The following is a 72,089-nucleotide window of genomic DNA, read 5'->3' on the forward strand; positions in this document are numbered from 1 at the left end:
GGGAAAAATGCACTTTCTAAACTCAAAATTCACAAACCCAGTTTGAGGTGAGAAGCGGCTTTCTGACGGTGCAGGCTGTCCTGCTGCTTCTCGGTACCATTCATTTCCTCTTCTTCCTCCTGTTTCTCTGTTTATTCTCTTCAGCTCCTTGTCCTCATCTTCCTACTTTCTCCAAATTCACATTATCAGAGGGAGAATTTACAATGTAGAGAGTTAAAAGTGTGGGCTTTAGAGTTAGAAACTCCAATCTGTTACTTCCTGACTGTGTTACGTAGGGAAAGTTCTTCAACACTATGTGCCTTGGTTTCCTTCTTTTGTTGAAGCTGACATAATAACAGAGTCTACACAGAGGTTTATTTACTGTGAGGCTTAAGCTTTTGGGGCTCTTAACTTGTATGGGCTCCATATAAGGGCCTGGAAAGAGCTCTAGCAATTGTGTGTATATGGTTATATATTGTTAAGAAAATTGCAAAAGTAACGTATTTTAACCATAATCTGTAGCCATTTCAGTCTCTCTCCACTCTGACTTCCTCTCTGTCAGATTTCCCCCTCTGGAAGATAGTGTTCAAGTGGTCATGGATATTCTTGGATTTGAGGCAAAGTTGAGTTGGAGATAGGTTAAGTTTGAGTTTGGTGGTATGTGTTTATGTAGCTCACAGTCATTTCTGAGTAGGATAAAGTGATTGCTAGCAGTCCTGATGTAGGAATGACTTCCAGGAATGTGCCTTTCACCCAGTGTGCTCTATCACTCAGCATTCCAGCAGGAAGTGAGGCACCAGAGGTTAAATCATGATAAAAATGTGTCTGATGGTGCTTGGCATTGAAAATCCATGGGTAGTAGAGGAAAAACAAGGTTGGAATGTATGGCTTGAAAAGTTGTTCTAGGGATAAAAATCTCCTTTTTTAAAAAAATTATTTTTAAAGATTATATTTATTTATTTGACAAGAAGAGAGAGATCACAAGAAGACAGAGAGGCAGGCAGAGAGAGGGGGGAGGCAGGCTCCCTGCTGAGCAGAGAGCCCGATGCGGGGCTCGATTCCAGGACCCCAAGATATGACCTGAGACGAAGGCAGAGGCTTAACCCATTGAGCCAGGTGCCTCGGATAAAAACCTTCTAATTATCACCTGTGTGAAGGTGTAAGCAAGGATTTGATTTTCATCTTTTACATAAAAAAAATTCTCTCCTGTTCCAGATGTTCATGATAATGCAGAAATAAATAATTATAAACAAATCTTAATTCTTTTCTTTTTAAGATGGGGATAGAGTGTGCTCGCTTTGGCAGCGCATATACTAAGATGGGGATAGAGTATTTGATTAAACTCAAATACTTCATTTTAACTTAAATTTTTGGGTGCTTCAGTAGAAAAAGTGAGAAATATAGATACTTGATTTGGATGTGTATTAAGTTACCTTGTTTTGTCTCCATCAAATTAATTTATAAAAGAACTGAGAGAAAATCTAGATGAAAATAATGAAATATGACACAAAAGCAATGAAGATAAATGACAAAATCAATGGAAACTATCCTTATTTTGAGAAATGAATTACTGAAAATTTCAAACTTTATTAAAAGAGGAAGGGGTAGATTTTGCATGAAACATAAGCTTTTGGAATACTAGATTATCTCTGACAGATAGTATTTCCCAAATATTACTGCAGCAATATCTCCTATCCCACATACACTCCTGCAGGGTGACCTTGGCACTCCCCTAGATTAAGAGGTGGTCTCATTCTCCCTACCCTCGAATCTGGGCTGGCCTTCGTCACCCACTTGTGAATAGTGGAAACTGGTGGAAATGATGCTGCGTGACTTCCAGGGTTAGGTCAGAAGGAGCCTCACAGCTTCTGCAGTGGCTCTTTGAATGCTTGTTCTCTGGATGTCTCCTCTTGGGATACTCACTCTTGGAATCCAGCTGCTCTGCTGTGAGAAACCCAAGCCACACATGTGTAGATATTCTGGTCGACAAACCCAGTGAATGAAAGCAGCTGACATGTGAATGAAGAAACTGTTGGGTGATTCTGCTCCCTGCCTTTCAAGTTACTTCCAGCTCTTGAGTCCCTCAGCAGATGACACAGACATTGTGGAGCAGAGACAAGCCATCTGGGTTGTGCCCTGTCTAAATTCCTAATGTGCAGAAATTACAAGAATGACGAAATGACTGTTGCTTTTTTTTTTTTTTAAATAAAGATGTATTTATTTATTTAGTTATTTGAGAAAGAGAGCGAGAGAGTGAGCACAGCAGAGGGAGTGGCAGGCAGTGGGAGAAGCAGGCTCCCCACTGAGCAAGGAGACCGACATTGGACTCAATTCCAGGACCCTGGGACCATGACCGGAGCCGAAGGCAGACGCCTAACAGACTGTGCCACCCAGGCATCCCTGACTGTTGCTTTATGCCACTAGATTTGGGGTGGTTTGTTATGCAGCCATGGTGACTCAAATACCACCCAATTAATGAAGCAGAGTGAACGGTACGAATGTATTGGAAATAATTTCAGGTTTCTTGCTGATTAGATATCAAATACTGACCTCAAAGAAGAAAACATAATACTTAATATGTGACTATAATGAGAACCTAAATTGGCTAACGAATAAAATCCGCTCAAAGATAAGATAATTCATTGCCCAAGAAAAATCTTGGAATGTTGTGAAATTTTATAGCTAGTAGATAAAAGAAACTTCATAATGTTTTGGCCAAATTTGACAACAATCATGAAAATGTACATAAAAGTACCAATAATGAACTGTGAAGTTGAAAAAGTTTTCCTAAACTGTCAATAAAAGAACAACAAATTTTAGTTAACCATGCTAGGGGAAAGACAAATCATCTTTCTAATCCCTCTGTAGAAAGTGCATTACAAAATCAGTGTCATATGAATATGAAGGCAATGAAAGAGTACGCAGCAGAACAATGTAGGAAGAAAAGAATTATAAAGGTGATCAGGTAGTTAATGAACCAAAACATACTACTTTTCTGGATATGACATTTGTGGCATTGACCCGTTCAAAACAATTTCTAATTTTTATAAATTCTTTTTTCATTCTAAATAAAGATTTGTACCTGATTTTATTTTATTATTTTTTTAAAGATTTATTTATTTATTTGTCGAGAGAGCAAGAGCAAGGGGAGCAGCAGGCAGAGGGAGAAGCAGGCTCCCCCCTGAGTGAGGAGCATGGTGTGGGACTCGATTCTAGGACTCTGGGATTGTGACCTGAGCCGAAGGCAGATGCTTAACTGACTGAGCCACCCAGGTGTCCCCCTAATTTTATTTTAATATTTTTGTTTTATTTTATTTAATAGGGCCATCTCAAATTATATAAGCTTTAGGTCCCACAAAATTGGTATCTATCCCTTTGCCTATCACATAGGTTTTGTATGGGAATTAAATGAGACGATTAGGAGTCAAGAGGTTGTAATCATGTTACTATATGAGTCCTGTATGTACTCACACACAGTATTAGCTGTTATTATTACCATTCATTCTGCCTCCACTACCTTCCTGTGCTTCCTGTTTAGGTCCTAATCACTTCCTTTATGCCTCAAACTTCTACCAGCTCACTGCACTGTATTTTCCCCTTCTTTTCAATGGCGAGTTTGCTAGAATGGTCTGGATTTCAGTTGCAGCAGTGGAATTTGTAAATGGTAGACATTTGTCTTTTTTTTTTTTTTTTTTTTTTTTTTTGGTCTTTCTAGCATCTTTTCAATACCCCTCTAATGTCTGGGAAGTTTCCTGTCTTATAAGTACCTTCTCTCTAAAGTAGTAGCCAGGAAACTTGTATTCCCAGCTGCCTTTGTAGCTGGGGCTCTGGCTTGTGACTGGGGTTCTGCTGGTAAGTCATACATTGGTTTGGAGCTGAGCAATGGGACAGGGAGATGCGGGATTTATGGTCTGGAGAGTGTGTGGAGAAGTCATCTGGCTTTTGGGGGCAGCTGATGTCCAGTCCTGAGGGTCATCAGTATGCACTGGGCAGAGCTGGGTGAACTGAGTGCTGGTGTCAGGAGTGTGGATGCTGGAGTGCCCTTGTAGGCTGTTGAGTTTCATCCCTGACATGTAGCTGAGGACCCCATGCTTTCTGCATGGCTGAGTCTTCTTTGATTAATTTTTCTCTGCTTAAGATGATCAGAGCAGAATCTGTTGTTTGCTATTGGATGCCCTGATTAAGAAACTTGTTAGTGGTCCCTGGGTCTCTTGTTAGTGGTCCCTGGGAAGTGTTCTGTAAGAGAATGATCCTCTAAGTGCTTAGTTTCTGCATGCGTGGGGTCTTGGAACAGACAGAGCTCCTCAGCTGGTTGGATCTGGCTATGAACAGCCTTGCCTGGGACTCCTCAGGGGGAAGCCCAAAAGGAGTGGGGTTTGGGAATGCATGCTGAGGTTCCTGCAGTTGCTGAGAAAAATGAGCCATAGCCATTGCTTGGCCTCAGTAGGCTGACGGCCACCCATCATGGGCTCTGCGATCTTCATGTTTACTCCAGCAGCCAGCGCCTGAAGGTCCTGCTGCCTCCTGGACCAGGGGCCTATGGAGCTGTCAAGGAGTTGGGCTTTCATGTGCTCAAGGAATACAGAGTGCAGCCCAAGGTGTCGCCCTCATGGGTTGGAGGGTGGGGAGTCTCGGGGACCTTCTGAGAGGTCAGCTATCCATAGTGGCTCCACTGTGGTATTTAAGCTGGCCTCATGGAAGCTTCTCTAACAGTGCCTGTGCATTCTGTACAGTAGAGCTCCAATGGTGTTCTGTTGAAATACTTGACACGAGAAAGTACAATTGGATATGAAATCCTTTTTCATTATTACAAAAACTTTCAAAATTATCATTTGTCAGTACAAGAAAAGGAAGAGCTAGTAAACATAAATATGTCCTTGCATGTAATTCCAATTATTGCAAAATTTTGAGTGACTTTGAAACGGTTATCCAGTTTTGATCACCCACTTCTGTGAGTAGTTTTCTTTGATGGTGACCATCAGTTATTATGATTATTTTTAATTTAATTTAATTTATTTTTTTTCAGTGTTCCAAAATTCATTGTTTTTTAATTTAATTTAATTTTAATTTTTTAAAATTTCTTTTCAGCGTAACAGAATTCATTGTTTTTGCACCACACCCAGTGCTCCGTGCAATACTTGCCCTTCACAAAACCTACCACCAGGCTCACTCAACCCCCCACCCCACCCCTCCAAAACCCTCAGTTTGTCTTTCAGAGTCCACAGTCTCTCATGGTTTGTCTCCCCCTCTGATTTTCCTCAACTAATCAGATCAAGATCTGATTAAAGATCTTGATCAGGAGGCATTTATTCATTTTCAAGCACAAAATCTAGTATAAAAATTATGTTTACAGAACCAAGCTCAAGTTTCTTATAAAAATATGAATATTTTATTTGAAGGTTTTATGCAAAACAAGTATTTAAAAACTTCTGTATAACTATATATATTTCCTTATAATTATATAGTGAAAAGAGAGTACAATGAATTTTTTTCCATCAAGTCCTATCTAGATGCCCTTGGTTACATTCAGTTTACTCTGGTGTGTCACTCAAATATTAGCACTTTCTACGTGTGCCATGGTGTGAGGAAGGTTGGAAAGTATTGCACTGAGTGACTTCTTCCAGCAAGAGTTCCAGAAACACCCTCAAACAATTATCAATCATTAACCTTTCAATGCATGTTTATACATCTTATAATTATTTTCATTATATTATGTTTCTGCTGGTTTGTTTTCTCTCCACTCCAGTCTCTCCATGAGCACCCCCAGATCAGGAGTCCCCAGAGAGCAACGTATTTTCTGAATATCAGGAATGCCATAGAGCTGTGGGCTCCTTGACTCTGACTCTTCGTCTGAGGATGTTCTCTGACCCCAAGTTCCCTTTAGATGTTTTTTTTTTCTTTTTTAGATGGTCTTTCTAAACAGGGTCCAGACCATTTTATTCCTCGTACAGTACACCAGGATTAAGGTTTTCCCTCTGATGCCTCCAGCCTTCTAAGTGATTGCATCAGTCAAAAAATATTTTTTTTAATGCATCACTCAAAATTCTTGACAAAGACAGAAGCTGCCTGGATGAAAAAAAAAAAAAAACAGAATAATTGATTAACAAAATATAGAGGGATGAGGACCATGCTAGAGGCTAAGCTTCTAGGAGTAACTTCCAGACATGACCTGGTCAGCTGACAAAAAGTGCTACTTGGGGCTGCCACCAGGGGCCAGATGCCGCTTCTATGCCAGAAACTTGCTGTTGCAGCTTTCTTTGCTGTCCTCCAGGAAAAAAGTGCTGCTCCTTGCCTCTTGTGGGCACCAGCTACTAAGTCAGGCATGGGTACCTTTATTGGGGGAACTAAGTGGAACAAGGAACTAGGAACCCTAGGAGGGCTGGGAAGAGTTCTCAGCTGCACAGAGGGTTTCTCTGCCCGGCGGACTTCTCAAGAGGAGAATTCTTCAGATGTCAAAAGAGGGTCAAATGCTAGGTGACCAAAATGAACATTAAATGTTTACTCTCTAGGTCCTCTCCAAGATGGCCTGAGACCTTCACCCAGTCTGAGATGCTGGTGAAGGAGGTATGGGATCAAGCTGATGGTGCACACTCGAAGGGAAACAAGGAATCCAGGGAGATCCTCTTGTCAGGCTGGACATCCTATCACCCGTTATGGATGATGTCAGAAATCAAGGGTGGAGAAAGACAGGGAAGAAATTTAAATATTTATGTGGAATATTCCAAGGGAGAATAGCTCTCTCTCTTCTAAAAGGCCCCAGAGCATAAAACTATAGTGTGTTTCTGGGAGAAAACTAGATCAAAGAGCCAGGCAAACTTCTTCATGGGCACTGGGTAGGCAACTGAGTTAGTGTCAGTTTTATAGACATTTGTCTTCATAACTGACACAGACTTCTCACCACTGGTATAGACACAGCAATCACCTTGCTCAGGGATCCAGAGCAATCTAGAAGATACTCTTCCCCATAAATGTTCTTCCTTGTGAGCAGCATTTCCTTCCATTCTATCTTGTCCTAATCACCCATGCTCTAATAGTGAGCCTGGGGTGTGGGACAGGAGGTAAGATACAGATCTATCTGTTTTTAATTCCAACAATTTCTGCCAGGGAGCCTTATTTCTTGGAGGGCCTGCATGGTTTCTGTTCAGCTGGGGTTTAAATCCAGCACCTGAAGGAGAAGGAGGAGTTGGTGAGTGAGCAGACATCCCCGGGTCCCTTCAGAGTGAGGAGACCTGCCTCTTGGCCATGTGGTGCAGGGCGCCTGCCACCTCCTTGTTCCGAAGGGTATAGATGATAGGGTTGAGCATGGGCGTGATGACTGTGTAGAAGAGGCTGAGGATGCGGTTCATGGTGACAGAAGAGCCTGCCCGGGGCCGGATGTAGGTGATGCTGGCTGTTCCAAAGAAGAGGCAGACCACGAGCAGATGGGAGGAGCAGGTGGAGAAGACCTTGCGGCGGCTCTGGGTAGAGGCCATTGCCAGGATGACCCCCAGGATGCGGGCATAAGAGGCGACGATCAGAGAGAAGGGGACCATGATGAAGACCACAGTGGCTGTCACCACAGAGATTTCACTCCTGTGCTTTCCAGCACTTGCCAGCCTCAGTACTGGCAGGATGTCACAGAGGAAGTGTGGGATGATGGGGCGGCTGGGGAAAGGGAGAGTGAAGATGAGGGATGAGTGGGTGGTGGCTGTGATGACGCCCATGAGCCAGGAGACAGCCACCATAGCCATGCAGGCCCTCCAGCTCATGAGGGTGGAATAGTGCAGGGGCCGGCAGATGGCGGCATAGCGGTCATAGGCCATGGCTGTGAGCAGGCAGCACTCTGAAATGCCCAGGACAATGAAGACATACATCTGGGCTACACAGCTCGGGAAGGAGATGGCCCGGGGCTGTTGGGAGGCCAGGTCAGCCAGGGTCCGGGGCACGATGTCTGTGGTGTATAGGAGCTCCAGCACTGAGAGGTGACGCAGGAAGAAGTACATGGGGGAGTGCAGGGCCGAGCTGACCTGTGTGAGGAGGATGATCATAGAGTTACCCAGCAAGGTGACGAGGTAGAACAGAAGCACCACCCAGAACAGGGGGCCCTGCAGGGGCCGGAGATCAGAGAATCCTAGAAGGAGAAATTCAGGCAGAGTCCGATTTTCCTCAGCCATAACTTCAGGCCAGAACCTACGGCACAACCAAGGAAGAGATATTTATACAGAAAAAAGCAGCATGTCTGTAATTAAGTAAAGCACTTCTCATACAGTCCCTTTGGAATCAACGGAGAGAATTAGGGTCTCTACTTTATGGAGGATTCCATTTTGTCTTGGAGGAGGTAAATAATTTGCTGAAGTAATACCAAGGGAGTTGCAGGCCTGGGACTTGAACCAAGGTTTCTTGGCTCCAAATTTGCTGCATTTCCCACTGTTCCCGATGCTCTGAGTCCTGGTGAAGGGCCTAATTCCCAGGCGGAGAGACCCCTGTACTTTGGGTCTTTCTTTGGAGTGGAGATGGAGCAGTGCTATGTCCTAAGCCCCTTTGTTTTTCCTGGACTGAACCCCCAGCCTGAAAGAGACAATGTAGCACCTGTATCGTGGGTTCAGCCAGGGACTGTCCTAAGCTAGTATGTGATAATCACCATGGTGGGCTGTGGATTTAGAATGCCATGCAATGACGGGATTGTGATAATATTGCCTAATTGTATCATGCCTTGGGATTCTATCAGGCCTCCTGTCACAGATCACTGGGTTTCAGCCTGTGTCCTGTGAAGGGAGGGGCCAGGGATAGGCCACACTCTATTTGGCTTCCTCTTATCTGGGTCTCTGTGTTGAGCTACTCTGTGTTGAGCTACACCAGCTACTCTGTTTTAGCATGCTAGCTGGTCTCTCAAGCTTTTACACAGAGTGTGCCCCTGCAGAGAATGTTTCTAGGCATTCTGTTAAAATTCTGCTCATCCGTCAAGCTCAAGTCAAATTCCACCTCCCCTAAGGCAGCTTCTCTGCGCCTCAAGGTCAGAAATGATTACCTGTGGCATTTTGGTATTCTATGTGTCAATAAATGTTATATTTTTTAGCATGGCTCCAGGCTTATCAACATCTTCATGGGATGCTGGGCAGTGTCTGTGGGCACATCTGCAGTGATGGGGAGCTGACCATCTTTGGCGCTAGCTGCATCTAACTTTGGCCTCCTCTGCTTGTAGGATGGGTCTTTCATTATATTTGTCTTGGCTAAATTTTTAGCATTTTACAGAATGTGTCACCCCCTCTTGCTCCAGATAGCTCTTCCCCCATTTGAAGATAACACCTTCCTCTGTGTTCTTGTGAGTCATTAGTTCTTGTGAGTCAAAGGGCTGGCTCCCAGCCCTTTCTAGTGCAGTCTCCACCGTAAGGTCCTGCGGGACAGTTGGGGAAGTAATAGGGGGCCACCTGTTTTAACAGCTGTGGGTGCTTTCCAAGTGCCTGGTCCTTGCCAGGCGCCATGCCAGAGGGCTTAACATTCTCGAAATCACTGGATCTTCACAATCACACTATGACATAGAAAGTTTCTCCATTTTACAGATGAGCAAATGGAAGCCCAAAGAGCATTAATACCTTTCTCGAAGTCACTCATCTAGTAATGGAGGATGTTGGGGTTTGAACCCAGCCCCACCTAATAACCAGAGTCTGTGCTTTTAATCATCTCTCTGCTGTCATAAAGGAAGTTTAATTGCTGGATAACAGGAGATCTTGCACATGCCAAGCGCTCTGCTGAATATTTATTAGATAAATGAATGAATCCTACTTACAAAGATGGGGGAACTGATGAACAAAAAGATGAAGTGATCTGCCTCAAGTTAGGCAGCCAGTGAGACAGACAGGACACTGGCTCAAGTCTTGTAGAAGTCTGGGTTCCCAGCATTTGCAGGGCCTTATCACCCATGTTCACCCCACACATGAGATTAGCCTGGACATCTCAAATGTTAGGCAGGAGAGTCTCATGCTTTCTGCATATTGCTCATAGACCCAATCTTCCTCCCACTGCCAGTTTGTCTGCTTACTGTATTTTTTTTTTTTTTTTTTTTTTTTTTTTTGCCTTATGTCATTTGCTCTACAGCTTACACTTAGAGATTACTGTATGCTGGGCATTGTGCCCTATCTCAGGGGCCTTCATAACAGCTCTAGTACTAGTTGTTATCTCATCATTGCAGAGAAGGAACCAGAGCTCTGAGAATTTAAATTGCCGACAGAACCTGGCAGAACCAGAAACTAACTTGCAGCCTGAGGTTTCAACCATCATGCCCACAGTATCTCCAGCAAGGCCGACAGCCTTACCCTACACTTCTGGGAGATAAACTCCATCTAGTGGGTTTGGACAGAAGTAATTTCTGAGTCAACCCTTCAGAGGCTCACACCACTAATAATAATGTATGGAAGAAATCTTGTTATTTTCAAATTAAAAAAATGTTATTTTTGCAATTAAAATACTTAAGAAATATTTGGAGTAAAGTCATTACTGAGTCATTTCCGCACCTGAGTTAATTTCTTCTCTTTCTTGTATATTACCCTCAAGTCTTTATCTCACCGCAAACCTATTTTACATGCTTGTAATCATAGTCTTTTTCCTTTCCTTTTTTTTTTTTAAAGGTTTTTATTTAAGTAATCCTTATGCCCAATGTAGGGCTTGAGCTAACGACCCCGAGATCAGGAGTTGTGTGCTCTTCTGGCTGAGTCTGTCAGGTGCCCTTTTCCATTTCCTTTTTAATGTTTGCTTGAAGCATTTTGCTCTGTGATTTTTTTTTTAAAGATTTTATTTATTTACTTTTGTATGTGTGTGTGAGAGAGAAAGCACGAGTGGGGGACAGAGAGAGAAGTAGACTCCCTGCTGAGCAGGGAGCCCGAAGCAGGACTCTATCCCAGCACTCTGGGATCATGACCTGAGTGGAAGGCAGACGCTTAACCAACTGAGCCACCCAGGTGCCCTTCTGAGTGATCTTATTTCAAAGTTCTTTAGCAGTCTGTTGAATTTCTCCACCACCATTTAACCAACACTTCATATACTCTTGCACTTAAATTCTTCTACTGGGTGTATTTGTTCTTTTAGATAATGATGGAAACAATATCTTTGTGTATTGTCTCATTTTGTTTCTGTTAACTTATTCCCTTAGGAAAAATTTCTAAGAGTGGTAATTGGCTAAAGGTATGAACATCTTTTTGTCCATACATGTCTTGACATGTAATATGTACTTTTGGATTTCTTTTAACTGAACGCAAGTGGCCATGCCAGCCTTCCTTCCCTGAGTAAAGCTGGGATTCTTCTTCATCCTGTCTGTCCTCATCAAGTCTCTCCCACCATCATCAGCTCATCTTTTTTTTTTTTTTTTTTTTAAAGATTTTACTTATTTATTTGAAAGACAGAGATCACAAGTAGGCAGAGAGAGAGGAAGGGAAGCAGGCTCTCTGCTGAGCAGAGAGCCCAAGATGGGGCTCGATCCCAGGACCCTGGGATCATGACTTGAGCTGAAGGCAGAGGCTTTAACCCACTGAGCAACCCACGCGCCCCCGTCACCTCATCTTTGCCACACCATGAGCATCTCTTTGGTTCAGTCCTCTAATTACATTTCACCCCAAAATATCATCTGTGGAGGGAGAGAGATAAGTTTCTCCTTCCTTAATTTACCCTCTCTCTTCCCTGCTCTATCCCAGCTCCATCTCCCCAGTTTGCTGTCTGCCTGTGATAATTTCCCTCTTAACTTCTCTTATCTCCAGCACATCCTGACACAGTTGGGACAATCTTCAGAGAGATACTGGCCCTGAGGCCACTCTTATTTTCTTCAAATTCTCCCATAGAGGGAAAAAGAGAAGGACAGAGAGCTTTTTTGGATCATAGAGAGGGGCTGAGGTGCTCTCTCTCTCTCTCTCTTTTTTTTTTTTTTAAGATTTTTATTTATTTACCAGAGAGAGGGAGAGAGAGAGAGAGAAAATAAGCAAGGGAGGGGCACAGGTAGAGAGAGAGAGAGAGAGAAGCAGACTCCCCACTGAGCAGGGGCTCAATCCCAGGACCCTGAGATCATGACTTTAGCCAAAGCAGATGCTTAACTGACTGAGCCACCCAGATGCCTTTTTTTAAAAAAAATTATTTTTAACTGTGGTAAAAACACATAACATAAAATTTACCATCTTAACCACTTGTTAGTGTATGGTTTAGTAGTGTTAAGTACATTCACATCGCACACTGAAAAGAAATAAAATAAAATGATAAAAAAAGAAGCAAAAGAAAGTATATTAAGTATATTCACATTGCTATGCAACGAATCTCCAGAACTTTCTCATCCTGCAGAACTAAAACTCTATACCCATCAAACAACTTCCCATTCTCTCCTCCCTGACACTCATTTGAAAACAGAACCTCTCACCCCCAAAGCTTTCTGTAAGTCTTGGTGACATAGGCAGCTGGATAAATCAATCAGGTAAGTGGTCTGTGGATGGAGCAACAGAAAACTTGTGTTATCTGGCTAGATGGACAGAAGGTGAAGGGACAAAGGTGCAGCTGTTTGGCTGTATGACTGGTTAGCCTAGAGAGCCCTAAGTCCAGGAGGTGAGGCTCTCAAAAGGGGGCAGGAATGGATAGTAGTTCTTTAGGGGTAGATCTGATATCTTAGGGGCAACGGAGCTGGGATTTTGGAACCCACGGAAGGATATGGGAAGTGGGGGGAGGACTGCCTTTATGAAGTCAGGGAGGTCTTGGGGAGCATAGCCAGACAACTTATCTTTGTTCTTTCAGACTTTTTTTTTCTGCCTGAAACATTAATAACGGGAGTTGCAGATGGGTTTGTGTGTGTGCGTGTGTGTGTGTGTGTGTGTGTGTGTATGTGTTAGGGAGGAAACAGGGCAGCAAAGGAGGATGTGAGCAGCTCTGTGGATGGGGACCATTAACAGGAACCTGGGAAAGAATGTCTTAAGTTTTCATAAGGCATTGACCATAGACAGTCTGGAGACTATGCATGCCCACCTGATTTACCTACCACTTGTGATCCCACAGACTTGCATACGCTTGATGCCCACTGCCTCATTTCCACCTCTTCGCCATACACACCTCATCACACATTGAAAAGTTTGCGTAGTCTGAGAATATACACACTTGCCTTGCTGTATTATATGAAGTTTTATCTGGGAGAAGTTGTCCAGATCCCCATTCCCTTCCCTTTCTCATTCCTTCTCCCTGTCCAGCCAGTGTGGTGGCCCCCGAATCACACCTTTGCAAATGCAATAGTAAGGATTCGGGAAACTTCAGCTGGATTCTTTTCTCCAGTGCCCAGGGACAGGTGTTGGCTACCAGCCCACAGAGAGAGGTTCTAAGGCCCTCTGTTCCTCTTCTCTTTCTACCCTTGGCAGGGTCTAGCCTTGTCAGAGAAGGACCAAGGCTGCCCAGCACTGTGTAGGGGCACATACCTGGGAGAGATGGAAGAGCTGCTGGGCACAGACTTGGGCTCTGCTCTTCCTTCCCCTCTTGGAAGTCTCAACCTCTGTGGTGCCCGTAGATATTCTCCAGCTGCTGTTATGTCTTCACCCCTTTGGGATCTAGGAGGCCCTGACTCTTCGCATTTCCCTAGGTGACTCTGAGCTGAGGTAGTGTCATGGGCCAGGTGATTCTGTCTGGGTCCCCAGTGCCTACTGTATCCTCTCATCTCTCCTTGATCTTATTTCTCTTGGCCAAACTGGGTCCTCTTCCCTTTCCTCACACCTTGTTCTCTCACCTGTCTAACTTTTACCTTCTCACTCATTTAGGGTCTCCTTGTTCACAGACTGCATTAGATTTGAGGGTCTCCCTCTGATATGTCTAGACTCTCCAATGGGTCATTCATTCATCTGCACGAAGTCTTGGCTTCGAGTTAAATGTGGAAACTTCTGGAAAATTCTAGAAGTTAACTATAGTGAAAATGATTTAGCCACATTAATCTCCATTCTTAGTTTTCTTTTTAGATGAAAGTGTTCCAGTGAAGACATTGCCTGTCTGGTTGCCCAGGGAGGACAGGATTTCCATCAATCTCCAGGTCTCTTGTGTCACTGCAGACATTCTTAGTGGTGCCATTAAACAGAGAGTAAACATTCTGAATGTTTTCAGTCTGGGAAGGGTGTTGAAGTTCAGGGGTAGAAGAAAGGTATTACCTGGAATAGCCCCGGCCAGTCCCTCAACTTCTGATGCCTCTAGTGGACACTGGCTTCTTTTCCACTTCTTCTTCTTCTTCTTTTTTTTTTTTTAAAAAAGATTTTATTTATTTATTTGACAGAGAGAGATCACAAGCAGGCAGAGAGGCAGGCAGAGAGAGAAGGGAAGCAGGCTCCCCGCTGAGCAGAAAGCCTGATGCGGGACTCAATCCCAGGACCCTGAGATCATGACCTGAGCTGAAGGTAGTGGCTTAACCCACTGAGCCACCCAGGCGCCCTCTTTTCCACTTCTTATCTCCTGTTTTCTGTGTTTGTCCTTACAACTCCACTGAATCTTACTAAAACCACTGACAATCCTGTTTTGTCAAATCCACTGGCTAATTTTCAGTCTTTATCTCAATCTCTCAATGGTATTTGGTTCGCTCTTCTTCTTAAAATATTTTATTTTTTAACTTCTGGGACTCCCAAGCACATATCTTTGACTCTGACTTCTCTTTGTATATATAGTTGAGTATCTCCTTTTTGATGTCTCAGAGCAACTCAAACTTACTGTGTAGAACTCTTATTGTTCATCTGAGCTTCCTCATCCCAGCAAGGGAGCTGTTCCCTCCCAGTTGCTCAGATCAAAAATCTAGCCCTCCACTTTAATTCATTTAACACTCCACATTCAACTTCTCAGCAACTTCTGTCAGTTCTGCCTCCAAAATGTAATCCCAACCATCTCATCATCTCCATGGCTAGAATCTTAGTCCAGCAAACTGTCCCTCCCTAGGGCCATCCTGTTCTCCATTGTCTCTACCCAGCCAGTGTGATTTTCTCCAAGTGTAAGTTGATGATACCATTCCTTTCCCTTAAATCCTCCAGCAACAGTAACTTCTGTTTAGATAGAATAAATAGATAGAGTAAACTGCAAAGTCCTTCCCTTGATTTATAAGATGCTGATGATTCGGTGCCTGCATATTAAGCATGTCTTTTTATTCTGATGTTTTGACATCTGGAACCTTACTCATCCTGGCTAGACTGCCCCTCCCAGGGTCAGCTAATTCCTAGAGATAACCAATGACTCATCTAGAAATGTGCCTCTCATATGCAGACCAACAATCCAGAGGCTGTACCCTCTGTCACTACCTTTATTGGGTTCTAACACTCTAGGCCCACATATTCCTGGGACCTAATCATCCCAGATTCAGGTGCCAGACAACTCGAGACAGCCCCTAAATCTAGAACTGGCTGAAATTACCCAAACTAGGTAAACTGAAACTTGTCTAGCCTATGCCTTGCCTGTTCCTTCCCTTGAAAATCACAATACAGGCTTTTGTCCACAGGACCTCTCACTCTCTGCTGATCTACCCTGGTGCTTCTCCATGTGGCCCTGTGTGAAGCAGCATGCCCTCCTCTTGGGAACTGTGAGTAACAAACTATCTCTTCAGTGGGAATTGTCTTCTGATCTGTAGCCCTCATCCTAGTGGAGAAGTAACAATGAAACCTACATTTTACCATACCCTGCCCTTGTTTCCCTTCCACTACGCTCCTGCCACACTAGCCTTCGTCCTTGTCCTTAACCATACTTCGGGTTCTTCATGCTTGCTGTTCCCTCTGTCGAGAGGTTTTGCCCTACATCTTCCACAGGTGCCTTCTCATTATCATATCTCCGCTCATATTTCATTTCTTTAAAAAGACTTTCCAAACTGCCCTAGGTATTGCAGCACCATACCCCGATCGTCCTATTTCATATCCCAGGCAGAACTGTAATCTTTGGTGTTTTTGTTTGTTTGGGTGTTTAGTGTGTGTCTCCCCCCACTGGGAAGTTTGGTATGTGCAGGAAGGCACTTTGTTTCATTCAAAGCTGTTGCTTCAGAGCTTGGAAGAGCCGCGGGTTGGTAGCTTCGCAGAGATGCTCTGACAGGTGTTACGGAGGACGCATTCAATTCCATTTCACCTCTTTCATAGCAGAGCAACTCTTTCTGTCTCCTGCAGTCAAGAGAGCTAAAGATGACAGTCCTCAAACTCCCTTACAGCTCTTACTTGTCTAAGAATTTCTTAGTTTCAATTTCAATTTTTTTAAACATTGGAGTATAGTGGACACACAGTGTTAAATTAGCTTCAGGGGTACAACAGAGCGATTGAACATCTCTCTGTTATGCTGGGCTCACCACAAGCATGGCTGCCGTCAGTCACCACACATTGCTGTTACGATACTATTGACTATATCCCTTATGCTGTACCTTTCATCCCTGTGACTTATTCATTCCATAACCGGAAGCCTGTACCTCCCACTCCCCTTCACCTATTTTTTGCCCATCTCCCCAAGGCTGCCGTCTCTGGCCAGCATGTATGGTAAGTACCCTATCGGGCCAAGTTTCTAAGGCTGCCACCTGCCCTTGTCTCAAGGAAAGATGGGCACATTTGCTTTTCCACTGGTCCTATTGTGTAGGCACATTTGCTTTTCCACTGCTCCTATTGTGTACGCACTGTCATTGTCCCCCCCTGCGTTGGTTTGGAGGATGGTATAGCACCCACAGAAGCCCTTACTAAATTCGCTCAGCAAGCCTTAAATGATAGCCAGCCAAAAATGTCTTTCTTGAACACTGAAATGTCTCTAATGAGAAAAGTTGTGTTCTGAAATAGAATGACCTTGGACATTATTACAGCTTTGAAAAGAGTCACCTGTGCTTTTATCCAAACAGAATGTGTGTGTTCATGAGTCTGCTGATGGACCCTCTTTATTAAATCACATGAGGACACAAGTGATGCCCTGAGTGATCCAACCTCCCAACTAAGGGACTTAATGAATCAGTGAGTGATTCAGATTAGGGGACTCTGAGTGGAAAAAAGTGGTCCTTATTTTGGGAGTCATTCTGTGAATTTTGGTTTTTTTCTTGCATGTGCCTATATTGCTCTGTGACACCTAAGTCCCATGCATCCATGTAGCCACCCAACGTGGCACTGTCACACCAGGAAAGCCCTTTGCTGCTTGCTCAGGGCGTATTGCAGAAGACGGAGAGTGGGGCATGCAAGATTGTAAGAGCTGGTCCCCAGGCGTGCAGTGCAGGAGGAGGTCATTGGGAGGATATGACCTCGGGTTGACCCCAGGGCCGCATCTGCGCAATCGGGGACTCCTTATCCCCTCCCCTGTCCTTTGAATGTGGGTTCCTCCCACTGTGGGGAGCCATTTTCAAGGACGTAATATTGAGGGGACAAGGTATTGTTGAGACCTTCTGGATGGTGTTCATTACCGAACCAGGTTAAGTCCTTCATACCAACTTCTATGATTCTGGTGGGCGAGAGCCGAAATCAACGTATTTAGCGGCTATTGGAGACCAGCCTGTAGGTAAGTTTGCTCGAGTGGTAAACCTGCCACCTGCCAGTTGGAGCTGCGTCTTCCTTAGGTTTCTCTTTGTTCTCGGTGGATCTGGCCCAGTTTATGTACTGACAGCTCAGAGCTGCCTCTGCTGGGTCAGGAGACCAGTGTCCCAGGTTCTGGGTGCAGGGACCCCAGGAGGATTTTGTGTGATGCCCGGCGGTGTGCCCCAGTTCCCCTGGGCCTAAGGACAGAAACTGGTTCTCTGCTCCCGAGGTGAAATTCCTGCCTCATTTGCAGAGAGCTCCCTAGAGAGGGGTTCGTAGTAAGGTTCTTTGTGTATCTGAAAACTAATCTGACAAGTTCAGAACAGACAGGTGGACAGATGGATTGCCGGACAGATGGATTGCCAAATAGATGAGTCCATAAAGGGATGGATGACTGACCACGTGGGCAGAGGACGGGTAGCTGGGGGTGTGGCTGGCGGGCTGGATTAACTGGGTGGCAAGGGGGCCTGTGAAGGCAGGAGGTGGCCCTCTTGGACGAGGGGTGAAGTAGAGGCTCCTGAGGGAAGGTTGGCCCCACAGGGGCAGAGGACGTCTGACTTGATGTCAACAGGAAGCCGTTTGGAATTTGTAACAAGAAAGACAATCTTTTCTTCAACTTGGGACCTGAGAAAGAATGTCTAAGATTACCCTTTGTCACTGGCTCTGGGAATGGAGCCTGTCGTGTGTGTAGTGTCTGTGCTGGGAGGGTAATGTGGTCAGATAGCGGGTGTAGACATGTCCTGTGCAGCTGAAGTGTAACGGGCCTGTGGGTGTCTGTGATGTACCCAGGGTGTGCTATGTGGAAGAGACTGTCTACAGAATCCCCTAGACTGTTTTTCTCAGCCTGATGTACAGCTTCCATCTGGGGATGGCTGGGAATGCCTTTCACTCTCTTTTGAATTGGAGCTCCTGCTTCCCGGATCCAAGGTCTTTTTCTTTCTGAGTTTGAATGGGGTATATTCTCCAGTAGCCTCAGGTATTGTTGGGTGGTGGACAAGAAATATAGTTTTTGGGACTTTTCACACCTGAACATTCTTTATTCTAATGTGCTTGATTGAGCATTGGCTGGGTATAGTAGTCAAGGTGTGATTAAGTAATTAATTAATTATTTTTTAAAAAAGAATTTTGAAGGTATTATTCCATTATCTTCAAGATACCAATGCTATTGTTGAGATAGCTGAATCTTTACATGATCATTTCCTCTTTACGATCAATAATCTGTTCACGAAAAACGGATGTTCTGGGTGAAAGTGCTGCTTGGGAACTTATTTCTCATCATTTTAAATGAGAAAAAATATGTGATAATGTTGACTCTAATTCTCCAATTTCCTAAAAAATAGTTCAACACAATAAAAGGTAATCAAAGTATAACACACAATAACAAACTATCATGTTCGGTTGTAAATTGCTTAAAAAAATCATCCTGACCATCGGTTAATATGGTTGTTCACAGGTGGTTGCCTTGAATGGAACAGAAACTTTCTTCTGGCTGACAACAGCCAACATGCACATTCTTTTTCATGATGCTCATTTCGGATCATATCTGTGTAACTCAAGGCTTTTACCTCAGTGTTTTGCTAAAGTGCTTGCAGTGTTAGCAATGTAAATAGAAAACTCTCTTACATAAACACTAGCTGGGAATGGTGCAATTGTTAAAATGTTTCTAATGCATCATTATAAACTCTTTAAAATTACTTTTTTAACAGGGGCATCTGGTGACTCAATCTGTTAAGTGTCTGCCTTTGGTTCATGGCATGATCCCAGGGTCCTGGAATTGGGCCCCATGTTGGGTTCTGCTTCCTGTTTCCCTCTGCCGCTCCCCATGCTTGTGCTCTCTGGCTTGTTCTCTCTCTCCAAAAGATAAATAAAATTAAAAAAAAATTCCTTTTTAACAGAGACAAACAGGAGTGTCTTGTCGCTTTTCAGCTTAAACTCTGCTGCAGATCTCTCCTCTCCCACTTTCTGTCTCTCTCTCTCCATCCTGTCTGAGCACATTCATATGTTCATCTTCTATTTTTTTTTGTTTTTTTAATTTTAATGTTTAATTTATTGAACCTGTTGTAAAAACTTTGAGATCATAGTCACTATGAATTAATTCCCACAACTTAAAAAATTTGTCAAATTAGCAATCATGAACTCTACACATTCAAATTTGAGTAGTCATGTAAAATTAACCACACATGGAATGTATGGTTACACAACTATAATACGTTAGCTGAAAACAATTTTGAATTGGGGACAAAGGGCTCTCTAAAAACTTTTAAATTAGATTTAGTTCCCTTATGTACTGTTGAATTTCTGCCATAAATGCTTTTACCAAATCATAATAAGTTTGCTCTCTTGAGGTGGAAGGCTCTTCATCAGTTAAAGATAATGTATCTTCTATCTACCTCTTGATGAAACATGTCCACTAATACCTTATCAGCACACATTACCACTTTAATATCTTGCTTTGTAATTTCATAATGCCCTGTATTTTGTACATAATTCCCTACCAGCTTTAAAATGTCTGCAGAAATGTCTTCTAATACTGCTACTATGTAAACAGAAACCCAGAGGTCAATTTTATAAACTATGACTTCCTTTAATAAAGGATGAATTTTTTCTACTGGGAGAGATAAAGGATTTCTTCACTTCCTCTTTTCAATTGTCAATTGGGCATCTGCTATTGCCCTCTTAATAATAACTGGATGAAGGAAACTTTTTTGAACACTTTGGGGCAGAGCTTGGTGTAGCAAATTTAATAATTTTAAGATTAATTCTTCAACATATGGAAGAGCATCATCACTAGACTCAAGAATCCGGGGAATTTGCCCCTGGATGGTTTTCAGCACCAGCACCAGCAGCCCCCACCACTTGGATGTGTTGTCCTCTCTGAAAAACTCGTATGGCAGCAGCTGCCCATATATTCATCTTTTTTTTTTAAATGTTCAATTGGCCAACATATAATATCTCATTAGTCTTTGATGTAGTGTTTAATGATTCATTAGTTGCGTATAACATCTGGTGCTCATCACCACATGTGTCTTTCTTAATACCCATCACCCAGGTACTACATTCCTTACCCTCCCCCCCCCTCTTTCTGTGACCCTCAGTTTGTTTTCTGGAGTCAAGAGTCTCTCATGGTTTGTCTCCCTCTCTGAATTCTTCCCATTCAGTTTTCCCTCCCTTCCCCTTTGGTCCTCCGAGCTATTCCCAATGTTCCACAAATGAGTGAAACCATATGATAATTGTCTTTCTCTGCTTGACTGGTTTCACTTAGCATAATCCCCTCTAGTTCCATCCATGTTGATGCAAATGGTGGGTATTCATCCTTCCTAATGGCTGAGTAATATTCCATTTTATGTATGAGACACATCTTTATCCATTGAAGGACATCTTGGCTCCTTCCACAATTTGGCTATTGTGCACCTTGCTGCTATGAACACTGGGGTGGATGTGCCCTTTCTTTTCATTATATCTGTATCTTGGGGGTGAATACTTAGTAGTGGAGTTGTTGGGTCATAGGGTAGCTCTGTTTTTATTTTATTTATTTATTTTTAAAAAGATTTTATTTATTTATTTGACAGCCAGAGATCACAAGTAGGCAGAGAGGCAGGCAGAGAGAGAGAGGAAGAGAAGCAGGCTTCCCGCTGAGCGGAGAGCGCGCCACGGGGCTCAATGTGGGGCTCAATGTGGGGCTCGATCCCAGGACCCTGGGATCATGACCCAAGCTGAAGGCAGAGGCTTTAACCCACTGAGCCACCCAGGTACCCCTGTTTTTAACTTCTTGAGGAACTGCCATCTGTTTTCTAGATTGACTGCACCAGCTTGCATTCCCATCAGCAGTGTAAGAGGGTTCTGCTTTCTCCACATCATCTTCTAAATAGAAGTTTCAAAAAATTTTTTTTACATCTTTACAAATAAAATCTTAAGTCTCTATAAAGTTTTTAAAAAATTTATATTTAGAAGGATATTCCTAAGTAGGAAGTAATTTTGCAGAACCCATTCCTTGAACACTTGAAAATGTATTTGTAAATAACACTTTCAAGATCAGTGTTTCTGTCTCCCTTCTTTCTTTCTATTTTCCCCACTTCCTTCCCTTCTTCTCTTTTATTTTCCCCTTTTCTTCCTTCCTTCCTTCCACCTTCACCCCCTTCCTCCAGTCTCTGACCCCTAGAAGGTGCTGTCTCATCTAGGATAAGCACAGAGGTGACTGTGCACATATTAAAGCAGAATGAAAAGTTAGAGCAGTACAGAGCTCCACCCTCTCCTTCCCCTCATAGAAAGACTTGGCACCTGTTATTAGAAAGGAAGAAAAAACTCCATGTCACTGTTTTCCCTGTTTGAGCTATACAGCAAGAGCAGACAGCAGATGTGTACTCAATTCCGACTATTTTCTTTGAGGATTTTACTTTGGTCTTTTAATTTTTATTGAGAGTCCTTAGATGGCTATTGGGAATTGTATCTAAACAGAATTCCTTAATCTGTGAGTACTCTGCTTCAGTGTTCTAAACCAACAATATTTAATTCTTAGTCCTGGTAGATCAGAAAACCTACTCAACCATTTAATTAATCTTTCCCATTAACACCAACATGATACTTAAATTAATAAAGTTTTCATAGACAGGGATCTCCCTAGATCTGGTATTTTCTTTAATTAAAGTTAAAATAAAAATACATTTAACTAAGGCTTAAAATAACCCCCCCCATAATTCATAACCCTAACAGACTAGAAAGAACTACTCAACAATTTAAAAAATCATCCTACTAATACCACTGCATCACTTAAATTTTTAAATTCCCTATGGGCAGACATTTCCCTAGATCTGACTTGTTAATGTTTAGTTATTAAAGCAAGGCACTGAAAATGCCTAGATGAGTTTATTAACTCCATAAACACAGCTTTTAATTAATTTTTATTAAATTAGTTTTAACCAAATTACACACAAAAGTATCTGCATCACAGGGAGAATGCCCTCCAAATCAACAGCTATTAAAAGGAGCAGGCATTAAGAACAGTAAAAAGTAGCTCACAATGCCTTACATAACCTGATCACACCCATATGGGGCATAGCAGTGATAAAAATTAATCCATAAATTAAAGTTTGACTAAGTTATATTGGTTAGGGTTGGTCAGTTTTGTGCCAGCCACTGTAGTTGACATTTTCTAAAACAAAACAAACAACACAACACAACACAACAAAAATCCTTAATGGAGGGAGGTGTTTGTTTAGATCATTCCTGGGACAGTGATTCCATTGTTTGAGAACTTAAATCCTCTGAGTTTCCTAAACTGTGGTGTGTGTGACATTGTAAAAATAGAAAATCCCACTAGAAAGAGCCATTTACCAGATTGTCTCTGGTTCCCTGCCTTGAGAATCTGGTTTCTTCAGCAGGTACACGTTTTAAGTGGCTTTCTGGGTCTTCACTCTCTCTCCGCATTCCTGTTTCAGTGGGAGGCCTCACAAAAGAGTTACCTTCACATCCTGATAACCTCAATGTGGAAGGTGTAATGCATTTATGAGGTACTGATACAATGTGCTGGGGCTTGAGATGAGAACAAAATGTGTGCATGCGGAGCATTTGCCTGCTTTGGACTTGGCTCATAAATTGTGTCTTTACTGGGTTTGGAGAAAGGAAAGGGATACATTCAATTAAGACTGATCTGGGCTGAGAAGTGAGTGAATCAGCACATCGTCTTCCTGTCTGACTGTTTCCCGCAGCTTCTGAGAAGAAGGCACATAGCCTGGGGAGCTCTGGGTCTCTCTCGTGTAGACCATGGCCTTCGTATGAGACTTTTTTTCTCTGGGGACAGAGATCCTGGAAAAGGGTGTCCTAGAAATGCTCCTGACAGGAGTGTGGGGACTTGAGGCTCCAGGTGGCTTCTGAGTTTTCTGGGAAACTCATTGCACACAGAGAATGTTCAAATCAGGCTTCTTGGGATAAGACTTTCAAAGTCTACTGGGGTAACATCCCTATTTGAGTCTTACTTTAGGGGCCACATTACCTGGGAGAAGGACATGGAATGCCCCAAAAGAGAAGTAAATAATTTTGCCTCAGTTTGCTTTACGGCCTATTTCTTGGTAACTTTCTCTGGCCTGCAATTATAGAGATGAGAAGAGATGTAGTTCTCTTTCCTGACCTAACCAAGCCAACTTGAACTCACTTCTTTTTTTTTTTTTTTTTTTAAAGATTTTATTTATTTATTTAAGAGAGAGACAGGAGAGAGAGCATGAGTGAGGAGAAGGGCAGAGAGAGAAGCAGACTCCCCGTGGAGCTGGGAGCCCGATGCGGGACTCAATCCCAGGACTCCGAGATCATGACCTGAGCCGCAGGCAGTTGTCCAACCAACTGAGCCACCCAGGCATCCCTTGAACTCACTTCTTAATCTTGGATCCTTAACCAGGCAGCAGTATGTGTTTACCATATATATTTACCTTTGCTTGGTGTACTGGTTAATTTTTGTTGAATAATAAACCACTCAAATACTTAGTGGCTTATAATAACCACATTTATTTGGTTCATGATTCTGTGGGTTGGCAACTTGGGCTGGGTTCAGTTGAGTGGTACTTGTCTTGGTTTTTGATGGGCTCATTCATGCACTGCCAGTTGGTTGCTGGCCACCTGGGCAGGGTGTGTGTGTGTGTGCATGCCCGCGCGCACGTGTGTATGTGTGTGTGTGTGATTATTAGTAAATAATAGTAAAGACAATGGTGGCAAGGAAGTCTTGGGTCTTTTAACATCTAGAGGATAGCCCAGACTTGTTCACATGGCAGTCAGAGAGTTCCCAGGGTTTTTTGAATTTCTGCTTGCATTCTGTTTGCTTCTGTCACAATGTGTGAAACAAGCCACATGGCCAAAGCCAGAGTCCATGTGGGAGGGTAGTACCAAAGAGAATGGTGGTAGGGAAGTGAAGAATGTGAGAGCATCTCTTGCAGTCTCTGATAGTTGGTCATATTTGACATGTGGCTTGTGTGCTGAGTGTTGAAATACAGGGAGAGAGTGAATCTGAGAACCCTTTTGAGGGAGGAGACAGTAGGGGTGGGTGACAGATTACAGGGAAGAGTCAGTGATGACTTCAAGATGTCTAGCTCTAAAGACTGAAGGGATGGTGGTGCCACAGATATAAATGGGAATGATTTGGCACTAGTTTGGGGAACCAATGCCTCTCAGAGGAGGTGTTTCTCCCTATTACCACAAGAGAAGCAGCTTGGGGGAAATGGGCGTACAAAGGCAATAGGGACTCAATTCTGGGGTGAAGGACCAGCTCTAAGGGGTTGGTGGAGCAAGAAATGGGCTGGAGCATCAAATGATTTCTATTGCAGACCATCTTTTAGAAAAGGAAACCAAGGCTCAGAGAGACAAAGTATCTTGTTCAAGGCTGCCTAACTAGAGAGCAGCAGCAGAAGAAATACAGGCCTGCTTAGCTTGAGAGTTTGTATTCTTTTTAATGCCCCATGCCCCGTGTTATGTCTTTTGAGGTAATAGAGATCCAGGATCCCTTCTTCTCTGAGAGAGGGGCAAGGATGAGAAAGCGGATGCAGGCCCTGAGGTGTGCTGAGTTGAAAGGAGAGGGTATTTCTGAGCTTAGGCTGCACAACTTCATCCTTTCCCGAAAAGCAGGTGATAAGCTCACCAAAGGAAAAAAGTGGGAAAGGGCAGCGATGATATGAGAGAAATATTATCACACAGGGACATTTGTCAGGGATTTCAGAGGTGAGGAAATGGATTTCTGAACAGCCCTGAGGGCCAGGTTGAAACCCCAACAAGCTTGTCTTAGGGCCTCATGTATCTTTGGGATCATGCTATCTTGGAAGCAGAGGAAAAGCAGGCTGACATTGGGGTGAATGTGATGGGCTGGGTGTGAGGGGCTTGGGGAAAGGTTAGGAGGGTGAGTGCGGCCTAAGTGCTGCAAGTCTTTCTGGAGTATGATGGAGTCTGGGACGGTGTGTGCAGCTCAAATTTCCCCTCAATGTCTCCTTCAGAGCCTGTCTTCCTGGAGTTTCAGAGCTGCCTCCCCATACAGAGGAGCATTTAGATACTGCTGTGTTTTAAGTGGTCCCTGTTCAGACTCATGCCCCAGTCCTACCCACTGTTCTTCATCTTGCACTGAAATAAAGTTCTCAAACACCAATCTGAGCAGCCGTGCCGGGATGCCACTGCGAGGGAGAGCAGCAGCAGCTGAATCCTGCACATAGCTTTTATTTTATTATTTATTTATTTATTTATCAGAAAAGCAAGGACAGATGCCTGCAAGTGTAGGAAAGGAGTACCAAGGGATGGCAAATATCCTGAAGCTGTAGAGTAGATCTGCACCCTCTCCTACATGCCGGCATGCAGGGAGGCATTCATGGGGTAAGGGGGGAACTGGAAGTTTGGGCTGGCGGTCACCAGGTGCAGAAAGGGGGAACTGGGATTACATTCTTTCCTAGCTCCTCACTTGTGCCCTGCTACTGGGGATCATGGGATGCCACTGGGGATCATGGGATCCTGTTTCTACCAGGCCATCGTGTTCAATAGCCTGAGCATGGGACACTTGATGTTTCAATGGTTTTCACAGTCACCCCTCAGGTGACAAGATTTTACAATATATTTTCCACATCTTCTTTTGCTTTCCCTCCTTCCCTGATCACACAAGGAGCATTGGTTTTTGTCCCATAGGGGTAGTTCCACCAACAACCAAGTGAGTGAACTTGGAAGCACATGCCCCCTCAGTCATGCCTTCAGATGAGGCCACAGCTCTGGTTGACAGCTTGTCTACAACCTTATGAATCACCTTAAGTCCGAGTTACCCAGCTAATCAGCCAGATTCTGGCCCACTGAAACTATGAGATAATGATCATTTGTTGTTTTAAGCTACTGAGTTTTGTGGGTAACTTGTTATTTGACAATAGGTAATCAATACAGATTTTGGTACCTGGAAGTGGGGTCCTGCCATAACAAATACCTAGAATATGCGAGTGGCTTTTGGGATGAGGGAATGGGTGGGAGCTGGAAAAGCTTTAAGGATTTTGAAGAGGACTATTCATGAAAGCTTAACCTTGAAAATACTTTTTGTAGTATTTGGGCTCTGAGGAGAGTCATGTTTCCCTGGAAAGAGCCTTGTTAGGGCTGTCATTTATTTTGGAGCCAACCCATTTTCCTGATCAGGTCTTTCACTACTTGCTTAACTTGTTGGTTCCTGAGAGTATAGATGAAGGGATTCAAGAGGGGGGCAATAATTGTATTGATTAGAGACACTCCTTTGTTGAAATCAACCCCCTTGCCTGGAGAGGGCTTTATGTACATAAAGAAGATTTGGTGAGTGCTGTGAAGTGTGTAAACCTGGTGATTCACAAACCTGGGGATAAAAATATATGTATATAAAAAATATATGTTTATAAAAAATAAAAAAAAATTAAAAAAAAAAAAAAAAAAAAAAAAAAAAAAAAAAAAAAAAAAGAAGCAGCTGCCATAGCACATGGTGACCACAATAATGTGGGAGGAACAGGTAGAGAAAGCTTTCTTTCTCTCCTGGACAGAGGGGATCCTGATGATTGTTCGGATGATCTGGACATAGGATATGGTGATCAGCACCAGAGTGCTGACCAGAGCCACCACAGCCAGGGTGAAGGCCACCATCTCTAACACCTGTGGTCCGCTGCACACCACCTCCATGAGAGGTGTATAGTCACAGAAGAAGTGGTTGATGTGGGTGTCACAGAATGGAAGCTGACTGGTCAGGATGACAGGCACAATGATGAAGGAGAACCCTGCCAGCCAGCAGGTGAGGATAAGCTGCGTGCAGACTCTGTTGCTCATGAGGATGGGGTAGCGGAGGGGCTGGCAGATGGCGATGTACCGGTCGTAGGCCATGGCTGTGAGGAGGAGGAACTCTGTAGCCCCCAGGAAGATATGGAAAAAGTCCTGAGTGATGCAGCCAGCAAAACTAATGGTCTTGGTCCCTGTGGCAATGTTGAGCAACATCTTGGGCACGATGACGGTCTGGAACCAAATTTCCAGGCAGGACAGATTCCGAAGGAAGAAGTACATCGGGGTTTGCAAGCGGGTGTCCAGCAATGTCAGGCTGATGACAACCAGGTTTCCAGAGACAGTCACGAGGTAGGCGAGCAGCAGGAGCAGAAAAACTGCCACCTGAAGCTCTTTGGTGTCTGTCAGGCCTTGGAGGAAGAACTCAGTCACTATGGTCCTATTGGCTATGGTGGACCACAGTCCTTTCCACAAACGTGCAAGCCTGGGAGGATAGGAGCATCAGAAATTAGGATGAAGAAGAGAAAAATTTCTCCCAACGTCCATCACTCCTTTGCCTGTGCACTGTCTCTCTATGGATTAAGGGAAGTGGGGCAGAAGTTTCTGGAGACACTTCTCTAGTCAGAAAAGTCACCTCTTTCAGAATCTTTGAGGAATTATTGAATGTCAGTGACTTTCTCCTCTCCCTTCCTTCTTCCCTTCCTCTATTCTTTCTTTTATTCTTGGCTTTTATTTCCTCTGATAATGGCTACAAAGAATTCTCTGCTGTTTCCCTAGTTCTCCTTAGAACTGGCAGACACCTGTTCATCCTCCAAGATCCAGCCTAGGGGTGACCTCTTCTGTGGAGCCTTTCCTGGAAGCCGTAGGCTGAGTCACCTGCTTTCTCCAAGCCTCGGCTAACACATGGTTTGTGCCTCTGTTATATTTTTGTAGAGTCAGTGATGTGGGATAGAGTTTGTCTTCCCCACCAGACCACAGACACCTTGAGCTCAGGGACTGTTTTTTGTTCATCTGTGTATCTCAGCACTTACCTTTCCTTCCTTTGTAGATGCACTGGCTTTCTCAGATCTGTATTCACAACAAAATCTTCTACTTCCTAAGGCATGGCTCACATATGTAGCATGAATTTTGGAATAAGAAGGGTTTTTCGCTCGCCTTGCTGTTTGCTTATGGTGAACCCTTATTAAAAATTGTCTGGTGGTGCCTGGCTGGTGCAGTTGATTAAGGGTCTGATTCTTGGTTTCAGCTCAGGTCGTGATCTTAGGGTTGTGAGATCGAGCCCCTCATCAGGCTCTTCACTTAGTGGGAGTCTGCTTCAGACTCTCTCCTCCTTTGCCCCTTCTCCCTGCCCCCTCTCTAAAATCATCAATCAATCAGTCAATCAATCTTTAAAAAAATTGTCTGACGTTTGCATCTAGAGTATCTTGCTTATTTTTACTCAGACTCCTTTCCTCCCCCACCAGCTTTGTTGCAGTATAATTTACAAATAAAGTTGTAAGATATTTAAAGTATACAATGTGATGACTTGATGTATGTGTGTATTGTGAAAGGACTCCCCCCACACAGTTAATTAGCACATGCATCACTTCACATAGTAACCTTTTTTCTTCTTCTCTTTTTTGGTGACAACATTTAAGTTATAGTCTCTTAGGAAATTTCAATTATACAATGTAGTATTATCAACCATAGTCACTATACTATACATTAGACCCTCAGACCTTATTCATCTTCTAACAGAAAGCTTGTACCCTTTTACCAACCTTCTCACTCATTCCCCCCACCCTCCAGCCCATGGTAACCTCCATTCTACTCTGTTGCCAAGAGTTTAACTTTTTATTTAGATTCCATATGTAAAAGATATCATACAGTATTTGTTTTTCTCTGTCTGGCTTATTTCACTTAGCATAATGGCCTCCATGTTCATCTGTGCTATTGCAAATGGCAGCACTTCCTTTTCTTGGAGGCTGAGTAATATTTCATCATGTATCTATATCTATCTCTATATCTATCTATATCTATTTATATTATGTTTTCATTTCCATTCATCCATTGATGGACAGCTAGGTTTTTTTCCATACCTTGGCCACTGTGAATAATGCTGCAAAGAATACAGGTATCTTTTTGAGGTAATGATTTTGCTTCCTTTGGATGTATACCCAGAAGTGGGATTGCTGGGTCACATGGTAGTTCTGTTCTTAATTTCTTGAGGAACCTCTACACTGTTTTCCATAGTGGCTGTGCCAGTTTACATTTCTGTCAATAGCACACAAGGGTTCTCTTTTCTCTGCATCCTCACCAGAAGTTGTTACCTGTTGTCTTCTTGATAATAGACATCCTGACGGATGCAAGGTGATATATCATTGTGGCTTTGATTTGCATTTACCTGATGATTAGTGATGCTGGCATCTCTTCATGTATTTGTTGGCTATCTGTATGTCATCTTTGGAAAAATGTCTGTTCAGGCGCTCAGACCACTTTCTCATACTGATCCCTGGCATGTATAGTTACCAGTGAAGATTGTTAGGATGGTTCGCACCAGCTTTGATAAGAAAAGTAAACCTAGTAGAAATTAACTATTGGCTCAGGGCCATGCTGAGAATCTAAAAAATAATAATAGTAAATAATCTAAAAAATAAGTGCAAGCCTCTTGATGTTTCCTTGCCTTGATCAGATTCTCTGAGGCTCTCAGGCCCATTGTATTATGAGTAGAAAAGAGATTGTTTTCTGGGGGAAATCTATGGAATTCTTATGAGGGATTTTTTTCTCACTTCTTTTCATTTGTGACCAATGGCCAAGATCGCCTTGGTCCCCCTCATTGCTCTTTAAATGTGGAGGGCACCCACATTGTGGGGTGTGCCAGATGACTGATTATGGGAAGGAGATATTAGAGCCATCTAGTTCAATATATTTCATAAAATTTAAGGTACAGTTCAACGTGAATTACACTATTATTTTATGTGCTATTAGGAAAGATGCTACCCCAATTAGACAGTGACCTTCTGCTAAAATATCATTGATCATCAGAAGTCTTCGAATTTCAGAGATATTGAAACGGATGTCTGGAAGTTGATAAACTATGGAACTTAGTTTTAGCTCATTAAAAAATTCTGTTTCTCCAGGGATGCCTGGGTGGCTTAGTCAGTTAAGTGGCTGCCTTTGGCTCCGGTCATGATCCCAGGGGACTGGGATGGAGTTCCGTAATGGGCTCCTGGCTCAGCAGGGAGTTTGCTTCTCCTTTTCTCTCTCTGCCTGCCGCTCCCCCAGCTTGTACTTTCTCTCTCTCTCTGACAAATAAATAAATAAAATCTTAAAAAAACGAGTATAGAGTATTCTTAACAAAAATAAAGAAAGGAAAAAATTCTCTTTCTCCAGAAAAATGTTGCTGAGACCCCTAAGATGTTATTACCTATGTTTTCTTTTAGGAGTTTTATGGTTTCAGGCCTTACTCAAAACTAATGTAACATTGTCAGGCAATTATATTTTGTGAAAAAAATGTGTTCTATGTATGTTTTAAAGCATAAACTATGCATTTATATATCACTACATGTAAATAATTTAAAAATTAATTAATATACACACATATATTGGTGATATTTCCTCAACTTCACTTGAAAATTTTCACTGATGGGATATACAATTAATAATGTTTGGAAAATTCTTGCCTAGGGACCTGTTGCCTATCTCCCCTCCCATAGCCAGCCATTGTTTGAAAAGAGGCCCATTTTCTTTTCGGAGAGGATTATCCTTTAGCTTTATCTTTTAAAAAAGGTTTCTGAGCTGGTGGTTTTCTCAGAATGAGTGCAAGGAAGCTTGCACTATTTCAGAAACCTGGGTGTTGGGTCATTTCTGGGCCCTGGCAAGGGAAGCCATGATCTGCAGCAACCTCCCTTTCTGCACAATGACTGGTTATCTGAGAAGTGGCCTCAGGAACTTACCAGACCAGGGACAACACAAGCTTGTCAGGTCTCTGAGGATCCCTCAAGGAGGGAGCAGGGAGTGTGCAGTCTGGAAAGTCCTATGTGGTTTCATGAAAAGAGCTCATTTGCAGCAAAATGTGGCAACAGCTCTGTAGAAATAGAGTATGACATTCAATAGAAATCTTTTCTTAACTCATTCTTTTTTTCTCTCTGGCCTCCAACGTATCTTCCCCTTCAGCAGCAGCATTCCTAAAACTTGGCTATCCAAGAAGAAAATTTTGTTGCTTACTCAACATCTAAACAATGCAGCAGGAGGATCAGGGAGAGTCTGAGATGGGACTGGAAGCTTCCTGTCTGTGCTGTGGTTATGGTCCCCCCTCATCCTCCTGTAATCTAAGGTTTTGAAGCTTTGGGGGCATGTAAGAGGCTTCTGAACAGGTTACTTTCAATGAAAGGGGACATTTGCTTTATAGACTCTTTTATTATAGACTCAGGGGATCAATTCTGGGAAAACACGTGATGCTCCAGGGAATTTGTAATCAGAATTCACTAATTTGCTCAAGATATAACTGTTTTGGCCACAAATTGTAAGCAGTGCAATTTGTCAAAAATCCCTGGAGAAAATGACAAAATACTTACCTAAGACTTTGCTCCTTGATGAATATTTGTGTCCCTGTCAAATATTGATGATGTAGTTGGTAATAACTGTTGGTAGTTTTTAAAAAGATTTTATTTATTTATTTGACAGACAGAGATCACAGGTAGGCAGAGAGGCAGGCAGAGAGAGGAAAGGAAGGTTCCCTGCTGAGCAGAGAGCTCGATGCAGGACTCAAACCCAGGACCCTGAAGTCATGACCTGAGCCGAAGGCAGAGGCTTTAACCCACTGAGCCATCCAGGTGCCCTGGTAATTTTTTTAAATTAAGTTTTTAATTTTAAATCCAGTAGAGTTAACATGCAGTGTTATATTAGTTTTAGGTATTCAGTATATTGATTCAACAATTCTATACAGTTTTCCATCCTTATATTATCATGATAAATGTGTCCTTAATCTCCATCACCTATTTCACCTACCCGCCCAACCTCTGTTTTTTCTCTATAGTTAACAGCCTGTTTATTCTGTTCATAAATATTTTTGAGAACGTATGAGTAGGTCAGAAGGCATCAAAGACAACTTTGCTATCCTTGAATCCACGTGTAGACTTCTTGGTAGGGTAATCTATTCCCATTGGTTGCTAAAACTCATAATTTGGCAGATTTTAACATATAAAACCATATTACCATCTTATTTTTTAAAAAGATTTTATTTATTCGACAGAGAGAGATCACAAGTAGGCAGAGAGGCAGGTAGAGAGAGAGGGGAGGGGAAGGAGTCTCCCCACCAAGCAGAGAGCCCTGACGCAGTGCTTGATCCCAGGACCCTGAGGTTACAGCCCGAGTTGAAGGCAGAGGCTTAACCCACTGAGTCACCCAGGCACTCCCATATTACTACTTTATATTCTTTATCAGTTTATGAAACAGGCATCCATGGCTTATTATAAATAAAAACAAAAACTTGGGAAAAAGTTAAAAGAATGGAGTCATATCACAGAACTTGCTCTTTCTAATATCTAACAAAAGTAAACATGAAGATGAAAATAAAATTACAAAGGATTAATTAATTTTCAAATGGTATAGTGAATTACATTGATGGATTGTTTTTATTTCATTTTGAAATGAAAGTACCATACTGTTTTGATTACTACAGCTTTGTAATGTAACTTAAGTAAGAACATTTTTGGAAAGCTGAGTGCTTCCACATAGTTTAGTAACATCCTAATGCATTGTAGAACTCTGGTTACCATTTCAGATACAAGCGAACATCATCTGGTGTGTTCACGTGCTTTATATGTGGTACTGTTGTTGAGTGGAGTGTTGCTTCTTGAACATTTAAGAAACAAGCTCTATTGGACTGGTTATGAGAGAAAATTTCCAGAACCACAGAAAATATTGAAGAGTGCATGGCATTTAGAATAAAAGGTTCTTTATGTAAAGGTGTTCCTATTTGGAACATCTGGATTTCTTTGGTGACTAAGCTAGAGATTAGTGATGACTTTTAATTTATTACAAATTATTGGGGGAACATGATCAAAAAGACATTACTGCAGCTGGTTGACCTGTGAGCTGGACCTGGTACTTGGAGGCTCCTCACTTTATTTATTTAGAGATTTTATTTATTTGAGAGGGAGAGAGAAAGAGAGAGTGCATGAGCAGGGGAGGGACAGACTCTCTGCTTAGCAGAGAGTCTGTCTCAATCCCAGGACTCTTGGATCATGACCTAAGGAAAAGGGAGACACTTAATCGACTGAGCCACCCAGGCGCTCTGAAATCATACTTACTTAAAATTCTTGCTGTTTCTGTTCCAGTAATAACTTCTTTGCATCATGTGTTGTCTGGTGTGTAATCTTGCTTCTCTCCCTCAGTGGATATATTCTTAAGTTGGGTGGTTATTTTGGCTTCTGAACTCATGACCTCTGTATAGCATTAGCTCTACTGTCTAGTGATGCAGATAAACAGAATCTGAAGCCTTGGTTTGTGACCTTCTGGATAAATCATTTATTTATTTATTTAAAAAGAAGAATTTATGTATTTTAGAGAGAGAGAGAAAGAGAAGGAGAGCAGGGGAAGGGGTGGTGGGAGAGGGGGAAGAGTAAGTATAGTCTGTGCTGAGTATAGAGCCAGATGCGGGGCTCAATCCCATGAGCCTGAGATCAAGACCTGAGCCAAAATTGAGACTTGGGCACTTAACCGAATGAGCAGCCCTCTTCTGGATAAGTTTAAAGACATTACAAAGATGATTCTCAGGCCAGATAGCCCAAATCATTATAGAATTGTTCTTACATAACCTGCCATCTTAAAAAGTACTATTTATTTTTCTTATGGATTTTATTTTTAACATTCTGCAAGGAGCAGCATTGGGAGAATACTACTTGTTTTGATGTGTAATCTGTAGTCCATAATCTCTGGGGGTTTAGGGAGAGTGGATAGAGGAACTGGTGCTGAAGTGTGGTGACCCTTGTTTTCATTATCTACTTGCTCTAGCGCAGCTCTAATGTTATCCTGAGAAGGCTAGTAGCCAAAACCGTTTCTTTTGATTCTTCTTTCAAAACAATTTTAATTGTATTTTATTTTAGTGAGAGTGAGAAGGCGTGTATGCAAGAGTGGGGTGGTGCAGTGGCAAAGAGAGAGGGATGGAGAGAGTCCCAAGCAAGCTCCATGCTCAGCAAAGAACCAATGTGGGGCTCAGTCTCACTATCCTGAGATCATGACCTGAACCAAAACCAAGAGTCAGCTGCTTACCTGACTGAACGACCCAGTGGCCCCTCTTTTGATTCTTGTCTACAGGGGTGACAGGAGGGATAAAGTCTACCAACTCAGACATTTAGAAATTGAACATTCCAAGGGCTCAGCTGCAGAATCAGTAAACTCATTCCTTTGCTGATCTATGACTTGGATTACATTCCAAATATGGACTAGCATAAAGCCAGTTTAGTGAAAAGTTGCAGAAGAGCATGACCTGTCTTTTTTTTCTTTGACATGATTATTTAGAGGGTGATATGTTCCCTCTCGAATAATTTCTAAATGCTTATATTATGAAGGCTGGGTGAAGCCCTGTTTAGTGTTCTTAAACTTCGCCTTACACCAAGTATCCTTCTTCCTTATCTCAGCATACTTAGAGATCTTCAGAGCACATGGAGTTGATGTAGTCAGTTCTAATAATCTCTTGCCAAATGTTCCGATTGGCTTTATGTCAAGTGTGGATAAGTCAATCTGTCTACTGAAGGATGCAACTGGCCATAAGAGAGATGTAAATAAGCTGGCCTTGCTGCAGAGGGATTTCAAGTAGAATGACCAACATGTTTACAGTCCCATTATGTTATACCAATCAATTTAATATCTATTTTTACTAATTAAGCTGCAGTTTCTTGAGAAGGATATTGCTCATTCTGTTCCAGTGGATATCACTTATTAAATACTTAAGTAGTGGCTTTTAAATGTTTTATACTTATTTTCTCATTTAATGCTCAAAACTATTGTATATGATAGACATGATTATTATTCACATTTTAGAGTTTGAGAAAAGTAAGTCTTAGTGAGGTCTATCTAGTAACAATCCCAAGGCAACTCTTGAAGAAGGTTGAGAATCCAAGATTTGAACTAACATCTATATTTCTGACCACCATATGGTATTGTGTTCCACTTCATCATAGATTTGGGTGGAAATGTGGATTTGGGTAAACCTAATGATTGAAATGTGGCTATTTAAGAACATTTCTGTATCAGTTGATAGCTCAGTGAATTTGTGTTGGTTTGTGCCCTCGTGGGAGCTTCCCAGGTGGAATCTGAAACCAGCACCCATACTCAGAGGACAGGGAGAGATGGAAGAAAGAGACAGACCACTCCAGGTGGGTAAGTGGCAGTTTTAATAAGCAAAGGGAGCTTATATAAGAGGCTTGTCTTGGGTGGCATCAAGATGAATGGATTGCTGCACCTGTCTGCTGCATCTTAAGAGTTTATAGAGGCCTTAACTGGGTTCAGTCATCTAAATGGTACAGGTGTTGTCAACACCACATCACTATCTCAAGGCTGTGTCCTTTGAGCAGCCCCTGGGAGTGGGAAATTCAAGTGGAACCCACATTGTAAGCACAGGGGAGGGAGCATGTGGTCACCCCCGCCCCCGGACCTAGCTCCTGGGTTAATCAATGGCATTATGTCTTTTTGATGATGTTCCCCCCAAATTTGTAATAAATTAAAAGTCATCACTAATTTCTAGCCTAGTCTCTAAAGAAATCAGATATTCCAAATAGCAATACCTTTACATATAAGACCTTTTATTCTAAATGCCATGCACTCTTCAATATTTTCTGTGGTTCTGGAAATTTTCTCCCATAACCAGTCCAGTAGAGCTTGTTTCTTAAATGTTCAAGAAGCAACACTCCACTCAACAATAGTACCACATATAAAGTATGTGAACACACCTGATGATGTTCCACTTGTACCTCAAACAAAATCAGCATTCTACAATGCATCAGGATTTTTTTTTATTTTTATTTTTTTTAAGTATAATTTTTTATTTTTTATAAACATATATTTTTATCCCCAGGGGTACAGGTCTGTGAATCACCAGGTTTACACACTTCACAGCACTCACCAAAGCACATACCCTCCCCAATGTCCATAATCCCACCCTCTTCTCCCAAACCCCCTCCCCCCAGCAACCCTCAGTTTGTTTTGTGAGATTAAGAGTCACTTATGGTTTGTCTCCCTCCCAATCCCATTTTCTTTCATTTATTCTTCTCGTACCCACTTAAGCCCCCATGTTGCATCACCACTTCCTCATATCAGGGAGATCATATGATAGTTGTCTTTCTCCGCTTGACTTATTTCGCTAAGCATGATACGCTCTAGTTCCATCCATGTTGTCGCAAATGGCAAGATTTCATGTCTTTTGATGGCTGCATAGTATTCCATTGTGTATATATACCACATCTTCTTGATCCATTCATCTGTTGATGGACATCTAGGTTCTTTCCATAGTTTGGCTATTGTGGACATTGCTGCTATAAACATTCGGGTGCACGTGCCCCTTTGGATCACTACGTTTGTATCTTTAGGGTAGATACCCAATAGTGCAATTGCTGGGTCATAGGGCAGTTCTATTTTCAACATTTTGAGGAACCTCCATGCTGTTTTCCAGAGTGGCTGCACCAGCTTGCATTCCCACCAACAGTGTAGGAGTGTTCCCCTTTCTCCGCATCCTCGCCAGCATCTGTCATTTCTTGACTTGTTGATTTTAGCCATTCTGACTGGTGTGAGGTGATATCTCATTGTGGTTTTGATTTGTATTTCCCTGATGCCCAGTGATATGGAGCACTTTTGCATGTGTCTGTTGGCCATCTGGATGTCTTCTTTGCGAAAATGTCTGTTCATGTGCTCTGCCCATTTCTTGATTGGATTATTTGTTCTTTGGGTGTTGAGTTTGCTAAGTTCTTTATAGATTCTGGACACTAGTCCTTTATCTGATATGTCGTTTGCAAATATCTTCTCCCATTCTGTCAGTTGTCTTTTGATTTTGTTAACTGTTTCCTTTGCTGTGCAAAAGCTTTTGATCTTGATGAAATCCCAATAGTTCATTTTTGCCCTTGCTTCCCTTGCCTTTGGCGTTGTTCCTAGGAAGATGTTGCTGCGGCTGAGGTTGAAGAGGTTGCTGCCTGTGTTCTCCTCAAGGATTTTGATGGATTCCTTTCGCACATTGAGGTCCTTCATCCATTTTGAGTCTATTTTTGTGTGTGGTGTAAGGAAATGGTCCAATTTCATTTTTCTGCATGTGGCTGTCCAATTTTCCCAGCACCATTTATTGAAGAGGCTGTCTTTTTTCCATTGGACATTCTTTCCTGCTTTGTCGAAGATGAGTTGACCATAGAGTTGAGGGTCTATTTCTGGGCTCCCTATTCTGTTCCATTGATCTATGTGTCTGTTTTTGTGCCAGTAGCATGCTGTCTTGATGATGACAGCTTTGTAATAGAGCTTGAAGTCTGGAATTGTGATGCCACCAACATTGGCTTTCTTTTTCAATATCCCTTTGGCTATTCGAGGTCTTTTCTGGTTCCATATAAATTTTAGAATTATTTGTCCCATTTCTTTGAAAAAGATGGATGGTACTTTGATAGGAATTGCATTAAATGTGTAGATTGCTTTAGGTAGCATAGACATTTTCACAATATTTATTCTTCCAATCCAGGAGCATGGAACATTTTTCCATTTCTTTGTGTCTTCCTCAATTTCTTTCATGAGTACTTTATAGTTTTCTGAGTATAGATTCTGTGCCTCTTTGGTTAGGTTTATTCCTAGTTATCTTATGGTTTTGGGTGCAATTGTAAATGGGATTGACTCCTTAATTTCCCTTTCTTCTGTCTTGCTGTTGGTGTAGAGAAATGCAACTGATTTCTGTGCATTAATTTTATATCCTGACACTTTACTGAATTCCTGTATAAGTTCTAGCAGTTTTGGAGTGGAGTCTTTTGGGTTTTCCACATATAGTATCATATCATCTGCGAAGAGTGCTAATTTGACTTCTTCTTTGCCGATTTGGATGCCTTTAATTTCCTTTTGTTGTCTGATTGCTGAGGCTAGGACCTCTAGTACTATGTTGAATAGCAGTGGTGATAATAGACATCTCTGCAGTGTTCCTGAACTTAGCGGAAAAGCTTTCAGTTTTTCTCCATTGAGAATGATATTTGCAGTGGGTTTTTCATAGATGGCTTTGATGATATTGAGGTATGTGCCCTCTATCCCTACACTTTGAAGAGTTTTGATCAGGAAGGGATGCTGTACTTTGTCAAATGCTTTTTCAGCATCTATTGAGAGTATCATATGGGTCTTGTTCTTTCTTTTATGGATGTGTTGTATCACATTGACTGATTTGCGGATGTTGAACCAACCTTGCAGCCCTGGAATAAATCCCACTTGGTCGTGGTGAATAATCTTTTTAATGTACTGTTGAATCCTATTGGCTAGTATTTTGTTGAGTATTTTCGCATCTGTGTTCATCAAGGATATTGGTCTATAGCTCTCTTTTTTGGTGGGATCCTTGTCTGGTTTTGGGATCAAGGTGATGCTGGCCTCATAAAATGAGTTTGGAAGTTTTCCTTCCATTTCTATTTTTTTGGAACAGTTTTAGGAGAATAGGATTAGTTCTTCTTTAAATGTTTGGTAGAATTCCCCCGGGAAGCCGTCTGGCCCTGGGCTTTTGTTTGTTTGGAGATTTTTAATGACTGTTTCAATCTCCTTACTGGTTATGGGTCTGTTCAGGCTTTCTATTTCTTCCTGGTTCAGTTGTGGTAGTTTATATGTTTCTAGGAATGCATCCATTTCTTCCAGATTGTCATATTTATTGCCGTAGAGTTGCTCATAGTATGTTCTTATAATAGTTTGTATTTCTTTGGTGTTAGTTGTGATCTCTCCTCTTTCATTCATGATTTTATTTATTTGGGTCCTTTCTCTTTTCTTTTTGATAAGTCGCGCCAGGGGTTTATCAATTTTATTGATTCTTTCAAAGAACCAGCTCCTACTTTCGTTGATTTGTATAGGCCCACACCCCGTGACCTAATAGTAAAATTTACAAGTCTCAGTGACAAAGAGAAAATCCTGAAAGCAGCCCGGGAAAAGAACTCTGTAACATACAATGGTAAAAATATTAGATTGCCTGCTGACTTATCCACAGAGACCTGGCAGGCTAGAAAGAGCTGGCATGATATTTTCAGAGCACTAAATGAGAAAAACATGCAGCCAAGAATACTGTATCCAGCTAGGCTCTCATTGAAAATAGAAGGAGAGATTAAAAGCTTCCAGGACAAACAACAACTGAAAGAATTTGCAAACACCAAACCAGCTCTACAGGAAATCTTGAAAGGGGTCCTCTGAGCAAAGAGAGAGCCTACAAGTGGTAGATCAGAAAGGAACAGAGACCATATACAGTAACAGTCACCTTACAGGCAATACAATGGCACTAAATTCATATCTCTCAATAGTTACCCTGAATGTTAATGGGCTAAATGCCCCTGTCAAAAGACACAGGGTATCAGAATGGATAAAAAAACAAAACCCATCTATATGTTGCCTCCAAGAAACTCATTTTAAGCCCAAAGACACCTCCAGATTTACAGTGAGGGGGTGGAAAAGAATTTACCATGCTAATGGACATCAGAAGAAAGCAGGAGTGGCAATCCTTATATCAGATCATTTAGATTTTAAGCCAAAGACTATAATAAGAGATGAGGAAGGACACTATATCATACTCAAAGGGTCTGTCCAACAAGAAGATTTAACAATTTTAAATATGTATGCCCCCAACGTGGGAGCAGCCAACCATATAAACCAATTAATAACAAAATCAAAGAAACACATCAACAATAATACAATAATAGTAGGGGACTTTAACACTCCCCTCACTGAAATGGACAGATCATCCAAGCAAAAGATCAGCAAGGAAATAAAGGCCTTAAACGACACACTGGACCAGATGGACATCACAGATATATTCAGAACATTTCATCCCAAAGCAACAGAATACACATTCTTCTCTAGTGCACACGGAACATTCTCCAGAATAGATCACATCCTCGGTCCTAAATCAGGACTCAACCGGTATCAAAAGATTGGGATCATTCCCTGTATATTTTCAGACCACAATGCTCTAAAGCTAGAACTCAACCACAAAAGGAAGTTTGAAAAGAACCAAAATACATGGAGACTAAACAGCATCCTTCTAAAGAATGAATGGGTCAACCGGGAAATTAAAGAAGAATTGAAAAAAATCATGGAAATAAATGATTTTGAAAATACAATGGTTCAAAATCTGTGGGACACAACAAAGGCAGTCCTGAGAGGAAAATATATAGTGGTACAAGCCTTTCTCAAGAAACAAGAGAGGTCTCAGGTACACAACCTAACCCTACACCTAAAGGAGCTGGAGAAAGAACAAGAAAGAAACCCTAAGCCCAGCAGGAGAAGAGAAATCATAAAGATCAGAGCAGAAATCAATGAAATAGAAACAAAAAAAAAAACAATAGTACAATGCATTAGGATTTTACTAAACTCTGTGGAAGTACTCAGTTTTCTTAAAAAATATTTTCAAGATGGGATTGGGAGGGAGACAAACCATAAGTGACTCTTAATCTCACAAAACAAACTGAGGGTTGCCGGGGGGAGGGGGTTTGGGAGAAGGGGTTGGGATTATGGACATTGGGGAGGGCATGTGATTTGGTGAGTGCTGTGAAGTGTGTAAACCTGGTGATTCACAGACCTGTACCCCTGGGGATAAAAATATATGTTTATAAAAAATTAAAAAAAAAAATTAAAAAAAAAATAAATAAAAATAAAAAAAATAATAAAAATAAAAATAAAAAAAAAAATATTTTCAATAGTTTTAAGTTGAGGTCCTACCACCACCAGTTCATATTCAAGCTGTTGTGAACTTGAGTCCATGTGTAGAGTTCTTGGTAGGGTAGTCTATTCTAATTTGGTTGCTAAGACTTATACATTCTAAATTCTAAATATAAAACCATATTATTTTTAAAGATTTTATTTATTTATTTGACAGAGAGAGATCACAAGTAGGCAGAGAGGCAGGCAGAGAGAGAGAGAGGAGGAAGGAGGCTCTTTGCTGAGCAGAGAGCTCGATTCAGGACTTGATCCCAGGACCTTGAGATCACTACCTGAGCTGAAGGCAGAGGCCCAACTCACTGAGCCACCCAGGCACCCTAAATATAAAACCATATTATATTTTATATGCATTATTTGTTTACAAAACAGGCATCCACAGCTTATATTATAAACCAAAAAACTTGGAGAAAAGATAAAAGAATGGAGTCATATCATAGGATTTGACCTTTCTAATATTTAACAAAAGTAAACAAACATGAAAATAAAATTACAAGAGGAAAGAACGAATCACCAGAAACTACCAAAGAGAGAAAGAGAAAGCGAGAGAGAGAGAGAGAGAGAGAGAGAGAGAAAGATTGAGACTGGGAGATCCCAGCCATTAACTTAAAATGATCCTAGCTAGAAAAGCAACAATAGATCCTGTCTAGAAGCAGAATATTTTTTTTTTTTTATTTTTTATTTTTTATAAACATATATTTTTTATATACATATATTTTTATCCCCAGGTCTGTGAATCACCAGGTTTACACACTTCACAGCACTCACCAAATCACATACCCTCCCCAATGTCCATAATCCCACCCGCTTCTCCCCAACCCCCTCCCCCCGGCAACCCTCAGTTTGTTTTGTGAGATAAAGAGTCACTTATGGTTTGTCTCCCTCCCAATCCCATCTTGTTTTATTTATTCTTCTTCTACCCACTTAAGCCCCCATGTTGCATCACCACTTCCTCATATCAGGGAGATCATATGATAGTTGTCTTTCTCTGCTTGACTTATTTCGCTAAGCATGATACGCTCTAGTTCCATCCATGTTGTTGCAAATGGCAAGATTTCATTTCTTTTGATGGCTGCATAGTATTCCATTGTGTATATATACCACATCTTCTTGATCCATTCATCTGTTGATGGACATCTAGGTTCTTTCCATAGTTTGGCTATTGTGGACATTGCTGCTATAAACATTCGGGTGCATGTGTCCCTTCGGATCACTACATTTGTATCTTTAGGGTAAATACCCAATAGTGCAATTGCTGGGTCATAGGGCAGTTCTATTTTCAACATTTTGAGGAACCTCCATGCTGTTTTCCAGAGTGGCTGCACCAGCTTGCATTCCCACCAACAGTGTAGGAGGGTTCCCCTTTCTCCGCATCCTCGCCAGCATCTGTCATTTCCTGACTTGTTGATTTTAGCCATTCTGACTGGTGTGAGGTGATATCTCATTGTGGTTTTGATTTGTATTTCCCTGATGCCAAGTGATATGGAGCACTTTTTCATGTGTCTGTTGGCCATCTGGATGTCTTCTTTGCAGAAATGTCTGTTCATGTCTTCTGCCCATTTCTTGATTGGATTATTTGTTCTTTGGGTGTTGAGTTTGCTAAGTTCTTTATAGATTCTGGACACTAGTCCTTTATCTGATATGTCGTTTGCAAATATCTTCTCCCATTCTGTCAGTTGTCTTTTGATTTTGTTAACTGTTTCCTTTGCTGTGCAAAAGCTTTTGATCTTGATGAAATCCCAGTAGTTCATTTTTTCCCTTGCTTCCCTTGCCTTTTGCGTTGTTCCTAGGAAGATGTTGCTGCGGCAGAGGTCGAAGAGGTTGCTGCCCGTGTTCTCCTCAAGGATTTTGATGGATTCCTTTCGTACATTGAGGTCCTTCATCCATTTTGAGTCTATTTTTGTGTGTGGTGTAAGGAAATGGTCCAATTTCATTTTTCTGCATGTGGCTGTCCAATTTTCCCAGCACCATTTATTGAAAAGGCTGTCTTTTTTCCATTGGACATTCTTTCCTGCTTTGTCGAAGATTAGTTGACCATAGAGTTGAGGGTCTATTTCTGGGCTCTCTATTCTGTTCCATTGATCTATGTGTCTGTTTTTGTGCCAGTACCATGCTGTCTTGATGATGACAGCTTTGTAATAGAGCTTGAAGTCCGGAATTGTGATGCCACCAACGTTGGCTTTCTTTTTCAATATCCCTTTGGCTATTCGAGGTCTTTTCTGGTTCCATATAAATTTTAGAATTATTTGTTCCATTTCTTTGAAAAAGATGGATGGTACTTTGATAGGAATTGCATTAAATGTGTAGATTGCTTTAGGTAGCATAGACATTTTCACAATATTTATTCTTCCAATCCAGGAGCATGGAACATTTTTCCATTTCTTTGTGTCTTCCTCAATTTCTTTCATGAGTACTTTATAGTTTTCTGAGTATAGATTCTGTGTCTCTTTGGTTAGGTTTATTCCTAGGTATCTTATGGTTTTGGATGCAATTGTAAATGGGATTGACTCCTTAATATCTCTTTCTTCTGTCTTGCTGTTGGTGTAGAGAAATGCAACTGATTTCTGTGCATTGATTTTATATCCTGACACTTTACTGAATTCCTGTATAAGTTCTAGCAGTTTTGGAGTGGAGTCTTTTGGGTTTTCCACATATAGTATCATATCATCTGCGAATAGTGATAATTTGACTTCTTCTTTGCCGATTTGGATGCCTTTAATTTCCTTTTGTTGTCTGATTGCTGAGGCTAGGACCTCTAGTACGATGTTGAATAGCAGTGGTGATAATGGACATCCCTGCCGTGTTCCTGACCTTAGCGGAAAAGCTTTCAGTTTTTCTCCATTGAGAATGATATTTGCGGTGGGTTTTTCATAGATGGCTTTGATGATATTGAGGTATGTGCCCTCTATCCCTACACTTTGAAGAGTTTTGATCAGGAAGGGATGTTGTACTTTGTCAAATGCTTTTTCAGCATCTATTGAGAGTATCATATGGTTCTTGTTCTTACTTTTATTGATGTGTTGTATCACATTGACTGATTTGCGGATGTTGAACCAACCTTGCAGCCCTGGAATAAATCCCACTTGGTCGTGGTGAATAATCTTTTTAATGTACTGTTGAATCCGATTGGCTAGTATTTTGTTGAGTATTTTCGCATCTGTGTTCATCAAGGATATCGGTCTATAGCTCTCTTTTTTGGTGGGATCCTTGTCTGGTTTTGGGATCAAGGTGATGCTGGCCTCATAAAATGAGTTTGGAAGTTTTCCTTCCATTTCTATTTTTTGGAACAGTTTCAGGAGAATAGGAATTAGTTCTTCTTTAAATGTTTGGTAGAATTCCCCCGGGAAGCCGTCTGGCCCTGGGCTTTTGTTTGTTTGGAGATTTTTAATGACTGTTTCAATCTCCTTACTGGTTATGGGTCTGTTCAGGCTTTCTATTTCTTCATGGTTCAGTTGTGGTAGTTTATATGTTTCTAGGAATGCATCCATTTCTTCCAGATTGTCAAATTTATTGCCGTAGAGTTGCTCATAGTATGTTCTTATAATAGTTTGTATTTCCTTGGTGTTAGTTGTGATCTCTCCTCTTTCATTCATGATTTTATTTATTTGGGTCCTTTCTCTTTTCTTTTTGATAAGTCGGGCCAGGGGTTTATCAATTTTATTAATTCTTTCAAAGAACCAGCTCCTAGTTTCGTTGATTTGTTCTATTGTTTTTTTGGTTTCTATTTCATTGATTTCTGCTCTGATCTTTATGATTTCTCTTCTCCTGCTGGGCTTAGGGTTTCTTTCTTGTTCCTTCTCCAGCTCCTTTAGGTGTAGGGTTAGGTTGTGTACCTGAGACCTTTCTTGTTTCTTGAGAAAGGCTTGTACCGCTATATATTTTCCTCTCAGGACTGCCTTTGTTGTGTCCCACAGATTTTGAACCGTTGTATTTTCATTATCATTTGTTTCCATGATTTTTTTCAATTCTTCTTTAATTTCCCGGTTGACCCATTCATTCTTTAGAAGGATACTCTTTAGTCTCCATGTATTTGGGTTCTTTCCAAACTTCCTTTTGTGGTTGAGTTCTAGCTTTAGAGCATTGTGGTCTGAAAATATGCAGGGAATGATCCCAATCTTTTGATACCGGTTGAGTCCTGATTTAGGACCGAGGATGTGATCTATTCTGGAGAATGTACCATGTGCACTAGAGAAGAATGTGTATTCTGTTGCTTTGGGATGAAATATTCTGAATATATCTGTGATGTCCATCTGGTCCAGTGTGTCATTTAAGGCCTTTATTTCCTTGCTGATCTTTTGCTTGGATGACCTGTCCATTTCAGTGAGGGGAATATTAAAGTCCCCTACTATTATTGTATTGTTGTTTATGTGTTTCTTTGATTTTGTTATTAATTGGTTTATATAGTTGGCTGCTCCCACGTTGGGGGCATAGATATTTAAAATTGTTAAATCTTCTTGTTGGACAGACCCTTTGAGTATGATATAGTGTCCTTCCTCATCTCTTATTACAGTCTTTGGCTTAAAATCTAATTGATCTGATATAAGGATTGCCACTCCTAGAAGCAGAATATTTTTAACCTTGGCTCTAGAAGCCTCTTCTATCCACAGCTTCTGGAGAGTGGATATGGAAGTTGACAAAATCTTGAGGGTTCTCTCATTTGGAGAGAAGTGGACCAAATGTATATCCTTTTAATTTTCCCTTAGGGAAGGATGAAATTTGTAATGGCTACAATTGAAAGATGAATGACAAAGAGGAGGAGAATCAAAATTATTTACACCTTGTCCAAAACATAGTCTCCAGGGCTCACTGAGGAAGAGCAATGCCAATGCCAGATTTCCTTCAAAATAATGCTGAGGATTTAACTTCCTTTCTCAGAACTTCTCTTGACTCACCAATGTCCACTGACTCTGGAGCTTGTAATTAAATAATACCTTCTTGATGGTCCCTTCTTCTCATTCTAAATTCTTACCTTCCACTCTTCTAAATAAACAATGTCTTTTGCCTTTTAAATTTAGGGTCATTTCTGGAAAATAATTAACTCCCTCCAACTGTTCTTTTTATGGATTCTCCTTCTTGCTCCCTAATAACACTTACCTTGTTCTTTTATTTTTGGTAAACTTACTACATGAATTTACAGTTTAATATCTTTCTGCCATACTAGGCTGCAGATTCCTTGAACTTAGGACCTATGTCATTTCTATATTTATCCTCAAGAGCCAGTTCAGCATCTGAGACATAGAAAACACTTAGTACCCATTTAGTATGTGCAATATATTTTTCATGGAAACGTATTGTGTTTTAAAGCTTCACAATCTTTTTGATGGTGTCTTTGAATGCTTGCTTCACTTGCTGATTTCTTAGAGTATAAATGAAGGGGTTTAACAAGGGAGTAATTGAGGTAATGAGCACAGCCATTCCTTTGTTGAAGGCACCTTCTTCTTTTGCAGAGGGATTAATATACATAAACATGCAGCTGCCATAGGAGAGGCAGACGACAATCATGTGGGAGGAACAAGTGGAAAAAGCCTTTGTCCTTTGCTGGGCAGAAGGGATCCTCAAAATGGTCCTGATAATGAATGTGTAAGAAAATGTCACTAGCAGTAGAGTAACCACCAGAGTCACAACTGCCACGAAGAGGACCATCCCTTCTAGGAGGCTTGTGTCTGAGCAGGCCAGCTCCAGAAGGGGCCCATAGTCACAGAAATAGTGATTCACAACATTGGAAGCACAGAAATCTACCTGGCTCATCAGGATGATTGGGGGTAAGATAGCTAGTAATCCTCCCAGCCAGGAAGAGAACACGAGTTGTATGCAGACCCTGTTGTTCATGATGGTCAGGTAATGCAGGGGTTTGCAGATGGCAACATAGCGGTCATAGGACATAGAAGCCAAGAGGTAAAACTCTGTTGCCCCAAGAAATATAGCAAAAAAATATTGAATGAAACATCCAGCAAAACTGATGACTTTATTTCCTGTTGTCACGCTGGTCAGAAATCTGGGAATAAAAATGGATGTGAAGGAAACTTCTAAGAAGGAGAAATTCCGGAGTAAGAAATACATGGGGGTCTGGAGGTGAGGGTGTACTAGAGTGAGAATGATGATAGTCAGATTTCCTAGGACACTTATCATGTAGATGAGGAACAGAAAGATGCATATCACAGCCTGGACCTCAGGTTGATTTGTGAAGCCCAACAGAATAAATTCAGTCAACGTCCTGTTTTTCATGGTTGACTTTTAGGAGATCTGAAGGAGAGAGGTGAGTGATGAAAACTCAAGTTTCTCAGGGTAAGAGAGACAAAGCTGAACCTAATGAGTCATATCATATATTCCTCTCTATGCAGTTGATATAAACCAGCATCGCATTACACTGGCCTTGGCTCCATGGAAACCTAATTATCTTCTATGACCTTATTCCTAAAGTCTTTTTAATTCCCCAAGTTGATATATTCCCAGACACTTACCAGACTCTATTACAGAACAGTTACTCATTTTTTTCCAGAAGAATAACATTTTTGAACCTATTCTTCAATCCCAAAATGTTTACAAAATCTGAATATTTAAGCCACTTTCCTCTGACTCTGTTAATTTTCATACTTCTTTGCTCTTGGTAGAACTATTTTTTATCAGATTCTGTTTTCTGTGCTTCCCTTTCCCCTCATTGTGCTTTTCCCCCTTACCTGTAGTATTTGATGTTTCACTGGCTTTCTGCCATAGATCCTCATCTCCATTATTGTCCAAATCTGAATTCCTTGTTTCAGCAACCATTAGGACATTCCTCACATGGATATGGTTGAAGGTTTTGATGCATAAATGATTTTTTTTCCTCTACCCCTATTTCTTTGGAAGCATACATTTGTAATAGATCTTTAAGATCTTTGATTTAGTACTCTCTCATATTATATTGTGAGCATTTTTGACTATATGAACAAGGCTCTGGTGTCAATAAATCACATTAATTAGAATTTTCTTATATATCTCTCTGTCATGTTCCAGGTCTTATAGGTAGATTTGGGATATATCTCTGAGAATAGAGATTTTGAAATATCCACAGGCAGCACCTCAGAGTGGATTTTGCTGTCTTAATGAGTCCTCAGTGGCAAAGTAAGGATGACAGTTTATCATGCCTAAACATTTCCTGTTCTCTATTCTTGGCATATAGAAACCAGGAAAAGGGACATTCGTGTTTTCCACAAGAAGAGTCCTTTATAGATAAATTGGTAATCCCCCAAGAAGGAAACTTTAGTGGTGGTGTCCTATGTGCATATTTGGATTTTTGTGATTCGGAGGCAAAAGCAATAGAAAAGACCCATCTAATTCACATGCATACAAGTTAGAAAAAATCATATCCTTGGAATCCTTGTCAATCTCCCTATTATTACATACAGCTGTTGGAGGCACAAAGTGATATTAAACTTTGACCTGGATTTGCCTTCAGCCCTTCCTTCCCTGTTTGTACTAACCTGTGGTCTTTGGCAAGTACTGCATTTTCATCCTGATTTTCACAATTGATTGACTTCATGATCCACATTTATAGGATAATAACATCAGTTATTATCAGACTTTAAAAACATACAGTGCTCATGCCCTTGACAATTTAAATGACCGCAGTGGGATGTTTCCCTTGTTGTTCCTAAGAGGTGAATCAAAGGTGAGATGTGCCATATTAGTCTCTGAGTAGTATCAAATTTAACGTGCTGTCTATTGGCTTCCCATCAACATTCTGCCCTTCTCTCTCTTTTTGTTGTTGGAGTCACTAGCCATAGGTGGTTATTTATTTATTTATTTATTTTAAGAAATTGAATTATAATTGACATACAATATTACATTCGTTTTCTGTATGCAACATAGTGATTTGATATTTTTATGCATTATGAAATGGTCAACACAATAGGTCTCATTACTATCTGCCATCATAAAAGCCATTAGAACATTATTATCACTTATGTTGTACATTATATCCCTGTGACTTATTTATTTTATAACTGGATGTTTGTACCACTTAATCCTCTTCACGAACTATTTTGCTTCCCTCTCCCCAGTTTCTCCGCACTCTGGTAACCATCAGCTCACTCTTGTATCTATGAGTCTGTTTCTCTTTTGCTTAGTTGGTTTTATTTCTTAGATTCCACAGGTAAACGTTTCGCTCTTCTCTTAACGAAAATACCCAAGTGTTTGGGGCTTGCTTAGAAAGCGTATTACCTTCCATTCTATGAATCCAAACCAGAATTCAATAATAGATTCTGAGAGACACAGTTCTTCACATATATAATAAGAAAGAAAAACAAATAAATAACCCACCTCCCAGCAGGGCACCTGGGTGCCACAGTGGGTTAAAGCCTCTGTTTTCAGCTCGGGTCATGATCTCAAGGTCTTGGGATTGAACCCCACATTGGGCTCTCCACTCAGCAGGGATCCTGCTTCCCTTCCTCCCTCTCTGTCTGCCTCTCTGCCTACTTGTGATTTCTGTCTGTCAAATAAATAAATGAAAATCTTAAAAAAAAATAACCCACCTCCCAGCAACGATAGAATTAGAAGAGTGGAATTTGATAGATAGAAAATTCCTTAATATTTTTATGCTAAAGGAGATTATTTTGAAGTCAGAAGGCAAGGCTTGGCCTTCTCTGCAGTTTCTATGTTAGGCAGAGCGACACAGATTTTATCTGCTCTTTTGAATAGGCACGTGGGAATCGATTTCCCGAAGAAGCTAAGCATGCCCTGTGGACTTAAGTTTAAATGCTTCACATGAATCTCAATTGTTGACAACTTTGAGAACAAGTTGTAAACATATGGCTGAGGAGAGATGGTCCAGAGAGACCATGATAACAGGTTCCATGAGAGAAGCTGCTGGAGACATGATGCTTGTGAAGTTTAGAGTGACAGAGTGAGATCCCTGGAGATTGGTGTGCCTGGCCTACTCATTCTTCCTATTATCTCTCCCTTTAATAACCCAGTGTTCAAACCTGAAATAAATGAATTCACTTCACAGTGAATTACCATAATCTTAATGCCATCATGGCCTCCATTAAGATCTGCATGCCTAATTTTACTGAAATAATAGGAATCAGCAACTGGAAAATATTATACTGTTGTGGATTTGGTTGATATGTTCTACTCTATAAATAGTTCTTTATCTTTGAAGAAATGATACATTTTATTTATCTCCCCATGAGATATTTGGGGAGCCTTGCCAATGCCCACACCTTTATAGATCTTAACCATGTTCAACTTATTCCAAAAACACAGGTATGACATTATATTGATAACATCCTTCTGCAAGGATATTCAAACTTTCCAATCGGGATAAGCCACTGCATGCTGCAAAATTCAAGGTACTTCTATTACAGTAGAATCTCTGGACATGACTTGTCAGCCCAGGGATGATCCTTACCTGGTTCAGGAAGGAACCAACTCTTCATTGACATCAGCCCTTACTATTTTATTTATTTTTTAAAAAAGATTTTATTTATTTATTTGACAGAGAGAGAGATCACAAGTAGGCAGAGAGGCAGGCAGAGAGAGGAGGAAGCAGGCTCCCTGTGTAGCAGAGATCCTGATGCGGGGCTTGATCCCAGGACCCTGGGATCATGACCCGAGCCGAAGGCAGAGGCTTTAACCCACCGAGCCACCCAGGCGCCCCAGCCCTTACTATTTTAGAGTAGACTCAACATTTAGTGGTTTATTTGGGTTTCAAAGGTGATATCTTCTTCATTCACAAACTTTCTTTAAATTCATTATGCTGGGGACGCCTGGGTGGCTCAGTTGGTTGGGCAGCTGCCTTCGGCTCAGGTCATGATACCAGCATCCTGGGATCGAGTCCCGCATCGGGCTCCTTGCTCGGCAGGGAGCCTGCTTCTCCCTCTGCCTCTGTCTGCCTGTGCTCACTCGCTCACTCTCCCTCTATGCCTGACAAATAAATAAATAAAATCTTTAAAAAAAAAAATTCATTATGCTGTTACTCACAAATTGGCTCACTTTGAATGGGCCATCCAATGACAAAAAGCTGTAGAGTCTGTCTAAATTGCAGTCAAATAGGCACTCCGATTGGTCTCCACCCAGAAGCTCCTTCACTGTAGAGACTTCAGCAACCTCTTTGCATTCCTTCCAGAGTTTCTGGATCCACCACAGTGGCCATAAATTGTTCATGGGCTTCTGAAGCAAGAAACTGCTTTCCTTGGCTGAATCAACACACCATCAGGATGGCAACTGTTGGTTGTATAGTGGGCTCTTCTTGAGATAAATGATTTCACAGCTCCTGAGCTTGTGATTATCTGAACCCAGTTGTCTGTCTTGCCTTTGGTCATTGAGACAGCACTCCACAAAGTTGGCATGACCGTAGGGGCCTCATTAGGAAAAGGAAAATATTAATTATGAAGCCAAACTGGGCCCTCTGGCCTATCCCACCTGTAGGTCCTCAGTCCTTTGCTAGATGCAATGGTGCCAAGAGGTCACCTCTCTCCCATATCTGCTGGCTACTTAGGGACCCCCATGGTGTGAACTGAATGATTAGGAGAGGGAGTCTATAGTTGTTATAGGTGTCAACACCACTGTCATGCTTGATAGAGCCACTGAAGAGCTGCCGCATCCCATTCCCTAAACTGGGACATCCCTAATCAAGGATGGGACCCATGTTCAGCAGTTACCTTAGCACTAGAGGGTGTCCTGGCCAACTCTTGGTCTCTTCTTCACATTTTTATAGACTCTAGGCCATTGTCAATAGTATGGTCATCTGGTCTGACTAATGGTAGCAACAATAATTCCTTATCAAAGGTGTTCCCCCCTCTCTGTTGGGGTAAAGAACTTTGGGAATTTCTTGTCTCCCAGATACCCAAAATACAAATCAAGCCCACACATATTCTCCACATACTAAAATTCACTTTTCAGGGGCTTATTGCAATGCACAGCAGATAGATTGGCTTTGATTTCTGAGACACATATTGGACAACCTCAGATCTGATCTAACTTTAGACTGGTGGGCCCATGAAATATCAGGCCACAGAGAAGCCACTGCCCTGAGGTCCTCAGAAGAATGAATCGCTAAGGAAATGTTGAAAAACAAAAATAAAACTGGGGGCATCATGCTGCCTGATTTCAAGCTTTACTACAAAGCTGTGATCACCAAGACAGCATGGTACTGGCATAAAAACAGACACATAGACCAGTGGAACAGAGTAGAGAGCCCAGATATGGACCCTCAACTCTATGGGCAAATAATCTTTGACAAAACAGGAAAAAATATACAGTGGAAAAAAGACAGTCTCTTCAATAAATCGTGCTGGGAAAACTGGACAGCTATAAGTAGAAGAATGAAACTCGACCATTCTCTTACACCGTACACAAAGATAAACTCAAAATGGATAAAAGACCTCAACATGAGACAGGAATCCATCAGAATCCTAGAGGAGAACATAGGCAGTAATCTCTTCGATATCAGCCACAGCAACTTCTTTCAAGATATGTCTCCAAAGGCAAAGGAAACAAAAGTGAAAATAAACTTCTAGGACTTCATCAAAATCAAAAGCTTCTGCACAGCAAAGGAAACAGTCAAAAAAACAAGGAGGCAACCCATGGAATGGGAGAAGATATTTACAAATGACAGTACAGACAAAAGGTTGATATCCAGGATCTATAATGAACTCCTCAAACTCAAGACACATGAAACAAGCAAACATATCAAAAAATGGCAAGAAGATATGAACAGACACTTCTCCCATCAAGACATACAAATGGCTATCAGACACATGAAAAAAGGTTCATCATCACTAGCCCTCAGGGAGATTCAAATTAAAACCACATTGAGGTATCACTTTACACCAGTTAGAATGGCCAAAATTAACAAGACAGGAAACAACATGTGTTGGAGGGGATGTGGAGAAAGGGAACCCTCTTCCACTGTTGGTGGGAATGCAAGTTGGTGCAGCCTCTTTGGAGAACAAAGTGTGGAGATTCCTCAAGAAATTAAAAATAGAACTTCCCTATGACCCTGCATTTGCACTCCTGGGTATTTACCCCAAAGATACAGATGTAGTGAAAAGAAGGGCCATCTGTACCCCAATGTTTATAGCAGCAATGGCCACAGGCGCCAAACTGTGGAAAGAACCAAGATGCCCTTCAACGGATGAATGGATAAGGAAGATGTGGTCCATATACACTATGGCGTATTTTGCCTCCATCAGAAAGGATGAATACCCAACTTTTGTAGCAACATGGACGGGACTGGAAGAGATGATGCTGAGTGAAATAAGTTAATCAGAGAGAGTGAATTATCATATGGTTTCACTTATTTGTGGAGCATAACAAAATAGCATAGCACAGAGGACATGGGGAGTTAGAGAGGAGAAGGGGGTTGGGGTAAATTGGAAGGGGAGGTGAATCATGAGAGACTATGGACTCTGAAAAACAATCTGAGGGGTTTGAAGTGGTGGGGGGGTAGGAGGTTGGGGTAACAGGTGGTGGGTATTATAGAGGGCATGGAGCACTGGGTGTGGTGAAAAATAATAATACTGTTATGCTGAAAAAAAAGAATAATGAAGAAAAAACACCTTAAGAAACACTTTATTTTTTTTTTAAAGATTTTAATAATTTATTTGACAGACAGAGACCACAAGTAGGCAGAAAGGCAGGCAGAGAGAGAGGTGGAAGCAGGCTCCCTGCTGAGCAGAGAGCCTGATGTGGGGCTCGATCCCAGGCCCCTGGGATCATGACCTGAGCTGAAGGCAGAGGCTTTAACCCATTGAGCCACCTAGGCACCCCTTAAGAAACACTTTAAAATCAGATAAATATAACAAATGCTGCTATTAATACAACTTTGTAAAAATAATGTCCTTGATTAAAAAAAAGAATGTTAAATAAAGAAGGAAAGTTATCAGTAAAAGATAAATAAAACTTTAAGCAGAAAAAAACCTCCACATTGAGATATCACCTTACACCAGTTAGAATGGCTAAAATTAGCAAGACAGGAAACAGCATGTGTTGGAGGGGATGTGGAGAAAGGGGAACCCTCTTCCACTGTTGGTGGGAATGCAAGTTGGTGCAGCCTCTTTGGAGAACAGTGTGGAGATTCCTCAAGAAATTAAAAATAGAACTTCCCTGTTGACCCATTGGATCAAGAAGATGTGGTATATATACACAATGGAATACTATGCAGCCATCAAAAGAAATGAAATCTTGCCATTTGCGACAACATAGATGGAACTAGAGCGTATCATGCTTAGCGAAATAAGTCAAGCAGAGAAAGACAACTATCATATGATCTCCCTGATATGAGGAAGTGGTGATGCAACATGGGGGCTTAAGTGGGTAGGAGAAGAATAAATGAAACAAGATGGGATTGGGAGGGAGACAAACCATAAGTGACTCTTAATCTCACAAAACAAACTGAGGGTTGCTGGGGGGAGGGGGTTTGGGAGAAGGGGGTAGGATTATGGACATTGGGGAGGGTATGTGCTTTGGTGAGTGCTGTGAAGTGTGTAAACCTGGTGATTCACTACCTGTACCCCTGGGGATAAAAATATATGTTTATAAAAAAATAAAAAATTAATTAAAAAAAAAAAAGAACTTCCCTATGACCCTGTCATTGCACTCCTGGGTATTTACCTCAAAGATACAGATGTAGTGAAAAGAAGGGCCATCTGTACCCCAATGTTTATAGCAGCAATGGCCACGGTCGCCAAACTGTGGAAAGAACCAAGATGCCCTTCAACGGACGAATGGATAAGGAAGATGTGGTCCATATACACTATGGAGTATTATGCCTCCATCAGAAAGGTTGAATACCCAACTTTTGTAGCAACATGGACGGGACTGGAAGAGATGATGCTGAGTGAAATAAGTCAATCAGAGAGAGTGAATTATCATATGGTTTCACTTATTTGTGGAGCATAACAAATAGCACGGAGGCCATGGGGAGTTAGAGAGGAGAAGGGGGTTGGGGTAAATTGGAAGGGGAGGTGAACCATGAGAGACTATGGACTCTGAAAATCAATCTGAGGGTTTTGAAGGGGTAGGGGATGGGAAGTTGGGGTACCAGGTGGTGGGTATTAGGGAGGGCATGGATTGCATGGAGCACTGGGTGTGGTGCAAAAATAATGAATACTGTTATGCTGAAAAGAAATAAAAAATAAATAAAAAAAAACTATCCAGAAAAAAAAAATGAAAGGACTCTCCTCCTCAGTCCTGAGTAACGTAGTGACTGACTCATGTACCGCATGTGGGAAAATGTGCCACTGTCTATACAGTTGACAAGACTTGTGTCCCTGGGGACTATCCATTAGGCAATGGTAAAAAGATTTTATGGGGTCACTGACTCCCTCTATGTACTATTCTCTGACCATGGTGGACACTTAGATGGGCCTATTACTCATCTATCCTTCCAGACATGTTACCAGTGAAGCCTTAACAGGAGCATTAACAAGACACTTATTCACTTTAGAGTTCTAGACATTACTAATATTAACCTAGGCACTTATTCACTTCTGAAAATAGACAATGCTGGGCTCTTGAAACAGCATTCATTAAAACTCCCCACCGTTTCCTCCCCACCCACTTTACCAGCCTCAGGCTGCAGGCCTTAGAGAGTGGAATAAAGGCTTTCTTAAAGAAACCTTGCTAAATTTACAGAGCAGTATATGATCTGGTCACTGACTCTCACTGCTTTCAGCAACCTCAGTTATGCTCAACTTCTGACACTTAGGACCCCTTGCTTTGTCCTGATCATTGGGCTTACTAGCACCTTATAAATAGAAACCTCTACATACAAGATGTTCTGTCAAAACAGTCACTCCTGTTAGGCCTTTGGTTTCATTGTTATACCCCCCACTCATATCCCACTCCCAGGCCTTCCTTCTGACATCACCTGTGAGCCTTTTATGCCAATATTTTATTTTGGGCAATGGGATTTCCTTCAGTCTCAACACCAACATGATCTTTTCTTGCTAATTGTGCTCACTTTGCTCAGGATCCTGGGAGTCACGGACCTTGCTTCAGGTGCACTCAGTGCCCCTGCAAAAACTTACATTATTAATGCCAGCCAGGAAATATCTAAGATACTTTCTAAACACATGCAACAGCATGTATGAGCTTACCATTAAAATGATTTATGCATTTTACTACTGATAGAAATTCAGGTTGTTTCCATTTTAGGGAAATTCTGTATATGCTACAGTGAGCATTTTTATATACACATGCTATGGAGTATGTAAGGTTTGTTACAGAAATATATCAAGATTATTCAGGAGTGCGTTTAAAAATTTTCAAACGGGAATGCCTGGGTGGTTCAATCCATTAAACTCCGACTCTTGATTTCAGCTCATGATGTAATCTCCAGTCCCGGCTCCGGCTCCATGCTCAGTGGGAAGTCTGCTTGAGACTCTCTCTTTCTGCACCTTCCCCCAGTTGTGCTCTCTCTCTCTCTCAAATAAATAAATAAGTAAATAAAATCATAAAAAATTTCAAACATATTACTGTTTTCTGGTTGTATTTTTATATTGATTTCTGGTTTAAGTACACTGTGGTCAGAGAACAAATCCCTATTTCCAATCTTTTGAGATTTCTTGAGATTTTCATTTTGGTCCTGTTATTCTAAAACATTCTTTTTTTCTTTTTTGTTGTTTGTTTGTTCTTGAAAAGAAAGTGGATTTTGGATTTGTTGGGTGTGGTATATTTCTGTATTTTTATTAAGTCCAGATTTTAATCTTGTGCCTTAAGTCTATATATTTTTTGTCTTGTCTTACTTTGACTTCATGGCTAAAAAATTCCACCATGATTTTATTTTATTTTTAAAGATTTAATTTATTTATTTGAAAGAGAGCATGAGTGGCCAGAGAGGCAGAGGGAGAAGGAGAAGCAGACTCCCTGCTGAGTGCGGAGCCAGATGCAGGGCTGGAGCCCGGACCCACGGATCATGACCTGAGCCAAAGGCAGATGCTTAACTGACTGAGTGACCCAGGCACTGCTTAACTATCTTTCTTAATAAGTCTACCATTTTTTTATTTTGTTAATTTTGAGGCTTAGTTAGTTGTTAGGTACACAAAAAATGATCAAAGTCTATAGTTACTTAGTATCTTTACCCTTCTCTCAGTCAGTAAAGGAAATATAGGGCTTTATCTCCATTTCATATCTCAATTAGTATGACATTTTATTTTTTATTATTTTTTAAAAAAGATTTTACTTATTTATTTGACAGAGAGAGATCAAAAGTAGGCAGAGAGGTAGGCAGAGAGAGAGAGAGAGGAGGAAGCAGGCTCCTGCTGAGCAGAGAGCCTGATGCAAGACTCAATCCCAGGACCCTGAGATCATGACCTGAGCCGATGGCAGAGGCTTAACCCACTGAGCCACCCAGGTGCCCCTAGTATGACATTTTTTTTAAATATAATTTTTTATTTTTTATAAACATATATTTTTATCCCCAGGGGTACAGGTCTGATTCACAGACCTGTACCCCTGGGGATAAAAATATATGTTTATGACATTTTAATCTATATTTTTAGGATCTATATTTTGTTAAAACCCCATACTATATGACTATTACTGATTTTGCAGATGTTGACTTAGATTTACCTGTATATTTACATTTTTATTTTTATCCATTCTTTCTTCTGTGTGATTTTTTCCATTGTAGACCCTAATAAAGAGAGATACCTCAGAGAGAGCCTGTATACCTTTTACTAGTTTCCCAAGATAGTGGCATCTTGAAAAACTAGTATAGCCAGGAAAAAATAGTATAACCAGGATATTAATATTTTATTTTATTTTATTTTTAAGATTTTATTTATTTATTTGACAGAGAGAAATCACAAGTAGATGAGAGGCAGGCAGAGAGAGAGAGAGAGGGAAGCAGGCTCCCCACTAAGCAGAGAGCCCGATGCGGGACTGGATCCCAGGGCCCTGAGATCATGACCCGAGCCGAAGGCAGCGGCCCAACCCACTGAGCCACCCAGCCGCCCCAGGATATTAATATTTTAATAATCCATTGATCTTTTATGATTTGTTTTGGCCTAGTTCTTCTCATGGCAAATGTTCTTAGCTTTTTATATGTGAAAATCTCTTTATTTCATCACTTTTTAAAAATTTTTTAATTTTTTTATAAACATATAATGTATTTTTATCCCCAGGGGTACAGGTCTGTGAATCGCCAGGTTTACACACTTCACAGCACTCACCATAGCACATACCCTCCCCAATGTCCATAACTCCACCCACCTCTCCCGATCAGTTTGTTTTGTGAGATTAAGAGTCACTTATGGTTTGTCTCCCTCCCAATCCCATCTTGTTTCATTTATTCTTTTCCTACCTCCCAAACCCCCCATGTTGCATCTCCACTTCCTCATATCAGGGAGATCATATGATAGTTGTCTTTCTCTGATTGACTTATTTTGCTAAGCATGATACCCTCTTGTTCCATCCACATCACTGAAAATGGCAAGATTTCATTTCTTTTGATGGCTGCATAGCATTCCATTTTATATATATACCACTACTTCTTTATTCACTCATTTGTTGATGGACATCTAGGTTCTTTCCATAGTTTGGCTATTGTAGACATTGCTGCTATAAACATTTAGGTGCACATGCCCCCTCGGATCCCCTTTCTCTGCATCCTTGCCAGCATCTGTCATTTCCTGACTTGTTAATTTTAGCCATTCTGACTGGTGTGAGGTGGTATCTCACTGTGGTTTTGATTTGTATTTCCTTGATGCTGAGTGATGTGGGTCACTTTTTCATGTGTCTGTTGGCCATATGGATGTCTTCTGTGCAGAAATGTCTGTTCATATCCTCTGCCCATTTCTTGATTAGATTATTTGTTCTTTGGGTGTTGAGTTTGCTAAGCTCTTTATAGATTTTGGATACTAGCCCTTTATCTGATATGTTGTTTGCAAATATCTTCTCCTATTCTGTCAGTTGTCTTTTGGTTTTGTTAACTGTTTTCTTTGCTGTGCAAAAGCTTTTGATCTTGATGAAATCCCAATAGTTCATTTTTGCCCTTGCTTCCTTTGCCTTTGGCGATGTTCCTAGGAAGAAGTTGCTGTGGGTGAGGTCAAAGAGGAAAAAATAATGAATACTGTTATGCTGAAAATAAATAAATTGAAAAAATTAAAAAAAAAAGAAAAAAAAGAGGTTGCTCAAGGATTTTGATGGATTCCTTTCTCACATTGAGATCTTTCATCCATTTTGAGTCTACTTTCATGTGTGGTGTAAGGAAAATTTCCAATTTCAATTTGCTGCATGTGACTGTCCAATTTTCTCCACACCATTTGTTGAAGAGGCTGTCTTTTTTCCATTGGACATTCTTTTCTGCTTTGCCAAAGATTAGTTGACCATAGAGTTGAGGGTCTATTTCTGGGCTGTCTATTCTGGTCCATTGATCTGTGTGTCTGTTTTTGTGCCAGTACCATACTGTCTTGTTGATGACAGCTTTGTAATAGAGCTTGAAGTCCGGAATTGTGAAGCCACCAACTTTGGCTTTCTTTTTCAATATTCCTTTGGCTATTCAAGGTCTTTTCTGGTTCCATACAAATTTTAGGATTATTTGTTCCATTTCTTTGAAAAGAATGGATGGGATTTTGATAGGGATTGCATTAAATGTGTAGATTGCTTTAGGTAGCATAGACATTTTCACAATATTTGTTCTTTGAATCCAGGAGCATGGAACATTTTTTCCATTTCCTTGTGTCTTCCTCAATTTCTTTCATGAGTACTTTATAGTTTTCTGAGTATAGATTCTTTGCCTCTTTGGTTAGGTTTATTCCTAGGTATCTTATGGTTTTGGGTGCAACTGTAAATGGGATTGACTCCTTAATTTCTCTTTCTTCTGTCTTGTTGTTGGTGTAGAGAAGTGCAACTGATTTCTGTGAATTTATTTTTTAAAAATTAAATTAATTTATTTATTTTCAGAAAATCAGTATTCATTATTTTTTTTACCACACCCAATGCTCCATGCAATCTGTGCCCTCTATAATACCCACTACCTGGTACCCCAACCTCCCACCCCCCTGCCACTTCAAACCCCTCAATTGTTTTTCAGAGTCCATAATCTCTCATGATTCACCTCCCCTTCCAATTTACCCCAACTCCCTTATCCTCTCTAAGACCCCTTGTCCTCCATGATATTTGTTATGCTCCACAAATAAGTGAAACCATATGATAGTTGACTCTGCTTATGCATTGATTTTATATCCTGACACTTTACTGAATTCCTGTACAAGTTCTAGCAGTTTTGGAGTGGAGCCTTTTGGGTTTTCCATATATAGTATCATATCATCTGTAAAGAGTGATAGTTTGACTTCTTCTTTGCTGATTTGGATGCCTTTAATTTCTTTTTGTTGTCTCATTGCTGAGGCTAGGACTTCTAGTACTATGTTGAATAGCAGTGGTGATAATGGACATCCCTGCTTTGTTCCTGCCCTTAGCAGAAAAGCTTTCAGTTTTTCTCCATTGAGAAGGATATTTGCGGTGGATTTTTCATAGATGGCTTTGATAATATTGAGGTATGTGCCCTCTATCTCTGCACTTTGAAGAGTTTTGATCAGGAAGGGATGCTGTACTTTGTCAAATGCTTTTTCAGCATCTATGGAGAGTATCATATGGTTCTTGCTCTTTCTTTTATTAATGTATTGTATCACATTGATTGATTTGTGGATGTTGAACCAACCTTACAGCCCAGGAATAAATCCCACTTGGTCGTGACGAATAATCCTTTTAATGTACTGTTGGATCCTATTGGCTAGTATTTTGATGAGAATTTTTGCATCTGTGTTCATCAAGGATATTGGTCTACAATTCTCTTTTTTGATGGGATCCTTGTCTGGTATTGGGATCAAGGTGATGCTGGCCTCATAAAATGAATTTGGAAGTTTTCCTTCCATTTATATTTTTTGGAACAGTTTCAGGAGAATAGGAATTAATTCTTCTTTAAATGTTTGGTAGAATTCCCCTAGGAAGCCGTCTGGCCCTGGGCTTTTGTTTGCTTGGAGATTTTTGATGACTGTTTCAATCTCCTTACTGATTATGAGTCTGTTCAGGCTTTCTATTTCTTCCTGGTTCAGTTGTGACAGTTTAAATGTCTCTAGGAATGTCAAATTGTCAAATTTGTTGGCATAGAATTGTTCATAATATGTTCTTATAATTGTTTATATTTCTTTGGTGTTGGTTGTGATCTCTCCTCTTTCATTCATGATTTTATTTATTTGGGTTCTTTCTCTTTTCTTCTTGATAAGTCTGGCCAGGGGATTATCAATCTTATTAATTCTTTCAAAGAACCAGTTCCTAGTTTCGTTGATTTGTTCTATTGTTCTTTTGGTTTCTATTTCATTGATTTCTGCTCTGATCTTTATGATTTCTCTTCTCCTGCTGGGTTTAGGCTTTCTTTGTTGTTCTTTCTCTAACTCCTTTAGGTATAGGGTTAGGTTGTGTACCTGAGACCTTTCTTGTTTCTTGAGGAAGGCTTGTACTGCTATATATTTTCCTCTCAGGACTGCCTTTGCTGTGTCCCACAGTTTTTGAACCACTGTGTTTTCATTATCATTTGTTTTCATGAATTTTTTCAATTCTTTTTTAATTTCTTGGTTGATCCATTCATTTTTTTAAAGGGATGCCGTTTAGTTACCATGTATTTAGGTTCTTTACAAATTTCCTCTTGTGACTGAGTTCTAGCTTCAGAGCATTGTAGTCTGAAAATATGCAGGGAATGATCCCAATCTTTTGATACTGGTTTAGACCTGATTTATGACCCAGGATGTGATTGATTCTGGAGAATGTTCCATGTGCACTAGAGAAGTGTACATGTGTATTCTGTTGCTTTGGGATGAAATGTTCTGAATATATCTGTCATGTCCATCTGGTCCAGTGTGTCATTTAAGGCCTTTATGTCCTTGTTGATCTTTTGCTTGGATGATCTGTCCATTACAGTGAGGGGATTGTTAAAGTCCCCCATTATTATTGCATTATTGTTAATGTGTTTCTTTGATTTTGTTGTTAATTGGTTTATATGGTTGGCTGCTCCCACGTTGGGGGCATAGATATTTAGAATTGTTAGATCTTCTTGTTGGACAGACCCTTTGAGTATGATATAGTGTCCTTCCTCATCTCTTATTATAGTCTTTGGCTTAAAATCTAATTGATCTGATATAAGGATTGCCACCCCAACCTTCTTCTGATGTCCATTAGCATGGTAAATGGACATCACTTTAAATCTGGAGGTGTCTTCGGGTCTTAAATGAGATTCTTGTAGACAGCATATTGATGGGTTTTGTTTTTTTATCCATTCTGATACCCTGTGTCTTTTGATTGGAGAATTTAGCCCATTAATATTCAGGTAACTATTGAGAGATATGAGTTTAGTGACATTGTATTGCCTGTAAGGTGACTGTTACTGTATATTGTCTCTGTTTCTTTTTGATCTACTTCTTTTAGGGTCTCTCTTTGCTTAGAGGATCCCTTTCAATATTTCCTTTAGAGCTGGTTTGGTGTTTGCAAATTCTTTCAGTTTTTGTTTGTCCTGAAAGCTTTTAATCTCTCCTTCAATTTTCAATGATAGCTTAGCTGGATATAGTATTCTTGTCTGTATGTTTTTCTTGTTTAGTGCTCTGAATATATCATGCCAGTTCTTTCCGGCCTGCCAGGTCTCTGTGGATAAGTCCACTGCCAATCTATTATTTTTACCATTGTATGTTCAGACTTTTTGTCCTGAGCTGCTTTCAGGATTTTCTCTTTGTCACTAAGACTTGTAAATTTTACTCTTAGGTACGGGGTGTGGACCTATTCTTATTGATTTTGAGGAGGGTTCTCTGCACCTCCTGGATTTTGATGCTTGTTCCCTTTACCATATTAGGGAAATTCACTACAGTAATTCTCTCCAATATACCTTCTGCTCCCCTCTCTCTTTCTTCTTCTTCTGGAATCCTAATTATTCTAATGTTATGTCGTCTTATGGTGTCACTTATCTCTCGAATTCTCCCCTCGTGGTCCAGTATTTGTTTGTCTCTCTTTTGCTTAGCTTTTTTATTCTCTGTCATTTGGTCTTCTATATCACTAATTCTTTCTTCTGCCTCATATATCCTAGCAATAAGAGCCTCCATTTTTGATTGCACCTCATTAATAGCTTTTTTTGATTTCAACTTGGTTAGATTTTAGTTCTTTTATTTCTCCAGAAAGGGATTTTATTTCTCCAGACAGGGTTTCTCTAATATCTTCCATGCCTTTTTTGAGCCCGGCTAGAACCTTGAGAATCATCATTCTGAACTCTAGATCTGACATATTACCAATGTCTGTATTGATTAGGTCCTTAGCTTTTGCTATTGCCTCTTGTTCTTTTTTTTGTGGTGAGTTTTTCTGCCTTGTCATTTTGTCCATATAAGAATATATGAAGGAGCAAATAAAATACTAAAAGTGTGGCAAAGACCCCAGAAAAATGTGCTTTAACCAAATCAGAAGAGTTCCCAAATCATGGGGGGGGGGTGGAGAAAGGGGATAAAAAGAAGTTTAGAAAAAAAAATAAAAAAAAAGAAAACAAATTTAAAAAAATATAAAACAGACTATATATATATATATATATATATATATATATATATATATATATTAGACTGGTGACTAGAACAGGGTCACCCACTTAATTTTGGGAGTATTTTGGTCTCTTAGAAGAAATTATCTCCCCAAATTTTAACTAATGAAAAACATATATAAGGGTAAACACAATAAAGGGAGGAATATGCCTATAAAGATGAAAAAATTTTTTTAAAAATTTCTAAAAATGGAGTTGATAAAGTAAGTTGGTTGAGAGAATAAAGAAAAAGAAAGTGGAGAGATTTTGCTCAGGCTGGAGACTAGAAAAAGTCCAGAGCTAGATTTAGGGTATATTTTGATCTATTAGAAGAAGTTGTACCCCAAATTTTTTAGAAGAAAAAACCCTATATGTATACAAAAAATAAAGTTAGATACAATGAAGGATAAAATATGACTATAATAATGAAGGTTCAAAAAAAGATTATTTTTTTTTAAATGAAAGGTATTGTTAAGATAAACTAGCTAAAAAACATTAAAAGAGAAAAGGGTAAATGTTAAAAAAATTTAGAAGAAGAAAAAAATGAAAAAAAATTAAATTAACTGCAAGATTAAAGAATCATGGGGAGAAAGCGATGAATTCCATGCTTTGCTTTCTCTTCCTCTAGAATTCCACTGTTCTCCTTGGTAAGTGAACTTGGTCTTGGCTGGATTTCTTGTTGATCTTCTGGGGGAGGGGCCTGTTGTAGTGATTCTCAAGGGTCTTTGCTCCAGGCGGAATTGCACTGCTCTTATCAGGGGCTGGGCTAAGTAATCCGCTCAGGTTCGTTTTCGAGAGCTTTTGTTCCCTGAACACTTTTCTGTAGAGTTCTGGAGGACGAGAATGAAAATGGCGGCCTCCCAATCTCTGGCCTGGAGGAGTCGAGAGAGAGCTCAGAGTCCTACTCCTCAGTGCACCCTCAGAAAAAAGCACTCAATCACTCCCTTCTCCCTGGCCTCTGGCTCCCTGGCCTTTGGCTGCTCATCCAGCCTGTGACCGGTTTAAGGTAACCCCGTGCCGAGAGCTCACTCCTTGGCTCTGTCTCTGTAGCTGGCTTCCCCACTCTAATACCTGTGAGCTCTGTGACACTCAGACACCCCTGATCCTTCTGTGACCCTGCAGGATCTGGGGCCACACTGACCCCGTGTGGGCTTCACCCCAGTTTAGCCTCTGGAGCAATGTCCCTCAGTGAAGCAGACTTTTAAAAGTCCTGATTTTGTGCTCTGTTGTTCCACCGCTTGCTGGGAGCCGGCCCCTCCCCCTGCGGTCTATCTTCCTGTCGCTTTGGATTCACTTCTCTACCATCCTGCCTTTCAGAAAGTGGTCGATATTCTGTTTCTAGAATTGGAGCTCTTCCTCTCTTCAGTCTCCCATTGGATTTGTAGGTATTTGCAATGGATTGATAAGCTATCTAGCTGATCTCCTGCTACCTGAAGTAGTCTAAGCCTGCTACTTCTCCGCCATCTTGACTCCTCCCCCTATTTCATCACTTTTAAAATAAATCTTTTATTTAAATTTAACAAGCATTAAAAAAGTACACAAAGGAAGTAACTATATTGAGTAAATATCACATCCAAATTACCAGCACCCCAAAATTTAATTGTTATATGTCTTGGTGTGTATTTCTTTGGCTTTATTCGATTTGAAATCTGATGAGCTATTTGACCCTAAAACAAAGGAATGCTCATTCTTCTTGAGAGCATCTGGAACCTTCTCCAGAATAGACCACATACTGGGTCACAAATCAGGGCTCCACCAATACCAAAAGACTGAGATTATTCCCTGCATATTCTCAGATTACAATTCTTTGAAACTGGGGCTCAACCACAAGAAAAAGTTTGGAAGGAATTCAAACACCTGGAAGCTAAAAACTACCTTGCTTAAGAATGCTTGGATCACCCAGGAAATCAAGAAGAACTTTAATAATTCATGGAAACCAATGAGAATGAAGACACTTTGGTCCAAAACCTATGGAATACAGCAAAGGCATAACTAGCATAACTAGCATAACTACCCAAGCCTCTTTCAAAAAATTAAAAAACCCAGAATACACAAGCTGCCTTTACACCTTAAAGAACTGGAGAATCAAAATCAACACAAATTAAACCAACTCCACACACAGTAAGGAAATAATGAAGATTAGAGCAGAGATCAATGAGATAGAAACTAGAGATACAGTAGAACACATCAATGAAACTAGAAGCTGGTTTTTTGAAAGAGTCAATAAAACTGATAAGCCATTGGCCAAACTAATCCAAAGGAAAAGAGAGAAGACCCAAATTAATAAAATTATGGATGAAAAGAGAGAGATCTCAACTAACACCGAGGAAATAGAAACAATCATCAGAAATTATTATCAACACTTATATGCCAATTAGTTAAGCAATCTAGATGAAATGGATGCATTCCTGGAAACCTATAAACTTCCAAAACTGAACCAGGAAGAAATTGACAATCTGAATAGGCCAATATCTAGTAAGGCGATTGAAACAGTGATCAAAAACCTCCCAAAAAACAAGAGCCCAGGACCTGATGGATTCCCTGGGGAATTCTACCAAACTTTCAAAGAAGAAATAATACCTATTCTCCTGAAGCTGTTTCAAAAAATGAAAGCAGAATGAAAACTTCCAGACTCTTTTTATGAAGCCAGCATTACCCTGATCCCCAAACCAGGCAAAGACCCTACCAAAAAGGAGAATTTCAGACCAACATCCCTGATGAATATGGTTGATCTGCTGTTTGAATCTGCAGGTTTATGTGTTTTTTTCTTCCAAATTTGGGAAGTTTTTGGCAATTCTTTCTTGGAATCCTGTCTTAGCTCTACTCTCTTCTTTCCTTTTGGACTACAGTTTTGCCAATGTTAGCTCTTTTCTAATTGTCCCATGGATGCCTGAGGCTTCATTCATTTTTAAAAAATGTATTTAGTTTCTGTTCTGAGTAAATTCTACTGATCTGTCACGTTCACCTATTCTGTCTTCAGTCATCTTTATTAATGAGGTCATTCAATGAGTTTTCAAAATTTCTGTTACTATAATTTTAAGTTCTATAATTTCCTTTTAGTTCCTTTTTTAACTTTATTTATAATATTTTCTATTTTTTCACTTATTTAAAGAGAATCCACAATTGCAGTGAAACATTTTTATGATGGTTGGTTTAAAATCCCTGTGAGATAATCCCAAAATTTGATTCATCCAAGTGTTGGCATCTATCGATTGTCTTTTTTTCATTTAAGTTGTATTTCTGGTTCTTTGTGTGATGAACAATTTTTTAGATTTTATTTATTTATTTGTCAGAGAGAGTGCACAAGCAGGCACAGTGGTAGGCAGAGGCAGAGAGAGAAGCAGGTTCCCCGCTGGACAAGGGCCTGATGTAGGACTCGATCCTAGGACCCTGGGATCATGACCAGAGCTGAAGGCAGCAGCTTAACCAACTGAGCCACCCAGGTGTATCATGATGAACAATTTTTTTTAAAAAAAGATTTATTTATTTTAGAGAGAGAAAGAGCTCCAGAGAGAAAGAGTGTGTGAGTGAGGGGAGGGACAGAGCAAGAGGGAGAGAGAGAATCCTCAAGCAGACTCCCCGCTGATCACGCATCCTGATGTGGGGCTTGATATCAGGACGCTAAGATCAGGACCTAAGGGGAAAGCAAGATTCAGGCACTTAACTGACTGAACCACCCAGGTTCAGTGTTAAGTGTCACTAGGTTAAGTGTTACCAGGTGCCTGTGATGATCAATTTTTGATTGTTTTCTTGATGTTCTGGATATTTTATTATAATATTCTGAATCCTATGTAATATGTTTATTTTTTAGCAGTCTCTTTTTTGAGGTGTAACACAAGGCCAAGTGACTGCATAGTTTCAGTCTTTTCCTCAGTGCTGCCAAAGCCATTCTGTCAAAAGTGGAGTACTCTAGACCTGCTGCCCCATGGCATATGGGTGGGCTCCAAGTGCAGCTTCTTTCTTGGCCCCAATGACACCTTCACACTGAAAGTAAGGCATTGATTCACACTGTCTTTTTTCTCTTTAGTGGGGGTGTACACTCAGCAGGGAAGGTAAAGCAGAGATCTGACTCATGCCAATTTGTTGTGGCAGTGTGGGACATCCCAATTCCCTACTAGTCTTTGCTGACCAGGGGAAGTCGGTGAGTGGGTGGCCAATTTAGCCTACAATCTAGTATGACCTAGTGACCTAGTATGTACTCTATTCTGGAGAATGTCCATTGTGTACTTGAGAAGAATGTGTGTTCTGCTGTTTTAGGATGGAATGTTCCGAATGCATCCACTAAGTCCATCTTGTCCAGTGTGTCACTCAAAGCTATTGTTTCCTTGTTGATTTTCTGTTTAGATGATCTGTCCATTGATGAAATTGGGGTGTTAAAGTCCTCTCCTTTTATTGTGTTACTGTCAGTTAGTTGCTTTATGTTTGTTATGAATTGTTTTATATATTTGGGTGTTCCCATATTGGGTGCATAAATATTTACAACCATTATATCTTCTTTTTAAAAAAGATTATTTATTTATTCATTTGACAGAGAGAGAGAAAGAGAGAGAGTGTGTATAAGCAGGGGGAGCAGTAGAGGGAGAGGGAAAAGCATGCTTCCCAGATGTGGGGCTCAGTCCCAAAATCCTGGGATCATGACCTGAGCTGAAAGCAGACATTTAATCAACTGAGCAACCCAGGTGCCCCACAACCATTATATCTACTTGTTGGATTGTCCCTGTATAATTATATAGTACCCTTGTCTCTTTTTATAGTCTGTTTTAACGTCTAGTTTGTCCAATATAAATATTGTTACCCTAACTTTCTTTTGACATCCATTTGCATGATAAGTATTTCTCCATGTCCTCACTTCTGATCTGCAGGTGTTTTTAGGTTTAAATTGAGTCTCTTGTAGGCAGCATATATCTGGGTCTTTTTTTTTTTTTTTCTAAATCCATTCTGACACCTGCCATCCTTTGATTGGAGTGTTTAGTCCATTTACATTCAAATAATTATTGATAGATATAAATTTATTGCCATTTATTACTTATTTTGCCATTGTTTCTGGAGATTTTTCTCTGATCCTTTCTTGTCTTTCTCTCCTTCATGTTTTCTTGATTTTCTTTAGTGATATATTTGGATTTCTTTCTATTTATTCTTTGCATGTTTATTAGGGTTTTTGATATTTGGTTACCATTAGATTTGCATATAACCTTTTCTGGAAATAGCAGTCTACATTAAGTTGATGATCGTTCAAGTTTGAATGTATTCTTTTTTTTTTTTTTTATGTACACTCCACACCATCGTGGGGCTTGAAATCATGAACCCAAGAGGAAGAGTTGCAAGAGTTACTCAGCACACACAAAACAGACAATCATATAAAAAAATGGGCAGAAGATATGAACAGACACTTCTCCAATGAAGACATACAAATGGCTATCAGACACATGAAAAAATGTTCATCATCACTAACCATCAGGGAGATTCAAATTAAAACCACATTGAGATACCACCTTTCACCAGTTAGAATGGCCAAAATTAGCAAGACAGGAAACAACATGTGTTGGAGAGGATGTGGAGTAAGGGGAACTCTCTTACACTGTTGGTGGGAATGCAAGTTGGTGCAGCCACTTTGGAAAACAGTGTGGAGATTCCTCAAGAAATTAAAAATAGAGCTTCCCTATGACCCTGCAATTAAACTACTGGGTATTTACCCCAAAGATACAGATGTCGTGAAAAGAAGGGCCATCTGTACCCCAATGTTTATAGCAGCAATGGCCACGGTTGCCAAACTGTGGACAGAACCAAGATGCCCTTCAATGGATGAATGGATAAGGAAGATGTGGTCCATATACACCATGGTGTATTATGCCTCCATCAGAAAGGATGAATACCCAAGTTTTGTAGCAACATGGATGGGACTGGAAGAGATGATGCTGAGTGAAATAAGTTAATCGGAGAGAGTGAATTATCATATGGTTTCACTTATTTGTGGAGCATAAGAAATAACATGGAGGACATGGGGAGATGGAGAGGAGAAGGGAGTTGAGGGAAATTGGAAGGGGAGGTGAACCATGAGAGACTATGGACTCTGAAAAACAATCTGAGGGTTTTGAAGGGGTCGGTGGGGAGGTTGGGGGAGCCAGGTGGTGGGTATTAGAGAGGGCATGGATTGCATGGAGCACTGGGTGTGGTGCAAAAACAATGAATACTGTTACACTGAAAAGATATTAAAAAAAAAAAGAGTTACTGACTAAACCATTGAAGCACCTTGAATGCATTCTTTTCTCCTCTTCTCCCCATGTTTTATATTTTTTATCCTTGTTTTTGGTATGAGTTCTTTGATTTTTACTGCTTTTGGATTTCTTTTATATTGTCACTTTTTGTCTCTCCTTTCCACTCACAAAGTCCCTTTTAATATTTCTTGTGGGGCTGGTTTAGTTGTCACGAAATCCTTTAGTTTTTATTTATCTGGGAAACTCTCTCATTCTATTCTGGATGAAAGCCTTGTTGGATAGAGTATTCTTGGTGTAGATTTTTTCCATTCAGCACTTTGAATGTATCATGTCAGTCCTTTCTGACGTGCTCTGTTTCTCTTGAGAAATCTGTAGCTAGCCTGTGGGTTTTCCCTTGCAAATTAATGATGTCTTTTTTTTGTTGTTGTTGTTAATGACTTCTTTTGTCTTGTTGCTATTACATTTTTTTCTTTATCAGTATATTTTGCAAATGTAATTAAAATGTGTCTTGGTGTTGGCCTGCTTTTGTTGATTTTGATGAGAGTTCTCTGTGCCTTCTGGATCTGGATGTCTGCTTCCTTCCCCAGATTAGGAAATTTTTTTGCTATTAGTTTTTCAAATATATGTTCTTACCCCTTTTCTCTTTCTTCTCATGGGTCTTCCATAATATGAATGTTATTATGTTTGGTGGAATCACTGAGTTCCCCAAATCTATTTTCCTGTTGCATAATTCTTCTTTCTCTCTTTTGTTAAGCTTCATTATTTTCCATTATTTTGTCTTCTAGTTCATTAATTCATTCCTCTGCTTCTTCCAGCCTGATGTATGTTGCATTGAGCTTGTTTCCAATCTCATTTATTGCAGTCTTCATCTCTGATGGATTCTTTTTAACCTTTTATCTCTATGGTATGACTCTCACTGATGTCTTCTATTCTGTTTTCAAGCTCAGTGAGTATCTTTATGATTGTTGTTTGAGATTCTCCATTAGACATGTTAATTATATCTATTTTGCTGAGATCTCTGGCTGTGGCCTTGGGATACATTCTCCTGTCTTGACATTATATCTAAGTCTCTGTCTTTTTCTCTGTGTTAGAAAAGCCAGTTATGTCTCCTGTTTCTGAAAGTAATGGCTTTATGAAGATGAGGTTATTCAATGCCCTGGGCCTTGTGCTTCAAGGGATTTCTCCTGTGTGTGCTGCCTGAAGTCTTCTGTGAGATTATGGCTGCTCTATCCTTCAGGCCAGTCATCTGCAGAGGCACTCCTTGCATGTTATTGGCAGTGTTTGGTTTTGTCCTGAAGGTGGCAAGTTTTAAGTAAGTATGCTCTGGTCTGCTTGTGAAATGAGACCTGTCACCACCTCCACTGAACTGAGGCCCTAATAAACCACTTGGTGTGGGCAGGGGTTTGTGCTGATCTTCTGGGTGTGGGACCTGTTGTTGTGGGACTGAGGGAAGCTTGAATGAGAAGGGCAGTTCACCTGGTATGCTGGGGCTTGGTGTAAGCAAGTTAGGTAGCCAGTGTAGGTAATCTCCTGCTTCCTGAGAGGCTCTGTGTTTATGCTGAGGTCTTGGTAAAGGGAATGGTGCTGGTCAGCTGTTTTGTTCCCAGAGAGGTATCTCCATGAATGCTGTCTCTCAGAGACTTCCTCCAAGAAGTATGAATAATTTCCCCACTGTGTGCCCTAGGCATACTTCAGATCACTGTTTCCACACTGTCTGCCCCCAGGTTGTTTTCTGGCCTTCTCTCCAGGAGCAGCAAAGTGGCTCTATCCTAGCCAAGCCCCCTGTCCTGTACAACTTAGGTATCTCTTCAATAAATGTTGTTGAGAAAAGTGGATAGCAACATTCAAAAGAAAGAAACTGGACCACTTTATTACACTATACAAAAATAAATGCAAAATGATTAAAGACTTAAATATAAGACCTGAAACCATAAAAATCCCAGAAGAGAACACAGGCAGTAACTTCTTTGATGTTAGCTCTAGCACCTTTCTAGATAATGTCTCCTGAAGCAAGGGGGAAAAAAAAAGCAAAAATAAAGTATTGGGACTTCATCAAAATAAAAACACTTACATAGTGAAGGAATAATCAACAAAACTAAAAAGCAACCTATGGAATGAGAGAAAATATTTGCTATTGACATATCTTACAAAGGGTTATATCCAAAATAGGTAGAGAATTTATAAAACACAACACCCAAACCTGGAACAATCCAATTAACAACTGGGCAGAAGACAGGAATAAACATTTTTTCAAAGATATCC

The 72,089-nt window shown here is 40.7% G+C and overlaps 3 protein-coding genes and 1 pseudogene across 3 annotated transcripts; all 4 read right to left on the reverse strand.

Annotated features, from left to right (window-relative positions):
* Positions 1–7,193: 7,193 nt before the first annotated feature.
* On the reverse strand, positions 7,194–8,132 carry LOC131839724 (olfactory receptor 10P1). Its single transcript, XM_059187471.1, has one exon. It carries the CDS (start codon positions 8,130–8,132, stop codon positions 7,194–7,196), a length of 939 nt encoding a protein of 312 aa, XP_059043454.1.
* An 11,522-nt stretch (positions 8,133–19,654) lies between these two features.
* On the reverse strand, positions 19,655–25,787 carry LOC131839725 (son of sevenless homolog 1-like; annotated as a pseudogene).
* A 762-nt stretch (positions 25,788–26,549) lies between these two features.
* LOC131839726 (olfactory receptor 2AP1-like) lies at positions 26,550–29,519 on the reverse strand. Its single transcript, XM_059187473.1, has 3 exons — positions 29,482–29,519; positions 26,881–27,669; positions 26,550–26,730 (listed from the first exon to the last, which is right to left on the reverse strand). Exons 1-3 carry the CDS (start codon positions 29,517–29,519, stop codon positions 26,550–26,552), a joined length of 1,008 nt encoding a protein of 335 aa, XP_059043456.1.
* Positions 29,520–46,379: 16,860 nt separating this feature from the next.
* On the reverse strand, positions 46,380–47,306 carry LOC131837834 (olfactory receptor 6C4-like). Its single transcript, XM_059183501.1, has one exon. It carries the CDS (start codon positions 47,304–47,306, stop codon positions 46,380–46,382), a length of 927 nt encoding a protein of 308 aa, XP_059039484.1.
* Between the last annotated feature and the right edge of the window lie 24,783 nt (positions 47,307–72,089).

This window comes from Mustela lutreola, chromosome 8, assembly GCF_030435805.1.
Source record: "Mustela lutreola isolate mMusLut2 chromosome 8, mMusLut2.pri, whole genome shotgun sequence".
In the NCBI taxonomy this organism is placed as follows: Eukaryota; Metazoa; Chordata; class Mammalia; order Carnivora; family Mustelidae; genus Mustela; species Mustela lutreola.

What these genes read in the sequence shown, in the direction of transcription:
- LOC131839724 (XM_059187471.1), bottom strand. Translation starts at nt 8,132, where the DNA reads ATGGCTGAGGAAAATCGGACTCTGCCTGAATTTCTCCTTCTAGGATTC.
- LOC131839726 (XM_059187473.1), bottom strand. Translation starts at nt 29,519, where the DNA reads ATGTCTATTATCAAGAAGACAACAGGTAACAACTTCTG. An exon ending in ACAACAGGTAACAACTTCTG is followed by an intron (nt 27,670 to 29,481) that starts GTGAGGATGCAG and finishes CTATCCTCCCAG; the next exon opens with GCTTGCACGTTTGTGGAAAG. An exon ending in ACCATGTGCTATGGCAGCTG is followed by an intron (nt 26,731 to 26,880) that starts CTTCTTTTTTTT and finishes CACTCACCAAAT; the next exon opens with CTTCTTTATGTACATAAAGC.
- LOC131837834 (XM_059183501.1), bottom strand. Translation starts at nt 47,306, where the DNA reads ATGAAAAACAGGACGTTGACTGAATTTATTCTGTTGGGCTTCACAAAT.